General features: G+C 41.1%; 1 protein-coding gene and 1 pseudogene across 2 annotated transcripts; one reads left to right on the forward strand and one right to left on the reverse strand.

Moving 5' to 3' along the window:
* Positions 1-9,070: 9,070 nt before the first annotated feature.
* LOC112260834 lies at positions 9,071-12,839 on the reverse strand (annotated as a pseudogene).
* Positions 12,840-27,454: 14,615 nt separating this feature from the next.
* LOC112254533 (phosphatidylinositol 3,4,5-trisphosphate 3-phosphatase and dual-specificity protein phosphatase PTEN) lies at positions 27,455-56,254 on the forward strand. Of its 2 annotated transcripts, XM_024427209.2 has the most exons (10): positions 27,456-28,464; positions 47,604-47,688; positions 47,917-47,961; positions 48,060-48,103; positions 48,223-48,461; positions 48,696-48,837; positions 50,656-50,724; positions 51,236-51,402; positions 55,297-55,581; positions 55,717-56,251. In XM_024427209.2, exons 1-10 carry the CDS (start codon positions 28,386-28,388, stop codon positions 55,900-55,902), a joined length of 1,341 nt encoding a protein of 446 aa, XP_024282977.1. In that variant the 5' UTR covers positions 27,456-28,385; the 3' UTR covers positions 55,903-56,251. The 2 variants fall into 2 exon arrangements, with proteins under 2 accessions (XP_024282989.1, XP_024282977.1); XM_024427221.2 differs by lacking the exon at positions 50,656-50,724 and having other exon boundaries at positions 27,455-28,464; positions 55,717-56,254.
* The last annotated feature ends 4,694 nt before the right edge of the window (positions 56,255-60,948 follow it).

Raw genomic sequence — 60,948 nt, forward strand, 5'->3', positions numbered from 1 at the left:
TCATAAGATCAGTGACCTTTAACTCTAGGCTCTGTCAGACCCTGGTGCCTGTGATGATTATTCGGAGACAATCATGGTCTTGTGATTTAACCCCTAGTTGGCTCCACAATCTTTAGATTGCAGCTCCCTGAGGGTCACCCACTCTGATGCATTGCCACCGATGGTCGAGTGGAGAAGACTTTGATTGGCTGAATTCCATGTGAGAGCCCCGAAGCACATTGATACATTCTACTGTATCTTAGTCTCAGCCAAAGGGATATTCAAATTGAAAGACTTGCTTTGACATGCCCTCTAACATCTTGAAAGTGTTATTTTTGAATTTGTCTCTTTTCTAAATAATTGAGTGTCAAAAACAATGTAACACATTCTGACTCCTGTGAAGCCTTTATTTAGCGTTTCATGGTTTTAGAGTTTTTCATGTTATTAAGCATTTGTATTCATTGTTGCATCTAGCAAGTTAGGCCACTACTGCATAACAGCACAGCACATCTTCAACAGCATCTACTGAGCTCCGGACAATGGCCATCAAAATAAACATTGTTTAGTGAATGCAATCATATTCATGTTCACCAAAACCACTCATTAAAGGTGCTAACAATCATGGGTGAACTAGAGAGAGAAAGAAAGGGAGTGAGAAATTCTGTTGCAAATGTCCAAATGATTTTGCTTCCTTTCCTCTGTCCCTTTACTTCATGGACACAGATCTTATATTGGAGTAGTCAAATCAAATTCCACCATTGGCTGCTGTGCTGACATTGCTTCCAATCTACTGTGTTTCCAGATCAGTGCAGACAAATTGAAGGAGATGAGGACAGGAGGCCACTCAAGACTCTAGACCAGGGATGGGCAACTGGAGGCCCATGAACCCCTTTTTGTAGGCCTGTGGATCAATTTCCCCATAAATTGTAATATATACAGTCATAGTCAAAAGTATGGATGCACCTGCTCATTCAAGCGGTTTTCTTTGTTTTTACTATTTACTACATTGGAGAACATATGAAATAGATCAAAACTATGAACCAAAAAAAGAGTTAAACAAATCAAAATATATTGTATATGTCACGCCCTGGCCTTAGTTATCTTTGTTTTCTTTATTATTTTGGTTAGGTCAGGGTGTGACATGGGGGATTTATGTGTTTTATCTGGTCTAGGGGATTTTGTATGTTTATGGGGCTGTCGTCTTTCTAGGTAGTTTGTATGTCTATGGTTGCCTAGACTAGTTCTCAATTAGAGGCAGCTGTCTATCGTTGTCTCTGATTGGGAACCATATTTAGGCAGCCATATTCTGTGGGTACTTTGTGGGTGGTTGTCTTCTGTCTTTGTGTCATTGCACCAGATAGGACTGTTTCAGTTTTCACATTTGTTATTTTGTAGTGTTCTCGTTTATCGTCTATATTAAACATGTTGAACACTAACCACGCTGCATTTTGGTCCGATCCATACTACACCTCTTCAGACGAAGAGGAGGAAAACCAATACAGTATATTTGAGATTCTTCAAAGTAGCCACCCTTTGCCTTGATGACAGATTTGCACACTCTTGGCATTCTCTCAACCAGCTTCATGTGGTAGTCACCTGAAATGCATTTCAATTAAGAGGTGTGCCTTGTTAAAAGTTCATTTGTGGAATTTCTTTCCTTAATGCATTTGAGACAATCAGTTGTGTTGTGGCAAGGTAGGGGTGGTAAACAGAAGAGAGCCATATATGGAAAAATTCCCCAAGCCCATATTATGGCAAGAATAGCTCCAATAAGCAAAGAGAAATGACAGTCCATCATTACTTTAAGACATGAAGGTCAGTCAATGTGGAAAATTTCAAGAGTATTTGACTCTAGTCACAAAAGGAAGTGGATATTTCAGCAATAATAGTTTTCAGAGCCCTCTACTCTTCTCTCAATCACCCATCCCATCGTGCTTTTCCCTCTTATGGCTTTTCCTACATTTTTCTTTACACTTTTATGTTTTTGTTTTTAAGAATGCAGGTACAGTAGTAATAACAATAATAAATAAAAAATGTGTACTCTGGGTGATTAAGTATATTCAAATATATAAGTCAACATGAGTGTATATCCATAATCACAGTAAACTGTTATAATAATATAAAAAAATAAGAAAAAAATGTATAATAATAGAGTAAACAAAACTATGACTGAATGTGCCTCCATGAAGAATCCCCTCCCCAATAGGTCCCTTTGCCCTCAGTAGGACACCCCAGCACATCCACCATCCCCATCAACCTCCCCCCACCCCTCAACCACAAAACACAATAATGATAATAATAATAATAGAAATTAAGATAAATAGAAATATATTCCAAGCTATATATACACATACACAGACATGTACAGTACATACACATAAACATATTCACAGGACACTCACTTTATCTCTTATCTCTTTTAATGCATCGGATATGCAGGTGACATTTCCACCTGGATGACAGCCCCTAATCAGCAAGACGGATATGCTCTTCATTTGAGGGAATGCCTGCCCATGCTCAGATGTTATATAATCCGAGAGGATCACATCATTTACAATCCAGCCCTTGTCAGCTCCAGATTTGACTACTTCAACTCACACCCTGCTGGAATCTCTGCATTCTCAGATTCCCCTCTGTTATTAATCTCTATATTGTAATCAATAAAGTGTTTCAAAATGCTGTACTTTAACATATACGTTCAGATCATTCCTGAGAGAGAAGGGGTGTAATATCTCCAGATGGGCGTGTGGTACCCTTCCTCACCCATGCCAACAAGATGTTACTTCTTGTGGGGTCTTTGCCTTGAAAGTAAGCATGAGAGTATAGGTAATGCACAATTAACTAACAGAAAGTATACTGACTAAAAGGCAAAACAGAACTGTCAAATTATATTATAGCTGTGTCATTGTATACTTGCGAATTAGAATCTTAATGGGATAGGAGTCCTGCTAGCTGGACAACTTCCGGTGAAACTGAAGGGTGCGCAATTCAAATAAATATTTACTTACTTTTTGAACATCTTCGTCTGATTTGTCATCCAAACGGTCCCAGCTATAACATGCAGTGTCATTTTGTTAGATAAAATCCTTCTTCATATCCCAAAAAGTCTGTTTAGTTGGCTCCATCGATTTAAGTAATCCACTCGTTCAACAGGGCAGAGAAAGGAATCCGAAAATATACCCCTAAACTTTGTTTCAACAAGTCAAAATATGTTTCTATATACTCCTCAGATACCCTAAAATGTAATCAAACTATGATATTTCTTACGGAAAGAAGTATGTTCAATAGGAAACCGATTTCAGCAGGTGTGTAATGTCTTCATGAGCGCACAGACACGAATTTCCAAGACTGTGTCCTTCTGCTAAAACTGATGTTTCTTATTTTTGAAGTTACAAGCCTGAAACCTTGAACATAGACTGCTGACACCCTGTGGAAGCCACGTGAATTGCATCCAGGGAGCTAATTTTCAATATGACCTTTCTCTTGCCTTTCTAAGAGGATTTCTCTCTCTCTCAAAAAAATTCTTTGTTTTTTCTTTGTATTTTCTTCTACCATATGTATTGTGATATATTCTCCTACATTATTTTCAAATTTATACAAACCTCAAAGTGTTTTCTTTCCAATGGTACCAATTATATGTGTATCCTGGTTTCAGGGCCTGAGCTAGTTTACTAGGCACGTCATTCAGACAGGAAGTGGAGAAAAAAGGGGCCTAGCTCTAATATTTAATGAATTGTAATTCAAGAAAAATGTATTTAATGTTTTAAATACCCCCCTTCTAATTTCTTTAATTTTGTGGCTAGAGTCAAATACTTTCTATAGAACAAACTTCGCTCCAGGACAGGCAACCGAAATTAATAATTAATGTATGTGTGTCATATTAAACATAAAGGAGGGAGTAAGATGTAGGCAAGGAATAAACAATTCAGAACAACTAATAGTCAAATAAGACATGGGAGAGATGATGGATTTTGGCAAGAGATTTTTTTATAGCCTAATACACTTCAAACAAATAGCCAAACCGAAAACTGCAGACATTACTAGTGCCTCCCCCGCGATCAAAATGACATAAAAACTCAAATGAAACGCAGCCTAAGGTGATCAAAATTCTCAACTAGCAAGCAAGTCGCAGCAATGAAGAATTGAGTGTGTGCGCGTTCATGCGTAAAGTGGGGGGGATTCTGGCAGGGGGTTGCTTTTCGGCACAACAGGTGTTGAAAGCATGCAGTTTATTAGGCTACAGATCAAATAAATTATGATGAACTTCACAGGGTGGTGAATTTGCAATGTGATGAGCTTGTTGCTCTTTTCCAATAAATATCAATAGTCTTTTTCTGGTGACATCGGTGATTGGCTGATATTTGTCCATAATAATCTCATAATGTAGGTTTATGTGTGTGCTCTAGTCTTCAGCGCTGTGGCACACTCCTTATATAACGAAACATGTTTTGAAAGAAAACAATCAGTGGAATTGAAAATGTGATGGAAACCCATTTAACTTGTATTTTATTTTTGTCGGTTTCATGGGAATTTAATCACAAAAGGTATTTTTATGCATCGAGCACAGCATTTTACCGGCAACATGTCAATGTGATGGAAACACATCTATGGTGCGAAAATGCTTATTGTTTTTATGCGGATTTTAGAATATTTGCATTAACATCTGTCGCCAATTGGATGGAAACCAAGCTACTGACAGTCACTCAATTAGATTGTTAAATTAGTCTAGAGGCCAGCTATCTAATAATGATTGAATTATTGACCTGCCCCCTATTGAACATCAGATATCATTAAAAACTATCATTTGTCTCCATCCTATGTTTTTTTTATTGCAGGAAATTGGCTGCTGAACTGCTCATTGTTATCTCTTCCCCATGGAAAAAGGAGTAGAATTGCATGAAATTAGTTATAAAATCTCTAAATCTTATTTCCGCCCCATGGCAAAATGTGTAGAATAGCAGCAAACTTGCTGTAAAACTTCCACATTTTCTCTACACGCCCTGGTAAAATGTGTAGAATTGCAGGAAATCAACTCTTAAATGTTTTCTCTTCACTGTCAAGAGGAGCCGCTAAAATGTTTTGCTCGCAAGGTGTGTGTGGCCCACCTTGCGAGGGGGGTTGGAAGCCCCATGGAAGTTTTGACCCACAAATTACGCCTTGTTTCCAGTCATCCATGAATAGTTTTCTCTTTCCGCTAGCACTCCAAACACATGGTCCCAGTCTAAGTTTGGTATTACGGCTTGAGAATGCACCACTACTTGGAATAGAATGTATGTGTGAACTCCTCCATCAGAGTGCTGTTTGCCTTGGCAGCATCTTGATGAAAGGAAGGGCAGATCTGACAGCACAGTGTAATGGCTTAATCTAGCCTCTTTTTAGTATTGGTTTATTATGGCCATGTTAGTATCAGACAGTTTTAGGGTCAGGTTATATAATTGAACTAACTAGTAGTTAGTTTGACACCTGTTGATTATGTTGTAATTGTAGCATTGTGTAACAGAGCACTTTTAAGCCATCTTTGTATCATTCAAGATGATTTGCAGCTATGGGTGTACACAGCATAGCTTTTGAGATGGTAAACATTGTGTATGAATCCAACACATTCTTCAATTACCATATACAGTATATGTGTAGAATTACTGTATATTTTGGTAGATGACTTGACAACAGTAGACAGTAGAGGGACAGATTGGTGGACAGACTGGCCCATTCTGCCAGAAGATACACAATGTCTTTAAGGGCAGTTTCTCTTAATATTTCAGGTCTTGCAGCTTATACATGCAGAGGATTCATAGTAAATAGAGCACACATCAATTCATGGATATACGAGCCTTCATTCTAAAAGAGATTCACACTCTCCAACACTCCCAAAGACCGTGGTCACTCTGGCCTGAGTGAGCCGAGGACCCAGCACTTGAGATAAATATAATCTGCTGCTATTTTCATCCAGCGAATTACACTTTAGAGTTCTCCAGCTTTTCACTGGCCATTAGAACTACACTGGAGGTTATGCAAACCAATTTATTTCACTCTGATGGGCATATACATCATACGGTCAGGGTTATTTTATCATCACCCCAAAGAACAGGGTTGCTAAGCAATAAGGTCTAAATCTTATCCCCAAACAAATCCATACCATCTGTTCTGAAGACCACACCCATTATTAATAGGAATGTACACAATCAATAAAGAGGAAAGCCCATAGGTTGTGGAAGTACTGCATGTTGAAAAGTTATCTGAATATTTGTGTTATAGCACCACCTTCAGTCCGTTTTCACCCAAGGTCTGTTATGCCCCAATCTTTGTCCAGATGGGACAAACAGGCAAAATTAAAATTGAGTTGAAGACATTCCTCATTAGAACAAATAACATATGCAGGTAGATAAGAGACGATAAATAATCCCAAGAAGTTTATTTTGATCAGTAAGACATTCTGACAGTATCGCTTACAAAGATTTGTATGTGTGCTGCACAACTCCAGTCCTTGAGGTCCAGAGGGTTTTCATCATTCTGTAAAAGTTAGCAAGTAATCTAGACCTTTGATACAAGGTGATTAGCAAGCCAATTAGCTTTAAATGTTACACATTACAAAGGTTTGAAAACTTTCTGGGACCACAGTTATACACCACAGTCTTGCAGGGACATGGTTGAAATAGGATTGGAACATGATTAGAACACAATCAAGACTGGCTAAGGATGAGGAAATTATTAGGACATTACCAAACAACTTAACAGTGCTTTGTTAAATGCTGTAACAGCACTGACCAAAATAATTACACATAAAAACATACAGTGCCTTGCGAAAGTATTCGGCCCCCTTGAACTTTGCGACCTTTTGCCACATTTCAGGCTTCAAACATAAAGATATAAAACTGTATTTTTTTGTGAAGAATCAACAACAAGTGGGACACAATCATGAAGTGGAATGACATTTATTGGATATTTCAAACTTTTTTAACAAATCAAAAACTGAAAAATTGGGCGTGCAAAATTATTCAGCCCCCTTAAGTTAATACTTTGTAGCGCCACCTTTTGCTGCAATTACAGCTGTAAGTCTCTTGGGGTATGTCTCTATCAGTTTTGCACATCGAGAGACTGAAATGTTTTCCCATTCCTCCTTGCAAAACAGCTCGAGCTCAGTGAGGTTGGATGGAGAGCATTTGTGAACAGCAGTTTTCAGTTCTTTCCACAGATTCTCGATTGGATTCAGGTCTGGACTTTGACTTGGCCATTCTAACACCTGAATATGTTTATTTTTGAACCATTCCATTGTAGATTTTGCTTTATGTTTTGGATCATTGTCTTGTTGGAAGACAAATCTCCGTCCCAGTCTCAGGTCTTTTGCAGACTCCATCAGGTTTTCTTCCAGAATGGTCCTGTATTTGGCTCCATCCATCTTCCCATCAATTTTAACCATCTTCCCTGTCCCTGCTGAAGAAAAGCAGGCCCAAACCATGATGCTGCCACCACCATGTTTGACAGTGGGGATGGTGTGTTCAGGGTGATGAGCTGTGTTGCTTTTACGCCAAACATAACATTTTTTGCATTGTTGCCAAAAAGTTCAATTTTGGTTTCATCTGACCAGAGCACCTTCTTCCACATGTTTGGTGTGTCTCCCAGGTGGCTTGTGGCAAACTTTAAACGAAACCTTTTATGGATATCTTTAAGAAATGGCTTTCTTCTTGCCACTTCCATAAAGGCCAGATTTGTGCAATATACGACTGATTGTTGTCCTATGGACAGAGTCTCCCACCTCAGCTGTAGATCTCTGCAGTTCATCCAGAGTGATCATGGGCCTCTTGGCTGCATCTCTGATCAGTCTTCTCCTTGTATGAGCTGAAAGTTTAGAGGGACGGCCAGGTCTTGCAAAGATTTGCAGTGGTCTGATACTCCTTCCATTTCAATATTATCGCTTGCACAGTGCTCCTTGGGCTGTTTAAAGCAAAATCTTTTTGTATCCAAATCCGGAATTTAAACTTCTTCAAACAGTATCTCAGGTGACCTGCCTGGTGTGTTCCTTGTTCTTCATGATGCTCTCTGCGCTTTTAACGGACCTCTGAGACTATCACAGTGCAGGTGCATTTATACGGAGACTTGATTACACACAGGTGGATTGTATTTATCATCATTAGTCATTTAGGTCAACATTGGATCATTCAGAGATCCTCACTGAACTTCTGGAGAGAGTTTGCTGCACTGAAAGTAAAGGGGCTGAATAATTTTGCACGCCCAATTTTTCAGTTTTTGATTTGTTAAAAAAGTTTGAAATATCCAATAAATGTTATTCCACCTCATGATTGTGTCCCACTTGTTGTTGATTCTTCACAAAAAATACAGTTTTATATCTTTATGTTTGAAGCCTGAAATGTGGCAAAAGGTCGCAAAGTTCAAGGGGGCCGAATACTTTCGCAAGGCACTGTAAATAAATAGACAGGACATTTCACTCATCTCACAGTTTTTTGTTTTGGGGAGAGCAATTATCACATAAGACTGACATTATTATTCTTACATTCATGCGAACAAGACTTGAACGATCATTAGGAACCGCCTCAAGCCACTAGGTGGACTGCCTTCTAAGGGAGGCACTGGAAAAATTCTGAATTGCACAGATTTTTCGGCTTTTAGTGTTCCATCTTGAAGAAGGTACAAATATTAAAATATTTTTGAGGCCATCATTCGTTTTGAAAAATACAGTTGTTGAAATAGTTAGAAAAGTCCCCAATAAATTGTACCGTTGCCAAGTTTTAGTAGATTTTCATATACAACTCTCCAAGATAGCGTATGGCATTTTGGTTATCAAATAAAACATTTCAGCGACATGATTTGCACTTGGTAGACCTTATTGGACCTGAATTGCAAAAAGTCTAAGCTACTTCTTACAGCCATGGTCAAACCGAACAAAATAATTTAAATATAATATTGAAATATTAGCCAGATCTGTTGCAGACAAAGCAGCAATTGCAAAGTGTCCCAAGAAAAAAATTGATTATCAAAGTAGTGCTCTACATTTTCCAAAAGAAAATGATTTAGAAAGCTAAAGTAAGACTAGGGTCACAGTCCTAGCCAGTTGAACTGGGATTTGACTGATATGAGTCCTACAGGTGAAGGGAACAGCTTGGTGACACGATGCAACGCCATCTTTTCTTTCAGAAGATAACAACTTCAGGAAATCTCGTGCTCTCCCCCACCCGTCACTTGACCTGGGTCACAGGGTGTCCAGTCTGCTGTACTTCACACCCCGGCTCCAAGAAGACGATAGCCACGATGACCACGGCAGTTGATAATTCGAAAGGACAATGCCCTTGACGTTCTCCTCAAAGTACTGAAACAGTTTATACCGCCAGACTCTGGAGAACAGGTTGCACTGAGATGTCTCTTTCAGCGCCTGAATGACAACAAAACAGAAAATAAATAAATGGAACTTCACAGAATAAATTAGATCAACGTCAGATTTTTTTTGAAATGTAATAAAAGATGTATGTGTTAGCCCCCTACCTGCTGGTTGGCCAGGGTGTGGTACCACCAGAAGAGGCGTGTTGTGAGATAGTAGGCCACCAACACATCCACAGTATAGTGGTCATGGGCCAAGAGGATGCAGAAGATGCCCACTGCACTCAGAGTCCAGCAAAACCAGTGGTACCACCAAAACCTCTTAGGGGAGGTTGAGACAGTGAAGGGTTAATGGAACATATTAAGGAAGGAAACAAACCGTTGGAGAGAATTGGAAGTGCATCCCTGGAACAGGCAGAGTGGTGATCTACAGTACGTTGTGCCTCACCTGTACAGGTAGAGGGTGCCCACAATGAAGAACCGATGGATGATTATTGATCTGGAAACAGAAATACAGGGTAGGTGGGTGAACGTTTAAACGAAATTGGGATCCTTAACTTTTTAAAAATTCCCTAGCAGAAAAACTGTTTTTCCCCCCCAAAATGTAAATCACAGTGCAGCTGGCTCGCCTGCTCTTTCTCTTTGCTAATGATGCAAGTGTTCTCAGTCTTAGGTCTGTTGTATGTAGAATATCCTAGCCTATTCATTGATGATAGGCCCTCCTTTACTGAAGTTGCAAGACATTGCAAGCCAAGAAATTGCAAAACACAGCATACAATTGTGAAGTACAGCTTTTGATTGCCGATAGATCGGCCTAGTGCATGGTTCTACGTCTGCCTGGTGGCCGAACTGCCAATACTCTACGCCTCCCTCTCCCTCCGCCCCTCGCTATGAAAGATGCAGGTGATTGTATGCTCAGAAGTAAGGCAACTAATCAGCCTCCTCCGTTCCAAAAATACTGAATCCTAGGAGTCAATTCCTAGCGGAAGATGTGCTTTATTTCTACTCAATGCCTGGTTAAGTCACGGTATTTAAGAAACTTTAAAGTACTTTTTTTTAGGAGAAAGCAGGCAGCTCGAGATTATTTGATTGACAGTTCTGCTCGCCTAGTTATGGACGTTAGTTTCGCTTCAGAAGCACCATTACTTTACAGATACGTAAAATGCAAGTTCAGTGGTGCTTAGAATCTCCGGGGAAGGTTTTGTGTTGGCATTTAAAAAGTCGTAGTGTCCATTAGACTAACAAACATGCCATTGCAGAGTCTCTTTCAAGGGTATCTAAAGTGGTAGATATAACTTCATTGTCAGTCCCATTGTGAATATGTTTTTTTGTCATTGTTTTAATGGAAAACCATCCCCAAAAATGTCTGTTTAAACGTTAAGCAAAACTGTCAATTTGTCACATCCATAATACAGGGTATTTGTAAATTAACCTTGGATAACTTTAGATACCCTTGAAAGAGACTCTGCAATGGCATGTTTGTTTGTCACATTCAAGAACATCTATATTGTTTGCAGATATTGCATTGCATCAACCAATGGTTGCATTAGTTTAGCATTAGATTGCTATATCATATGATGTGGTTAGCTGATCTGTTAAACACATATCCAGGCATTGTGATTAGCTGATATGTTAAACACATATCCAGGCATTGTGAGATCTGGCAGACGTTTGTAATGCAGTCAGCCTGGAATGCTGCCTATGGATATACCAGAAAAAGTAGTTCAAGGTTCAAAGTCTAAGGTAACAATTCAAACAGGTAAACATTGCTCCACGGTCTACTCTAACAGTCCAATATCAATGTGTCTCACCTGTACTTGAGCAGGGTCCACTGTAGCAGGTACAGCCCTACCAGCAGCATGCCATTGATCTCACAGTAAGAGAAGGCCCACTCCACCCGGTCAAAATGGTCAAAGAACTTATCGGGCAGTGGTGGGGTGTGCTCCTTGGCCGGCACCCTCTCAAGAAAGTGCCCTTCTCGGTGATGGTAGGCCTATAATTTCCACATAAAAATGGTGCAATTTTTTTCCTTCACATTTTTGGTCATTTTTGTTCGGAGCCCAGTGCCTGCAAGTTCTTGTTAAATTCTCTTCAGAATATTGACCATGACAGAATGATGACCATGTCCAGTCATCAGCATTGGCGCGGTAAGGCGTTGGCGCATATCCAGATTAGAGACCAGAAAGAACGTGTTCAATTCTTCCTGGCAAAAACAGAGTATGCCTATGTTTATTATCCATAAAAAATACAGTTAAGCAAACTACTACTGACTCGTACTTGCCAGAACAATAGGCTACCTGGCTATTTCATTGATCATTTTCATATTTTAGATAGGCCTAATTTGAGTGGCTACTGGCTATATATATAAAGATAAGCAGCTGTTAAATTGCACTGCCACATTTGCACAGCGATTGTGCATGTGCACGGCGGGTGCAAGCTTTGTACCACTCCTTTATGCGGTCGCGGGTCACAAATGGAGTTGGGTTGGATATATATAGCATTTATTCCAGTTCAAAATATACTGAACAAAAATATAAAACGCAACATGCAATAATTTCAAAGATTTGACTGAGGTACAGTTTATGTAGGGAAATCAGCCAATTGAAATAAATTCAATTAGGCCCTAATCTATGGATTTCATATGACTGGGAATACAGGTATCTGTTGGTCACGGATACCTTAAAAAAGAAAGAAATGGGTGTGGATCAGAAAACCAGTCAATATCTGGTGTGACCACAATTTGCCTCATGCAATGCGACATCTCATTAGCATAGAGTTGATCTGGCTATTGATTATGGCCTGTGGAATGTTGTCCCACTTCTCTTCAATAATTGTGCAAAGCTGCTGGATATTGGAGGGAACTGGAACACACTGTCGTACACTTCGATCCAGAGCATCCCTAACATGCTCAATGGATGACATGTCTGGTGAGTATGCAGGCCATGGAAGAACTGGGACACTTTCAGCTTTGTGTACAGAACTCTGTACAGATCCTTGCGACATGGGGCTGCGCATTATCATGCTGAAACATGAGGTGATGGCAGTCGATGAATGGCATGACAATGGGCTTCAGGACCTCGTCAAGGTATCTCTGTGCATTCAAATTGCCATCGATAAAATGCAATTGTGTTTGTTGTCCGTAGCTTATGCCTGCCCATACCATAACTCCACACCCACCATGGTGCACTCTGTTCACAACATCAGCAAACCGCTGGCCCACACAACGCCATACACGCGGTCTGCGGTTGTGAGGCCGGTTGGACGTACTGCCAAATTCTCTACAACGACATTGGAGATAGCTTAAAGTAGAGGAATGAACTGTCAAATTCTCTGGCAACAGCTCTGTGGCATTGTGTTCTGTGACAAAACTGCACATTTTATTGTCCCCAGCACAAGGTGTACCTGTGTAATGATGATGCTCTTTAATCAGCTTCTTGATATGCTACACCTGGATGAAATACAAATTTGTGCACAAAATTGAAGAGAAACAAGGTTTTTAGTACAGAACCCGTAGCACTCACATCCGTCATCATGAAGTGCTTTGAGAGACTAGTCAAGGACCATATCACCTCCACCCTACCTGACAGCCTAGACCCACTCCAATTTGCTTACCGCCCAAATAGGTCCACAGACGATGCAATCTCAACCACACTGCACACTGCCCTAACCCATCTGGACAAGAGGAATACCTATGTGAGAATGCTGTTCATCGACTATAGCTCGGCATTCAACACCATAGTACCCTCCAAGCTCGTCATCAAGCTCGAGACCCTGGGTCTCGACCCCGCCCTGTGCAACTGGGTTCTGGACTTCCTGACGGGCCGCCCCCAGGTGGTGAGGGTAGGCAACAACATCTCCTCCCCGCTGATCCTCAACACTGGGGCCCCACAAGGGTGCGTTCTGAGCCCTCTCCTGTACTCCCTGTTCACCCACGACTGCGTGGCCATGCACGCCTCCAACTCAATCATCAAGTTTGCGGACGACACAACAGTGGTAGGCTTGATTACCAACAACGACGAGACGGCCTACAGGGAGGAGGTGAGGGCCCTCAGAGTGTGGTGTCAGGAAAACAACCTCACACTCAACGTCAACAAAACTAAGGAGATTATTGTGGACTTCAGGAAACAGCAGAGGGAACACCCCCCCATCCACATCGATGGAACAGTAGTGGAGAGGGTAGCAAGTTTTAAGTTCCTCGGCATACACATCACAGACAAACTGAATTGGTCCACTCACACAGACAGCATCTTGAGGAAGGTGCAGCAGCGCCTCTTCAACCTCAGGAGGCTGAAGAAATTCGGCTTGTCACCAAAAGCACTCACAAACTTCTACAGATGCACAATCGAGAGCATCCTGGCGGGCTGTATCACCGCCTGGTATGGCAACTGCACCGCCCTCAACCGTAAGGCTCTCCAGAGGGTAGTGAGGTCTGCACAACGCATCACCGGGGGCAAACTACCTGCCCTCCAGGACACCTACACCACCCGATGTTACAGGAAGGCCATAAAGATCATCAAGGACATCAACCACCCGAGCCACTGCCTGTTCACCCCGCTGTCATCCAGAAGGCGAGGTCAGTACAGGTGCATCAAAGCTGGGACCGAGAGACTGAAAAACAGCTTCTATCTCAAGGCCATCAGACTGTTAAACAGCCACCACTAACATTGAGTGGCTACTGCCAACACACTGTCAATGACACTGACTCTACTCCAGCCACTTTAATAATGGGAATTGATGGGAAATGATGTAAATATATCACTAGCCACTTTAAACAATGCTACCTTATATAATGTTACTTACCCTACATTATTCATCTCATATGCATACGTAGATACTGTACTCTATATCATCGACTGCATCCTTATGTAATACATGTACCACTAGCCACTTTAACTATGCCACTTGGTTTACATACTCATCTCATATGTATATACTGTACTCGATATCATCTACTGTATCTTGCCTATGCTGCTCTGTACCATCACTCATTCATATATCCTTATGTACATATTCTTTATCCCCTTACACTGTGTATAAGACAGTAGTTTTTTTGGAATTGTTAGTTAGATTACTTGTTCGTTATTACTGCATTGTCGGAACTAGAAGCACAAGCATTTCGCTACACTCGCATTAACATCTGCTAACCATGTGTATGTGACAAATAAAATTTGATTTGATTTGATTTGAGAACATTTCTGGGAACTTTTATTTAAGCTCATGAAACATGGAGCCAGCACTTTATATGCGTTGTATTTATTTGTTTGTTCAGCATATATTCTTATTACTGTAACATCATATAATATAAAATACTGGCACCGAATTAATGCTAGGCTAAGACTTACTTGGGCCCCCCGAGTGGTGCAGCGGTCTAAGGCACTGCATCACTACAGATCCTGGTTCGATACCAGGCTTTGTCGAAGCCGGCTGCACCTGGGAGACCCATAAGGCGACGCACAATTGCACAGCGTCATCCGGGTAGAGGAGGGTTTGGCCGGCCGGGATGTCCTTGTCCCATTGCGCTCTAGTGACTAATGTGGCGAGCCGGGCGCATGTACGCTGACACGGTCGCCAGGTGTACAGTGTTTCCTTTGACACATTGGTGTGCCTGCCTTCCAGGTTAAGTGTGCATTGTGTCAAGATGCAGTGCGGCTTGGCGGGGTTGTGTTTCGGAGGGTGCATACGAGAGTCCGTACGAGAGTTGCAACGATGGGACAAGACTGCAACTACCAATTGGATATGACGAAATTGGGGAGAAAAAGGGGTTGAAAAATATATGTTAAAAAAACGAATAGTTATTTGGCAACTTTAGTTGTGAATGATACAAACCTTAAAATGTCTTAGAAATCATAACAAATATAGGTTGCATGATGAGACTAGGCCAGTGGTCACCAACCGGTCTATCTTCAAGGCATTCTTAGTCAACGATAAAGGCATAAAGGCTTGTTCTACTTTGTTTCCCCCTGTGTTGCGAGGTTGTCGGTACATGTACAGTGAGGGAAAAAAGTATTTGATCCCCTGCTGATTTTGTACGTTTGCCCACTGACAAAGAAATGATCAGTCTTTAATAATGGTAGGTTTATTTGAACAGTGAGAGACAGAATAACAAAAAAAATCCAGAAAAAAGCATGTCAAAAATGTTATAAATTGATTTGCATTTTAATGAGGGAAATAAGTATTTGACCCCCTCTCAATCAAAAAGATTTCTGGCTCCCAGGTGTCTTTTATACAGGTAACGAGCTAAGATTAGGAGCACACTCTTAAAGGGAGTGCTCCTAATCTCAGTTTGTTACCTGTATAAAAGACACCTGTCCACAGAAATAATCAATCAATCAGATTCCAAACTCTCCACCATGGCCAAGACCAAAGAACTCTCCAAGGATGGCAGGGACAAGATTGTAGACCTACACTTGGCTGGAATGGGCTACAAGACCATTGCCAAGCAGCTTGGTGAGAAGGTGACAACAGTTGGTGCGATTATTCGCAAATGGAAGAAACACAAAATAACTGTCAATCTCACTCAGCGTGGGGCTCGATGCAAGATCTCGCCTCGTGGAGTTGAAATGATCATGAGAATGGTGATGAATCAGCCCAGAACTACTCGCTTCTCTACACTTCCACTCGTGCTGCAGCTATAATGAATGAGTAGCCAAGTGTATTGAAAGCCTTGTGTTTTTATTATTATTATCAAGTCTATTTCCCTTTCTCTGGTCATAGAATATGTTGGTGTAGCACTTGTGAGGCACAGCTGAGCCTAAATTCAAATAATTTGCTTTTTTATTTTACTGGACTGATGGTACCTGCATCTGATGGTCATGGTGCTTTCAAGACAACTGGGAACTCTGAAAAAACGAGGTCAAATCACGATGTCAGTGAACATCAGGTCTGATGTCTGAGTTTCAGAGTTGGGTGACAGTTCCCCCCCCAAAAAAAATAATTAAATCGGATTTCGTTTTTATCCCTGAGTTCCCAGTTGTCTTGAACTCACTGAAGTCGTAGATTTCCCGAGTTCCCAGTTGTTTTAAAGATGGTATTAGTCTCAACGGAGGGAGCGAGACAGCAGTAGAGGGTCAGCCACTCACGGTCCCTGCTCTCTCCTTTCTTTCCTCCGGTGAGACTGACCAGAGAGAAAGGACAGTCTTCCAAACTACCTGTCCTGACACCTATAGTACCCGATGTCACAGGAATGCAAAAAAGATCCAAGACAACAACCACCCGAGTCACTGCCTGCTCACACCCCCACCATCCAGAAGGTGAGGTCAGTACAGGGTCATCAAAGCTGGGACTGAGAGACAGAAGCTGTTCTTCATTCTCAAGGCCATCAGACTGCTAAACAGCAATCACTAACTCAAAGAGGATGCTGCCTACATGGAGACCAATCACTGGCCACTTAACAAATGGATCACTACTCACTTTAAACAATGCCATTTTACATAATTCCACTTTAATAATGTTCACATATCTTCCATTACTCATATCATATGTATATACTGTATGTTAAACCATCTATTGCAGGTAGATAGTTGTTGGGGAATTGTTAGATTACTTGTTAGACATTACTGCACTGTCAGAAGCACAAGCATTTCGCTACACTCACATTAACATCTGCTAACCATGTGTATGTGACAAATACATTTTTATTTGAAACCAAATTGTTATCAGTAAAAACACAAACTAATTGGTAGGTCTAGGGCTGTGGCGGTCATGACATTCCAAATCACTGCCAGTCTCATAGTAATGGACCGTTAATTAAGAAACATGTTCAGCATCGCCAGGCCTCTACGCATACAAGCCGCTGATGCACACCTTAGGAACATATACATTTAAAATATAGTCTAATAAATCCATTTAATACACACCAAAATAAATCCATTATTTATTTTAGGCAGGTCTAAAGAAACATTATGATCTCAAGAAAATGAACCGAATAGGAGTCGGCCTACTGGATGTTATTTGGCTATGAGCCATGCCATAGGCTATAGGCTAGTGTATTTAGCAGACAAGATATGCTTATAAGTCCCATGCCATAATTTTATATGATTTTATATTAAGAAAAATATAATTGAACTTAGTTGAATAAACATGCGCATTTGAAGTGGCTATGTTGAGCGTAAAAGTGATCATTTGAAACAGGGCCTATACACTAGATTTAAAGTTATTAGGCTGATTTAGTTGTGAATTATACAAACCTTAGAATGTCTTAGAAATCAAAACATATATGGGCTGCATGATGCGGCTATAGGCTACTGATGATTTGAAAAAAGTTGCAAAAAAAGCTTGCGCTCTGTTCCTTGCCTCAGGCTGCACACCTGTTCTCTCATCAAGTGATCATATTTTCACCCATCAGACTATTCTTAATTTAATCTTATCTTTACTATTATGTTACATTCGTTTCAATTTAGAATGGCCTATTATGAAATGGTACTAACAAGGAAAAATGAATGCACTCAAATAGTGAATGGAGGCCGCTTGCACTCAACTCTGTATGCAATAGGCTCCCAAACCATGTTCCTGCAGCTAACCAGTGCTTAATTTGGGAAACCAAGTGAAATATGTAGAGAAACATAGATAGTTTTCACAACTAAACATAGTATTTAATTAAATTGTTGACAGCCCCTTCCTTTGTGCGCTTGAGAAAGGAATGAAGTAGAGAGAGGAGATGGAAACGCACAGTGATGAGATATTCTGTAGCTAAAGGTAATGTGCCTATTATACGGAACAAAATATAAACCTCATGTAAAGTGTTGGTCTCCATGTTTCATGAGCCAAAATAAAAAATCCCACAAATGTTCCATACTCACAAAAAGCTAATTTCTCTCAAATGTTATGCACACAATTTTGTGTTAGTGAGCATTTCTCATTTGCCAAGATAATCCATCCACTTGACAGGTGTGGCATAACAGGAAGCCAGTGTAGGGAGGCTAGCACTGGAGTAATATGATCAAAGATTTTGGTTCTAGTCAGGATTCTAGCAGCCGTATTTTGCACTAACTGAAGTTTATTTAGTGCTTTATCCGGATAGCCGGAAAGTAGAGCATTGCAGTAGTCTAACCTAGAAGAATCAAAACAATGATTAATTTTTCTGCATCCATTTTCGACCGAAAGTTTGTTTTTTGCAATGTGACGTAGATGGAAAAAAGCTGTCCTTGAAACAGTCTTGATATGTTAGTCAAAAGAGAGATCAGGGTCCAGAGTAACGCCGAGGTCCTTCACAGTTTTATTTGAGACGACTGTACAACCATTAAGATTAATTGTCAGATTCAACAGAAGATATCTTTGTTTCTTGGGACCTAGAACAAGCATCTCTGTTTTGTCCGAGTTTAAAAGTAGAAAGTTTGCAGCCATCCACTTCCTTATGTCTTAAAACACAGGCTTCTAGAGAGGGCAATTTTGGGGCTTCACCGTGTTTCATTGAAATGTACAGCTGTGTGTCATCCGCATAGCAGTGAAAGTTAACATTATGTTTTTGAATGACATCCCCAAGAGGTAAAATATATAGTGAAAACAATAGTGGTCCTAAAACGGAACCTTGAGGAACACCGACATTTACAGTTGATTTGTCAGAGGACAAACCATTCACAGAGACAAACTGATATCTTTCTGACAGATAAGATCTAAACCAGGCCAGAACTTGTCCGTGTAGGCCATTTTGGGTTTCCAACCTCTCCAAAAGAATGTGGTGATCGATGGTATCAAAAGTAGCACTAAGGTCTAGGAGCACGAGGACAGATGCAGAGCCTCGGTCTGATGCCATTTAAAGGTAATTTACCACCTTCACAAGTGCAGTCTCAGTGCTACGATGGGGTCTAAAACCAGACTGAAGTGTTTCGTATACATTGTTTGTCTTCAGGAACGCATTGAGTTGCTGCTCGACAGCTTTTTCTAAAATGGAAGATTCGATATAGGCTGATAGTTTTTTTATATTTTCTGGGTCAAGGTTTGGCTTTTTCAAGAGATGCTTTATTACTGCCACTTTTAGTGAGTTTGGTACACATCCGGTGGATAGAGAGCCGTTTATTATGTTCAACATAGGAGGGCCAAGCACAGGAAGCAGCTCTTTCAGTAGTTTAGTTGGAATAGGGTCCAGTATGCAGCTTGAAGGTTTAGAGGCCATGATTATTTTCTTATTTTCCTCAATTAAGTTGGAAAAATAGGATGATCGAGCAGCATTGAGGGCTCTTCGATACTGCACGGTATTGTCTTTCCAAGCTAGTCGGAAGACTTCCAGTTTGGTGTGGCGCCATTTCCTCTGAAGCTTGCTTCAGAGTTCGGGTATTTTCTGTATACCAGGGAGCTAGTTTCTTATGACAAATATTTTTGTTTTTAGGGGTGCAACTGCATCTAGGGTATTGCGCAAGGTTAAATTGAGTTCCTCAGTTAGGTGGTTAACTGATTTTTGTCCGCTGATGTCCTTGGGTAGGGAGAGGGAGTCTGGAAGGACATCAAGGAATCTTTGTGTTGTCTGTGAATTTATAGCACGACTTTTGATGCATGCAATTGGTATGCTGAACGCAGGAATGTCCCCCAGCTGTGGCTGGAATGTAATGTTCATTTTTCTACCATAAGCCGTCTCCAACATCATTTCAGAGAAGTTGTCAGTATGTCCAACCGGCCTCACAACCACAGACCACGTGTAACCATGCCAGCCCAGGATCTCCACATCCGGCTTAATCATCTGCGGGATCGTCTGAGACCAGCTACCCGGAAAACTGGTGAAATTGAGAACTATTTCTGTCTGTAAAAAAGCCCCTTTGAGGGGAAAAACTGATTCTGATTGTCTGGGCCTGGCTTCCAAGTGGGTGGGCCTGGCTCCCAAGTGGATGGGCCTATGCCCTTCCAGGCCCACCCATGGCTGCACCCCTGCCCAGTCATGTGAAATCCATAGATTAGGGCCTAATTTATGTATTACAATTTACTGGTTTCCTTATATGAACTGTAACTCATTAAATAATTGAAATTGCTACATGTTTCGCTTCTTTTTTTGATCAGCATATATGTACAGTTGAAGTAGGAAGTTTACATACACTTAGGTTGGAGTCACCACTACACACATTTCTTCTTAACAAACTATAGTTTTGGCAAGTCAGTAAGGACATCTACTTTGTGCATGACACAAGTAATTTTTCCAACAATTAATTACAGACAGATTATTTCACTTATAATTCACTGTATCACAATTCCAGTGGGTCAGACGTTTACATACGGTGCCTTTAAACAGCTTGGAAAATTCCAGAAAATTATGTCATGGCTTTAGAAGCTTCTGATAGGCTAATTGACATAATTTGAGTCAATTGGAGGTGTACCTGTGGATTTATTTCAAGGCCTACCTTCAAACTCAGTGCCTCTTTGCTTGACATCATGGGAAAATCTAAAAGAAATCAGCCAAGACCTCAGAAAAATAATTGTAGACCTCCACAAGTCTGGTTCATCCTTGGGAGCAATTTCCAAAGGCCTGCGGGTAGCACCTTCATCTGTACAAACAATAGTATGCAAGTATGAACACCATGGGACCACGCATCCGTCATACCACTCAGGAAGGAGACGCGTTCTGTTTCCTAGAGATGAACATGCTTTGGTGCGAAAAGTGCAAATCAACCCCAGAACAACAGCAAAGGACCTTGTGAAGATGCTGGAGGAAGCGGATACAAAAGTATCTGTATCCACAGTGAAACGAGTCCTATATCGACATAACCTGAAAGGCAGCTCAGCAAGGAAGAAGCCACTGCTCCAAAACCGCCATAAAAAAGTCAGACTACGGTTTGTAACTGCACATGGGGACAAAGATCGTACTTTGTGGAAAAATGTCCTCTGGTCTGATGAAACAAAAATAAAACTGCTTGGTCATAATGACCATCATTATGTTTGGAGGAAAACGGGGGTGGCTTGCAAGCCGAAGAATACCATCCCAAAATGAAGCACGGGGGTGGCAGCATCATGTTGTGGGGGTGCTTTGCTGCAGGAGGGACTGATGCACTTCACAGAATAGATGGCATCATGAGCAAGGAAAATTATGTCAATATATTGAAGCAACATCTCAAGACATCAGTCAGGAAGTTAAAGCTTGGTGGCAAATGGGTCTTCCAAATGGACATTGACCCCAAGCATACTTCCAAAGTTGTGGCAAAATGGCTTAAGGACAACAAAGTCAAGGTATTGGAGTGGCCATCACAAAGCCCTGACCTCAATCCTATAGAGAATTTGTGGGCAGAACTGGAAAAGCGTGTGCAAGCAAGGAGGCCTACAAACTTGACTCTGTTACACCAGCCCTGTCAGGAGGAATGGGCCAAAATTCACCCAACTTATTGTGGGAAGCTTGTGGAAGGCTACCTGAAACGTTTGACCCAATTTAAACAATTTAAAGGCACTGCTACCAAATACTAATTGAGTGGATGTAAACTTCTGACCCACTGGGAATGTGATGAAAAAAATAAAAGCTGAAATAAATCATTCTCTCTACTATTATTCTGACATTTCATATTCTTAAAATGAAGTGGTGATCCTAACTGACCTAAGACAGGGAATTTTTACTATGATTAAATGTCAGGAATTGTGAAAAAATGAGTTTAAATGTATTTGACGTATGTAATTACAGCCTTGAGTCTTCTTAGGTATGACGTTACAAACGTGGCACACCTGTGTTTCGGGAGTTTCTCCCATTCTTCTCTGCAGATCATCTCAAGCTCTGTCAGGTTGAATGGGGCCTATCCAGAGATGTTCGATTGGGTTCAAAAAAATACCCAAAGTTGAATTACAAAAGTAGTTTGAAATGTTTTGGTAAAGTTTACAGGTATCTTTTGAGATATTTTGTAGTCACGTTGCGCAAGTTGGAACCGGTGTTTTTCTGGATCAAACACGCTAAATAAATTGACATTTTGGATATATATCGATGGAGTTAATCGAATAAAAGGACCATTTGTGATGTTTATGGGACATATTGGAGTGCCAACAGAAGAAGCTCATCAAAGGTAAGGCATGATTTACATTTTTATTTCTGCCTTTTGTGTCGCGTCTGCAGGGTTGAAATATGGTTTCTCTCTTTGTTCACCGATGTGCTACTCTCAGATAATAGCATTGTTTGCTTTCGCCGAAAAGCCTTTTTGAGATCTGATATGTTGGCTGGATTCACAACACGTGTAGCTTTAATTTGGTATCTTACTTGTGTGATTTCATGAAAGTTTGATTTTTATAGTAATTTACTTGAATTTGGTGCTCTGCATTTTCTCTGGCTTCTGGCCAGGTGGGACGCTAGCGTCCCACATATCCCAGAGAGGTTTTTAAGGGTGTGAACCGCTCGTGGCTGGAGTGTGTGGAGTCCTTGATGATGCTGCAGGACTTCCTCAGCTACCGTTTCAAGAAGATATCCTAGATGGGTGGGAAAACGTCCCCATTGATGTACTGGGCCTTTTTCACCACATGCTGGAGGGCCATGCCGCTGTGGATGGAGCAATTCCCATGCCAGGCTGATGCAACCGGTCAAGACGCCCTCAATGGTGCAGCGGTAGTATTTGGAAAGGACCCGGGGTGGCATGCCAAATTTCTTGAGGTGAATTTTCATTTTTTGTTTAAAGACTGAGAAGCTCAGTTCTGGTGACTTTTCAAAAGGACATTCTACTCCAAAATGAATGAAAATATCATTTCTACCTCCAGAAATGACCCCAAAATTGGTCCAAGTATTTATACATATTGGACCATAAATATAGCCTATCCATAGGCTGGCCATGGTCCACATTGCCAGGTATGCTATTATCAATAAGCATTATCACCTGTAGCCCAACTGTTGCATCATAGTTGCTATAAATAAATAGGGGTGAGGTTGCCTCTGTGAGGACAGACGCTGGGAGACGAGAAGCAAGTACAGGGAGTGAATATTTAATAAATAACTGACGTGAAACAAAACAAGGACAGCGTCTGGACGGGGAACATAAACGCCATTAATGCTGACTCAGGGATGAAACTGAGGAATATACAGATACTGTATAGGGGAGGCAATCAATAAGTGATGGAGTCCAGACGAGTCCAATGAAGCACTGATGCGCGTGGTGACAGGTGTGCGTAATGTTGGGCCGGAGCAGGAGCAAGTGTGACAGCCTATCTGCATTTACACTATTGTGTTAATCATTAGCTAGAGTCCAAATGTAATATTTTAACTAGTTAGCATCCTATTGATGAAATATACAGTACCAGTCAAATGTTTGGACACACCTACTCATTCAAGGGTTGTTCTTTATTTTTGCTATTTTCTACATTGTAGAATAATAGCAAAGACATCAAAACTATGAAATAACACATATACATTAATGTAGTAACCAAAAGATGTTTTAAACAAATCAAAATACATTTTAAATTGTAGATTATTCAAAGTAACCACCCTTTGCCTTGACAGCTTTGCACACTCTTGGCATTCTCTCAACCAGTTTCATGAGGTCAACTGGAATGCATTTCAATTAACAGGCAAATCCAGGGTGGCCCTAAAGATTAATCGCAACAGTAGAGGATAGACAAGCATAATCCACTGAGAAACCTTTGACTGGACATAATGTCAGTTTTTTTGGTACTGCAGGCCCATTCTATAAGATGATTTCCAGTTAGCATTATAGGTGGATCAGATTGTTTCATCTGCTATGTCCCAAAGTAACTCCATTTAGATCTGATAACTGTACCGTCAGTATTTTGTAGGACTTCCAACAGGGGAACTGCACATCAAAATGTATATATCATGTCCAGTCCAAGGGAGAACTATAGTCTACCACAGCACATCCTCCAGCCAAGCTGTCAGCAATGATTGGGTTGCTTGTTGAAATCCTATATATTGTGTCACACCCTGATCTGTGTCACCCGTCCTTGTGATTGTCTCCACCCATCCAGGTGTCGCTTATTTCCCCCAGTGTATTTATCGCTGTGTTTCTTGTCTCTCTGTGCCAGTTCATCTTGTCTGTTTCAAGTCAATCAGTGTGTTTTTCCTGTGCTCCTGCTTTTGCTATTCTCTCTTTTTCTAGCCCTCCCGGTTTTGACCCTTGCCTGTTTTCTGGACTCTGTACCCGCCTGCCTGCCCTGACCTCGAGCCTGCCTGAGTACCTCCTGGACTCTGATCTGGTTTTGACCTTTTGCCTGTCCGTGACTATTCTCCTGCCTACCCCTTTTGGAACTAATAAATATCAAACACTCAAACCATCTGCCTCCCGTGTCTGCATCTGGGTCTGGCCCTGAGCCCTTTTACCATGCAGTACTGCAAGGTTTTGTTCACAAGCCAGAAGGATTTGGAATATGTGACAACCCTCTCACTCTGTCTGCCGAATTCTTTGTCTTTGCTCTTGTTTTCCTTAATAGGATGTCAGTGGGCGGAGCTGGGAAGGTCGTCAGCAAAATGGGACACACCTGGGCTCGGGTGTGTCCCGGGATAAATATACCTTTTCCCCATTCATTGAGGAGACTCTCTCCATGCAGACACACTGTCAGATTTTGGTTGTGGCATTTTTGTGTCCGTTTTGTTTGTCTGCGTTGGCACCTTTCAACACCCCTCAATATCACATCTACTGTATGCACGCAACCACTCACATATACTTCTGATTACTGACTACACACACACACCATTGTTAATTGTATTTAAGTTGCTTCAGTTAATAAATATATTTTTGTTATTCCTTATCTCCACATTGTCTCCTTTTTGTTACGGAATTCGAGGCAGTTCGTGACAAATGTTCCACAATGGTTTTTGATAACCGGTGGTTGATCAGGATGGTTGATTCATTTTCCAAACACCTGAAACAGCTTTTTCCTGCAATCTATAGCTTTAATCAATATGCTTAATTATATGCCAAAATTTATATTTTTCTGCATATCTAAGCATACCTCTTGAGCTGTCTGTATCCTCCTGATTGGTGGTTCTTATTTTAAAGGAACTAAATATGGTAAATTGCATCTCTGCTAAAATCTGGGTAAAGGATTGAATGGAATATGAGTCTTATTCAGTACATCTTGTTATTGTTTGCTTTTCTAGTTTACCAAACCTGCCAGCAGGTATGCCAGCTAAAATAGTTAGACAAGCTAGCTACTCTAACTTGATTCACAGCCTGAAATGGCTTATTGGTAGCTAGTTATGAGGTTGGGAGATTGGGAACCTGTCTGGGTTAACCAAAGCCAACTTCATAACATTGCTAGGTGGCGAGCAGTATTAGAGAGAAACAACAACACAAACATTAAAAAGGACAAATATGAGGGGGCATGACGCCGCTGCAGAAAATAATTAACACAATTATTTTCCACTTGCCTACCACCTGAGATTGACTCATTTCATTTCCAAAGTGATGTGGCCTTTCCAAGTGATGTGGCCTAATTGCTCCAGTCAAATACAGTTGTGATAACATTTATTCCCACATACACATATTACAGATTTATTCTCAAAGTGTGAATCATTGTTCCTTTGCCACATTTCTGGTGGCCAAACATATATCCAAAAATACACACGGCCATAGATAACCTCATTTCACTTCCAGGTTCCAAATCCTCACCTCTGCCATCTGCTTCTCTTTAACATACAGAAGAATAAGAAACCAGATGTGAAGTGCATTGAGTGTCATGAGAAAAAGCATTATTTACATTTAATAGAACTTCATAGGTTTAATTTAAAACATGTGTAGTTTATTCTAACAGAACACATTCACTGTGCCTTACTCAAAAGTATGTTTACTTATTTATTTTATTTAACCTTTATTTAACCAGGTAGGCTAGTTGAGAACAAGTTCTCATTTGCAACTGCGACCTGGCCAAGATAAAGCAAAGCAGTGTGACACAGACAACAGTTACACATGGAGTAAACAATAAACAAGCCAATAACACAAACAAGTCAATGACACAGTAGAAAAAATAAACTCTATATACAGTGTGTGCAAAAGGCATGAGGAGGTAGGCAATAAATAGGCCATAGGAGTGAATAATTACAATTTAGTAGATTAACACTGGAGTGATAAATGAGCAGATGATGTGCGCAAGTAGGGATACTGGTGTGAAAAACAGCAGAAAAGTAAATAAAATAAAAACAGCATGGGGATGAGGTAGGTAGATTGGGTGGGCTATTTACAGATGGACTATGTACAACTGCAGTGATCGGTTAGCTGCTCAGATAGTTGATGTTTATAGTAGGTGAGGGAAATAAAAGTCTCCAACTTCAGTGATTTTTGCAATTAGTTCCAGTCACTGGCAGCAGAGAACTGGAAGGAAAGGCAGCCAAATGAGGTGTTGGCTTTTGGGATGATCAGTGAGATATTCCTGCTGGAACGTGTGCTACGGGTGGGTGTTGTTATCGTGACCAGTGAACTGAGATAAGGCGGAGCGTTACCTAGCATAGACTTATAGATGACCTGGAGCCAGTGGGTCTGGCGACGAATATGTAGCAAGGGCCAGCCGCCTACAACATACAGGTCGCAGTGGTGGGTGTCTATGTCCAAAAAGGAAAACGGGATAAAATGTGTATTGTAATGTCTTGTCAATGGCTATGTGGGTAAAACTTATGCAAAGTATGTCTGGGTCAAAGTTATCACCTCAGAAGAGGAGACATTTCAATTCAAGGGCAGTTTCTTCTGAGACACCACCAAAATCTGAACCAAACCATGTCTAAAAAAGTATAAACATCAAATATAAGTCATCATCATCCCCATTGTAAACATCAGGTGAACAGTTTGTTCCATTTGATCCAGTCAAATTGAGACCCTGGTGAGTGACAATATGTTGTTTTGAAAAAATTCAAATTGCACTGTAGGCCTATCGTTCTTGTCCTGACACTCCCATGAGACTGGGTGGAAGCGGAGGACGTTTCCCCTCAAGTCTTCGCCATCAGAACAGTTTTTCTACCTATCAGTTGGCCTTTCATCCTAAACTTCAGGCAGGGAGAGTTGGCCTAAGCCTTTGAATTGAGCAGATAATATGTTTGCCGTTATTTGTATCTAGGAATACAACTGATAGACACCCCTACTTCCACACCCCACTCTAGTCACACACACACACAAACAGAGATATCCCCTCTGTCAATTCAAGGACTTAATTGGCCCACATGGATAAATGCAATAAGGTACACTAGAAGCGAAAACATGACATGTTGGAAACGTTCATAATTACAAAAACACGTGATCACTTTGACAGAGGAGAGACTTGCATGAGCTCTGATGTGTCCTTCCGCTGCCAACAAAAGAACTAGCTAGCCGACTACAAAAAAAACGGCAATCGGAAAAACGTACACTGTAAATCTTCTGCAATGAAACAGCTTTTCTAAGAATTCACATGTATTTATTTCTAGATCTATATATTTGCGGCGGTATGATATATATATTTTAAACCTCTACATATATATGTTTTTCCTCCGTTGGAAGCCATGATGGAAGCGTGAGAGAAACGCAAAAAGAAGATGCTTCCCGGGACATATGTCAAACGAGTCTGTGCAAATATTTGGTCTTTGTATAGCCATTATACATGCACATTGGAGCCTGACACTTTTTCGCGTGTATTTTGGCAATCCATCGGCGAAGATGTTGATTCGCTAGGAGGTTTTTGGATTTTTTAAAAAGTGGGTAGCTATTGCAGCTCGCTAGATGGCTAGCTAAGTCTGAGTGGATACGGTAACTAATTACTGCTGGGCTTTACAAGGGCCGGTAGTCTTCAAATTCGAGCGAGCGCCGGAGAGTTATCTCCTCGCTGGTCGGTCAATCACGGCGGCTTCGGTAGATCAAGAGATTCGGACCGTCTTATGCCTTACGGTTAGGCGGGAGGATTATTGTATGTATTTTTCAAGGGGGAGTTGCAAGACGAATTCCAGTATTGGGAAAGTTTGGCCTGCGCGGAAGAGCAGAGCAAGGCCTGTCTCTATGATCCAGAGAAAACGCCATTCTAGCTAGCTAACGCGTTAATCCTACTCACGACGACGACCACTGCTGGCTTGTCTCACTGCGAGGAAGGAGCTGCAAAATCAAAAAAGCAAAGGGCGATCGAGAGGCAAAGCCATTGCAAACCGAAGCAACGGCAGCTAGCTAACTTTTCATAATTTGAAACCCACAGACTCCTGTCACTAGCCAGCAAGCTAGTTAGCTACAATGGCTGCGATAATAAAAGAAATGGTCAGCCGGAACAAAAGGAGATACCAGGAGGATGGGTTCGACTTGGACTTAACGTGTATCCTTTTCTTAAATAACTAACGTTGTCATATAGTTAACTAGCCACGTTAGTACACCTACTGTTGTCAATGGAATATCGTTTATTGCTAACTAACGTTAAGGTAGCTAGCTGGCTAATGTTTGCTAATTTATTGATACGACAGAATATAAAGCATGTTTGAAAGGTGGTGTGGAGCTGTCAAATGTCACGAGGTTAAGTTACTACACATCTTTATAGGGTTAATGTTCCCACACAGCCATATCCCCATGTTACAGCACTTGTTTACATTAGACAGACGGACATGGCTAGCTAAATTAAAAAAGGAGGCAGCCTAGGCTAAGTTAGCTATGTAGTGTGCAAGAAACTGGGAAGGAAGTGTATTTCCTCTACTGGAGGCACACGTAGTGTATGGATCTGTGCAACACTTTAGCAGTTTAAAAAAAATCTATATTTCTCGCACATATGAAAGATAAGGGGCATATCAGCGTCTTTCGAAAGCTTTTTAGGAAGCGATGATTATTGATGAATCTAAACGTTGGAAGAGTGTCGGAATTGTAGTTCACATGGAGCCAACCGTGGGCGAATGCAACCGCTGAAAACTCTACATACAGAGAAGGGTTTAAGAGCTTGGTTCCGATTAGCAGCCAGTCAATATTACATAACTTTATTGGTTACAAATAGTCCATCTCTAGACATGACTACTTTTCCATTAGGTAGCTACTGTAGCTTGCTAAAGTAAAACGTGGTTTCTTATTTGACAGTGCAGGGAAGATGGTTGGCTGCCTTATTCATTTGACAGTGCAGGGAAGATGGTTGGCTGCGTTATTACTGTTTTCTTATCTAGCTATGAGGCATCAAACTAACTAGTGAACCTATCTATTGATCAGCTAACCAATAACGCATAGAGGCTGCATTTACACAGGCAGCCCAATTTTGATATTTTGCCCAATTATGAGCAATGGGTCAGAATTTGGCTAGTGTGTAAATGCAGCCTGACAGTTCTGGCACTATGGCCCAGAGGCCAATTTTATCATGGATTTAATTATTTGGCATGTTGGGAAGCAATCAATTGAATGTTTAAGACCATGCAATGCACCTTTCAAATATCCTGCTATCCTGATTGAAAGATACAAAATATGGTCTCATGAATTGGTCAATCTTGCGCCATGTGCTGCTAGCTGTCAAATGTGATCTAAATTAGCGTAGTGGTAATTTATCTGGCATCCTTGGTTAAAAAATATTTGAAGAACACTAGCAAATTCCAAAAGGGCCTCAATGCAGTTCTTTATGCAAATGTTATAATTTTTTTAAATATTTTTTTTTTACCTTTATTTAACCAGGTAGGCAAGTTGAGAACAAGTTCTCCTTTACAATTGCGACCTGGCCAAGATAAAGCAAAGCATTTCGACAGATACAACGACACAGAGTTACACATGGAGTAAAACAAACATACAGTCAATAATACAGTATAAACAAGTCTATATACAATGTGAGCAAATGAGGTGAGAAGGGAGGTAAAGGCAAAAAAGGCCATGGTGGCAAAGTAAATACAATATAGCAAGTAAAACACTGGAATGGTAATTTTGCAATGGAAGAATGTGCAAAGTAGAAATAAAAATAATGGGGTGCAAAGGAGCAAAATAAATAAATTAAATACAGTTGGGAAAGAGGTAGTTGTTTGGGCTAAATTATAGGTGGGCTATGTACAGGTGCAGTAATCTGTGAGCTGCACTGACAGTTGGTGCTTAAAGCTAGTGAGGGAGATAAGTGTTTCCAGTTTCAGATATTTTTGTAGTTCGTTCCAGTCATTGGCAGCAGAGAACTGGAAGGAGAGGCGGCCAAAGAAAGAATTGGTTTTGGGGGTGACTAGAGAGATATACCTGCTGGAGCGTGTGCTACAGGTGGGAGATGCTATGGTGACCAGCGAGCTGAGATAAGGGGGGACTTTACCTAGCAGGGTCTTGTAGATGACAAGGAGCCAAATAATAATTGAGAAGATCTTAACCCAACCCCCTCTAAAAGACACACCTACATATACAGGTTGTGGGGGGGTTAAGTGTCATTGCCTACCGTTGTGCCCTTGAGCATCTAGGATTTGATACTAGCAAACCTCCGGTTGCAAGCTCACTTCACTAAATATTTTTCCAGTCGTACCCGGAATCCAATAGGCAACATCCCGGATGCTGGCTCTCCTCTCCAACCGCTAAGCTACCTGCCACCCCACATTAACACTAATAATTTCTAGAGGTTAACTTCAGAACATGCGCATATATACTGTCAAGTGAAGTTTGTGATCTAGACCTATATCCATTTTGTTAACCCATAGGATGGTAGTCCCTTGCAGCACATCTCAAACCTGGCCAACCTGGCCCTGATATTGAAGACCAGTTCAAGCGAGTGCACTGAACGGGCGTGTGCTTGGAATCAGCTCGGTATGGTAAAATACAGAGGAAAATGCTGGAGCAACGATGGAAGACTGTCTTACAAGCTGACATCAAAAGTCAAGTTGTGACGTCTTCTACCTGGCAGTTTTTTAAAATGTATAATTGAATGTGTTTTGACACTTGAGTTCATGTTGGAAATCAGGGGAGACAGGCAAATGGGGGCGAGACGGTGGGAAGGGTGGACACGGATTGAACCCTGATCAAACGGCTGAAGTATTGCATTCATTTCCTAGTTTTCTCTGTTGACATGGATAATGTGCAGAATGTTTATTTGGAGAATAGTGATGCCTTTCAGAACAACTTACGCTGAACAAAAGTATAAAAACAACATGTGAAGTGTTAGATGTTTCATGAGCTGAAATAAAAGATCCCAGAAATGTTCCATATGCACAAAAGGCTTATTTCTCTAAAATGTGCACAAATTTGTTTACATCTGTTAGTGAGCATTTCTCCTTTGCCAAGATAATCCACCCACCTGACAGGTGTGGCATATCAAGAAGCTAATTAAACAGCATGATCGTTATACAGGTGCACCTTGTCCTGGGGACAATAAAAGGCCACTAAAATGTGCGGTTTTGTCACACAACTCAATGCCACAGATGTCTCAAGTTTTGAGGGAGTGTGCAATTGCCATGCCAGCTGAAGGAATGTCCACCAGAGCTGTTGCCAGAGAATGTTCATTTCTCTACCATAATCGTTTTAGAGAATTTGGCGGTGTGTCCAACCGGTCTCACAACAACAGACCAGGTGTATGGCGTGTATTTGCTGATATCAACGTTGTGATCTGGTATGTGGTTATGGTATGGGCAGGCATAAGCTACAGACAATGAACCGATTGCATTTTATTGATGGCAAAATGAATGCACAGAGATACTGTGACGAAGTCCTGAGGCCAATTTTCACGCCATTCATATGTCGCCGTCACCTTATGTTTCAGCATGGTAATGCATGGCTCTGTCGCAAGGATCTGTATAGAATTCCTGGAAGCTGAAGATGTCCCAGTTCTTCCATAGCATATTTACCAGACATGTCACCAATTGAGCAAGTTTGGGATGCTCTGGATGAACATGTACAACAATGTGTTTCTGTTCCCACCAATATCCAGCAACTTCGCACAGTCATTGAAGAGGAGTGGGACAACATTCCACCGGCCACAATCAACAGCATGATGAACTCTATGCAAAGGAGATGTGTTGTGCTGCATGAGGCAAATGGTTGTCACACCAGACACGGACTTGTTTTCTGATCTATCCCCTACTTTTTTTTTTAAGGTATCTGTGACCAACAGATGCATATCTGTATTCCTAGTCACATGAAATCCATGAATTAGGGCCTAATGAAAAATATTTAATTTGACTGATTTCCTTATGAACTGTAACTCAGTAAAATCATTGAGATTGTTTCATGTTGCGTTTTATATTTTTGTTCAGTATAGTTCAGAGGCTGATGGCAGTCCCTACAGGATTTCAGTGTCTCTTTTTGATATTTGCGGGTAAAAATGCTTGATATTTCTGTAGCAATTCAGACATTTTCAATAGCAATTTGGGACGATTGTGTCCATTTTGTCATGTGCTGATGGGGGAGGGCAGTTTGGCTTGACTGAACCATTAATTTTATGTAGTAAAAGTTAATTGGTTAAAGGCCCTCTTTTTGTAATGCTACGATCAGACAGTTTTATGCGGTAATATTGCAGTGATTACTGTTGTATGCCATAGTAGTAATGATGCACCGATATTACATTTTTGGCCAATAGCCATATCCAATATTTTCCTTGCCAAAAAACACAATACCGTTAACTGATAATTAACATTTTTGTGGCCTTTTAAGCATTCTAGTACAGTTAAATAGTTAACACACACACATGAAAGCATCGGTTTAAGGCACTGCATCACAGTGCAAGAGGCGTTACTACAGTCCCTGGTTCGAATCCATGCTGTATCACATTCGGCCGTGATTGAGAGTCCCATAGGGCAGCGCACAATTGGCCCAGTGTCATCCGGGTTTGGCTAGGGTAGGCCGTCTTTGTAAATAAGAATTTGTTCTGAACTGACTTGCCTAGTTAAATAAAGGTTCCACACACACACCACACTGACCAAAAAGTTATTTTGTTGGCATTTACATATGTCCCCATTACCAGTAAAACACAATCAAAACCTATTTATTTTACTTACTTGCTGTGCTGTTTCATTGTTCAGTTGTTTCATTCTCAACCAGGATTTCTATGGAACACTGTTTGGGTCTTTGCATGTCAATAAAGATAAAGATGTCAAATAACACTATTTGATGTGTTAAATAAGCTTGTTGACCAATCAGAACCTGAATATGACTGCACTTCACATAATAATGTAATGCGATCATATTTTTTTACACATATATTACACATTGATTACACTATCACTCGTATTTCATATGTCACAACGATTCATCAATACGTATGCTAAGATACTGGTAAAGTTGTCTTGCACACCTACAGTGCTGTTCATAAAAAGAAGCTAGCTCAAGGATGCAAATAATGTTCTTCCCCAAAAACATAGCTACTGAAACAGACGTCTTTTTGCTATCATTAGCTAGCTAACTATATAGCTAGGTGTCATCTAAAATAACCCTAATTTATAAGACAGTTGTTATTTGATTAATGGTGGTCAGACCCATCTATGTGAAGCTAGCCACCATAAGGATTAACAACAATAGTGGACTTTGCGGTTAGCCTTCAAAATAAAAGTATGTAATTGACAGTGATGCAAATGAATACAAATAGTAGAATTATGCCATAATTGAGTAGATCAAGCTAATCGAGGTTGGAATGTTATATGCACCTGTACATAGCCCATATGTAAATAGTCCACCCAACTAACTCATCCCCATATTATTATATTATTTTTTCTGCTCCTTTGCACCCCAGTATCTCTACTTGCACATTCATCTTCTGCACATCTATCACTCCAGTGTTTAATTGCTAAATTGTAATTATTTTGCCACTGTGGCCTATTTATTGCCTTACCTCCCTAATCATACTTCATTTGCACACACTGTATATAGACTTTCTATTGTGTTATTGACTGTATGTTTATTTATTCCATGTGTAACTCTGTGTTTGTCTCACACTGCTTTGCTTTATCTTGGCCAGGTTGCAGTTGTAAATGAGAACTAGTTCACAACTGGACTACCTGGTTAAATAAAGGTGAAATAAATGTATAATTTAATATATAAAAATCAACAAAAGATAATAATTTGTTAATTTGACAAATCAATTAATCACACTGGATGTATTATACTTTAGAATTGCATTGGGGGCATACTTATTTCACTGTACAAGTCTAACCTATGGATTGTGGATCAATGACATGGGGTATCAGTCTACTCAGTGACACCCAGAGAACATTAGCATCATAGCTCTTATTGTGCGGCTGTGAATCAACTGTGAATTGAGCCACATTTATTGTCAACCTATGTGTATTGAACACTATTCCAGAGGAAAAACAATACTGCATGGATGTTTTGGAGTCTGATAACTGAGGAGGACGTTGGGAAAAAATATATTGAATATTGAGTATATTGTTACCCAATTTCGTTGATCCCCAATCCTTAGGTAAAGCTGTACAGTGCACTATGAATGTCAATACACACAATAGGCTGACTGAGGAGGTGATTTCACAGTCACAGTCCCGCGATAATAGCTACAATGCTAATATTTGCCGAAACTCCATTTCATTGCTTCACATTCCAACCTTGTTTAACATTGTCTCGTCTAAATATGGCATGGTTCCACCAATTTGTAACCTTCTGCATCACTTTCAGAGGTACTTTTATTTTGAAGGCAAACTGAAAATTTGACTTGTGCCTAACCCTTATAGCTTCACAACACATAACCCGGTCAGGTCGAATCTCACTAGCCAGATGAAGCTAGCTGGCATGCTTATAACGTTAGCTTTGGGTAACAGGGTTAAGAAGCTGGCTAGCTATTTATTTTCATGAACTGAAGTTCAATTTCAGTAGGTGAACAACAAGTGGCTACCTAGCTAATACTTACTCACAAGGATTCCTAAATCATTGCTAAGAATAGTGAAAATGAGTGCAGTTTCTACTGGTCATTGTTTTCAGGCTGGTTGTATTGGTGCTAGCAAGGTACCAAGCTAACGCTAGCTAGCTACCCCAGAAGTTGCTGTCAAACAAATAATGCTTTATTACCAAAGCGGTATTGTAAACACATCGTTTGTAGCTGGTGTTTGCTTGTTTGCAGACTTTTTTTGTACAGCTTTGACAGTGGTACTGATAGTAGTGGTGGCACTTGGCTTGCACGTGCAAATTCAGAACACACAACATTCTATAATAGAACTGTGTTATTTGACGTGTCAAATTTTAAGCTTATTTAATTAACAAAGTGTTATTTGACGTGTATCTTTTTTTGACACGCAAAGACCCAAATGGCGTTACATAGTATGTTGTGAATCTAATAGCAGTGACACTATTACTGTGTAATTCCGGTAGGGCAACATCTGAAAAATAGCGCGCTTGGTAGTGTGTACCTGTGCTCGACTAGTTACGAAAGCCAACATCGCCCACGGCAGAGAACAATTGATTGTCAAGGGCAATGCATTCCATTATCTTGGCGTTAATGGATTTCGCTTTTGAGTTGTCTTGCGGAAATGTTCTTAATCTTTCAAATAACTGCTCGACTTGACTGCTTGATCCACACAGCAGGCGTTGTGGGCTAGGTTAGGAATGCTGTGTTGCACGTGTAGCACAAACGTTTACATGGCGTCATTACATCATGTACCTACGTTATATAGGTATGCACATCAGCTTTGACGTCGGTCTTTCACATCAGGCCGATACCGATGTTGGCATTTTTAGCTAATATCGTCCGATTCCGATATGTTCACCAACTATATCGTTTATCCCTAGATAATAGTGCAGGGATTGTTCAAATTCCAAGCTGTCATAAATATGCAGAGCTTTGTTGATTAAAAATAAATAAAGGGACTGTACACACCTTATCTATTGTGTGGTAGGTGTTTAGCCTAATGAACTGGCTATACATGTGACGGTTTACTGAGGAATTTGTTCAGTTAACCTACTTGTGTGACTGAGCCAATGTTCCCATAGTCTGTGTTGGGGTAGGCTATATAGTATTAAAATGTAAAGAGACCATGTTGCTGTAACGTTTTATCGGTTTTGGCATGTTGTCTTAAAGCAATATAGGCGTTTTGCAGTTATGTAATGCAGTATAAGAGTTCTGGGAACAATCCTTAAAGCACCAGTGATATTGTATCAGCAATGCTGCCTGTGAGGGCTCTTCTCTAACCCACCACCTTTCCATTTTCCATAGCACCCCTTTCTTTCCTGCATTCTCTTCTCTTACCCACCCTAACACTTCCCATATCATTTGCTCTCTTTCCCGCTCCTCTCTTTATCTCTTTTCCACGTTTTCCCCATCTACTCTCACTCTTTTTCTGGTGCTCCCAGCTGTGGAGTTGGCTAGAATAGGGCCCTATAAAATTCAACAATATTCAATATGTATTGTAGGTAATTAACTACATCTATTGAACTTATTAGAAAATGTATGAATTTGCTTTGTCATAAGACATTAACAAAATGCATCAGTGATTTGTATTTTCCTGCAAAGTTTTGAAACTGCACAGAACGTGTGCGCATGTCTACACTTTGTGTATCCGTTAACGATGATGCTAATGATATCGGTCTTCTGGTAAACATGCAAAGGCTTTCCAAAAAACTTTCTCAATTAAATGTCGCCTGGCAGAATGATATCATGATGTTTTGCATCAATCCAGTGTACATTTGTTTTGAAAACTCTGTCACATAAGTACTACAGAAACAACGGTCTGTTGCTGGTTGGTGAAAAACTAAAATGTAATCCGGCAGAAATTAAAAGAGATTTTATAGGGCCCTACTAGAGCAGAGCTGAGGAAGGACCGCTGGAAACTCCAGAGCGTTTCCGTCTGGGGTCCCGCATGTGCGTTTCGTCGCAGCTGCAGAACGCTGCATGCCCCCTTCCTCCCTGGGATATAACTACCCTGGGAGCTTTTTAAACACTTAGTCAGAGTGCAATGATTTTGCCCGTAGGACCCGAGACGTAGGTTGTAACCCCGGACATTATTTCCGGGGTGTGAAAAGGAAGGCCCAAAAAATTGTTAGACTTAGGTGGCTGGAGTCTAACAGAATGGCTACACAGACTGAGATGATCCTTGTATGTTATTTACATTTCTGGCCTGTCTCTAGGCTCACTCATAGGACTCTACACACTTCAACACACGCAATATGCACACATATTGATACTGACTCTCACATACACATATTTAGCAGATGTTAGTGAAATGCTTGTGTTCCTAGCTCCAACAGTGCAGTAGTATCTAACAATTCACAACAATACACTCATCCAGAAGGCGAGGTCAGTGCAGGTGCATCAAAGCTGGGACCGATGGACTGAAAAACAGCATTCTATCTCAAGGCCATCAGACTGTTAAACAGCCATCACTGAGTGGCTGAGTGGCTTCTGACAACATACTGACTCAAATCTCTAGCCACTTTAATAATTAAAGATTGGATGTAATACATGTATCACTGGTCACAGTATATCTCGTATGTATATACTGTACTCTATACCATCTACTGCGTCTTGCCTATGCCCGCACGGCCATCGCTCATCCATATATTTCTATGTACATATTCTTATTCATTCCTTTACACTTGTGTGTATAAGGTAGTTGTTGTAAAATTGTTAGATTACTTGCTGTATATTACTGCACGGTCGGAACTAGAAGCAAAAGCATTTCGCTACACTCGCATTAACATTTGCTAACCATGTGTATGTGACCAATAAAATTGGATTTGATTTGACATCTGAAAGTAAAATAATGGAATTAAGAAATATATACATATTAGATAGAGCAATGTTGGAGTGGTGTTGACTAAAATACAGTAGAATAGAATACAGTGTATAGAGATGAGAACTAAAGCAGTATGTAAACATTATTAAACTGTATGTATATAGGGCAGCAGCCTCTAAGGTGCAGGGTTGCGTAACCGGGTGGAAGCCGGCTAGTGATGGCTATTTAACAGTCTGATGGCCTTGAGATCTTAACAGTTTTCAGTCTCTCGGTTCCAGCTTTGATGCACCTGTACTGACCTCGCCTTCTGGACAATAGCGGGGTGAACAGCACGTGGCTCTGGTGATTAATGTCCTTTGATCTTTCTGGCCTTCCTGTGATATCGGGTGCTGTAGGTGTCCTGGAGGGCAGGTTGTTTGCCCCTGGTGATGTGTTGGGCAGACCGCACCACCATCTGGAGAACCCTTCAGATGCGGGTCGGTGCAGTTGCCATAGCAGGCAGTGATACAGCCCGACAGGATGCTCTCAATTGTTCATCTGAAAAAGGGTCTTAGGGGCCAAGCCACATTTCTGCAGCCTCCCGAGGTTGAAGAGGCACTGTTGCGCCTTCTTCACCACACTGTCTGTACATTGTTTTTATTAGGCCATATTCCCTGTCACTTTACCATTGTTAAATGCAGTAGTTCACGCTCTCAGTGTTGTGCGAATGCTTCTATCTACGGTTTCTAGTTTGGGTTGGTTTTAATAGTCACAGTGGGTAAAACATCTCCTATACACTTTCTGATGAACTCAGTCACCGTATCCATGTATTTGTCTTTGGTATTCTCAGAGGCTACCCGGAAAATATTCCCAGTCCGTGTGATCAAAACAATCTTGAAAAAATGGATTCCAATTGGTCAGACCAGCGTTGAATAGACCTTATCATGGGTACTTCCTGTTTCTGGCTATAGGAAGGGAGGAGCAAAATGGAGTCGTGATCAGATTTTCCGACGGTAGGACAGGGGAGGCCCTGGAAGGCATTTCGAAAAGTTGAGTAGCAGTCTTCCAAAGTTTTTCCAGCGCGAGTACTACAGTCAATATGTTGGTAGAGCTTCGGTAGCGTGTTCCGCAAATTTGCTTTGTTAAAATCCCCAGATACAATAAATGCGGCCTCAGGATATGTGGTTTCCAGTTTGCATCAAAGTCCAGTGTAGTTCTTTGAGGGCCATCGTGGAATCGGTTTGAGGGGGAATATACACGGCTGTGACTAACCAAAGATTATTTTCTTGGGAGGTGAACAAAAGAACTTGAGTTTCTGTATGTTATCACAATCACACCATGAGTAGTTAATCATGAAACATACACCTCCGCCTTTCTTCTTCCCTGAGAGTTCTTTATTCCTGTCAGCGCAATGTACTGAGAACACAGCTGGCTATATGGACGGGGACAGTATATCCCAAGAGAGACATGCTTCCTTAAAACAGAGAATGTTACTATCACTGATGTCTCTAGAAGGAGATCCTCACCTTGAGCTCATCTACTTTATTATCCAGAGACTGAACATTAGCGAGTAATATACTCAGAAGTGGTGGATGGTGTGCACGCCTCCTGAGTCGGACTAGAAGTCCACTCCGAATACATCTTCTCTGCTGGCGGTTTTGGAGCAGCCTTTTGAATAGTTAAAATTCGCTGTGGGGTACCAACAAAGGATCCAATTAGGGAAAGCCGTTTTCCTAGTCGCAATGCTGGTGAGTTACTGCCGCTATGATATCCAAATGCTATTTCCGGCTGTATGCAATAACACCAAAACAATTCTGGACTAATAATGTAAGAAATAACACACAAAAAAAACAAAATACTACAAAGCTGCTGCCGCCATCTTGCAGGGATACTGGAGTAACTCATACAATCACCATTTACGCAGCTGCTTTTCTTTTTATTATATATCCTGATGCCTAGTTACCTTACCCCTATACATATCTACCTCATACTACACCAGTATCACTGCAAATTGTAAATATGGTATTGGAACCGACCCTGTATATAGCGTCTTACTTTCTCGTTTTCTCATTTTTGTTTGTGTTTTTTCTTCTACCTTCCGTTGATTTTAGTGCTAAAATGAAATAGATTACTGAATTGTTGGGTTTGAGGCATGAAAACCCCAATTTGGCCTAGTTAAATTTGATCTTGTATTAATTACATTTACAGATCCTGCCATAGTATTGTTGGTGTGCATGCACTATGCAGAAATGAGATACAGTTTAAGTGAGTGAAATTGTCACCTTTCGCACCAGAGCTGTCAGTGGTGTGCGTCAAATCTTTAAGACAAGTTTTAAAATAATTTGCGCTCAAAGAAGTTCTGCTAGAAATTAAGGCGACGTTTCAGGTAACCTTCCACAAGCTTCCCACAATAAGTTCGGTGAAGTTTGGCCCATTCCTTCTGACAGGGCTGGTGTAACGGAGTCAGGTTTGTAGGCCTCCTTGCTCTCACACGCTTTTTCAGTTCTGCCCACAAATTTTCTATAGGATTGAGGTCAGGGCTTTGTGATTGCCACTCCAATACCTTGACTTTGTTGTCCTTAAGCCATTTTGCCACAACTTTGGAAGTATGCTTGGGGTCATTTTCTATTTAGAAAACCCATTTGCGACCAAGCTTTTACCTTCTGACTGATGTCTTGAGATGTTGCTTCAATATATGGGGGCGGCAGGGTAGCCTAGTGGTTAGAGCGTTGGACTAGTAACCGAAAGGTTCTTTATCTAAAGACTTCTTTGCCTTCCATATGAGTTCTGTTATACACACAGACATCATTCAAACAGTTTTAGAAACTTCTGGGTGTTTTCTATCCAAAACTACTAATAATATGCATATGTTAGCAACTGGGCCCGAGTAGCAGGCAGTTTACTCTGGGCACCTTATTCATCCAAGCTACTCAATATTGCCCCCCAGTCCCAAAGAAGTTAATATAAATCCACATTTGTTATATAATTATACTTAATTAGTGTTTGTTTACATCTGCAAACAGCTAGTTTATTTTCTTAGCAAGTTGTGTCTAAATCGTGTTAGCTGCTAATGCTAATTCCTATTTAGCTAGCTAGCTAGCTAATAATGTACTGTCAGACCAAACATAGCTAGCTATACAACCTGATACCAGGGATGGTGTAAGCCTAAATCAGCATGTTTTGTGCAACAGTATCTTCTAAACCAGAGGATTAGGTGAAGCATGAATGTTACCAACATGAAGTAGCTAAGAGAGAACATTTTAACATAGCCAAATATTACAGGGTCCCCTAGGAAACACTGGCCAACACTTTGGTTCCTACACTGTCACAATAACTCCTCCCTTGCATTTTCACTCTATTCAAAGTGCCCACTATTATATTTTAACTATGGAATTATAATAATCAATCTTTTTCCATGATTCCAACATTTCACCCAAGTGTTTACAAATCAAAGTTTATTTGTCACGTGTGCCGAATACAACAGGTATAAGTAGACCTTACATTGAAATGCTTACTTACAAGCCCTAAATAACAGTGCAATTTTTAAGTAAGAAATAGGTATTAGGTAAACAATAGATTTAAAAAAAAAACTGTAAAATGACAGTATATATATATGATGTTTTTCATCGGCCGGGACTGGGGAACTGGTCAGAATTGAAGGAATGACGGATGGCGCTAAATACACGGAAATTCTTGAGGGAAACCTGTTTCAGTCTTCCAGAGATTTGAGACTGGGACGAAGGTTCACCTTCCAGCAGGACAATGACCCTAAGCATATTGCTGAAGCAACCCTCGAGTGGTTTAAGGGTAAACGTTTAAATGTCTTGGAATGGCCTAGTCAAAGCCCAGACTTCAATTCAATTGAGAATCTGTGGAATCATTTAAAGATTGCTGTACACAAGCGGAACCCATCCAACTTGAAGGAGCTGGAGCAGTTTTGCCTTGAAGAAGGTGCAAAAATCCCAATGGCTAGATGTGCCAAGCTTATGGAGGCATACCCCAAGATACTTTAAAAAGAAAATGTTGTTTTTATTTCACCTTTATTTAACCAGGTAGGCCAATTGAGAACAAGTTCTCATTTACAACTGCGATCTGGCCAAGATAAAGCAAAGCAGTGCGACAAAAACAACAACACAGAGTTACAAACGTATAGTCATTAACACAAAAGAAAAATAGAACATTCTATGTGCGGTGTGTGCAAATGTAGAAGAGTAGGGAGGTAGGCAATAAATAGGCCCAAGAAGCGAAAATAATAACAATTTAGCATTAATACTTGAGTGACAGATATGCAGATGATGTGCACGTAGAGATACTGGGTTGCAAATAAGCACAAGGGTAAGTAATAATGTAGGGATGAGGTAGTTGGGTGTGCTATTTACAGATTGGCTGTGTACAGGTACAGTGATCTGTAAGCTGCTCAGACAGCTGATGCTTAAAGTTAGAGAGGGAGATATAAGACTCCAGATTTAGATTTTTGCAATTCGTTCCAGTCATTGGCAGCAGAGAACTGGAAGGAAAGGCGGCCAAAGTAAGTGCTGGCTTTGGGGATGACCCGTACCTGCTGGAGCGCGTGCTACCGGTGGGTGTTTCTATGGTGACCAGTGAGCTGAGATAAGGCGGGGCTTTACCTAGCAAAGACTTAAAGATGACCTGGAGCCAGTGGGTTTGGGGATGGATTTGTAGTGAAGGCCAGCCAACGAGAGCATACAGATCGCAGTGGGGGTGTTGGGGGCTATTTTGTAAATGACATTGCCGAAGTCAAGGATCTGTAGGATAGTCAGTTTTCCGAGGGTATGTTTGGCGGTATGAGTGAAGAATGCTTTGTTGTGAAATAGGAAGCCGATTCTAGATTTAATTTTGGATTGGAGATGCTTAATGTGAGTCTGGAAGGAGAGTTTACAGTCTAACCAGACACCTAGGTATTTGTAGTTGTCCACGTATTCTGAACCATCCAGAGTAGTGATGCTGGTCGGGCGGGCAGGAATCGTTTGAACAGAATGCACTTAGTTTTACTGAAATGGGCTACATTTTCTTCATATTATGCTTCTTTAGACCTGCTTAAAATAAATGATTTATTGTGATGGTATAAGCTATGTTTAATGGATTTATTAAACTTTTTTAATGTAGATGTTCCAAAGGCACACATCGGTGGCTTGCTGGTATGCGTGGAAGCCAGAGATGCGAAATGTGTTTGTTATTAACGGTCAATTAACGTAAGACAGGCAGTTATTTGAATGACAATCACCGGCTGACAAAATGTCATGACCGCCACAGCTCTAATCAAAAAGCATTTCTTTCCATCTGCTCTTCCACAAGCCTACTCTGAGCGCACAGAGAGAAAGGGCACAGGGGCAGGGCAGACACTTTCGTGCAGGGATAAAGGAAAATCATGCACTTTAGGCTACTGTTTGACCAAATACTGTAATGTATCCCAACAAGACTTTCCTTGGCTGTTGAGACAGTGTCCTCTTTACCCTTGCGTTTGATATGTTGAATATTCCATGTGATTCAACTGGGGCTGTAGGAGAGTTAAGCCCAACATTTGCAATGATCTCAATATAACTTGGGCTCTATAAATACATGCAGGTCAAGCTATGGAGATTCTCAGAGTGCACCCACATGTGGGCCCTGCTTGATAGGAGTTCTCCGGGCCTCTCGCCCTCACACGGTCAACTCCAACTTTTACACTAGTGATCCCAACCCTTCTGCCCTGCACTCTACTTACCCATCACTGTACATTGCTGGACAATGACACCCACATAGTTATATAAATGTCTATTTCCCTAACTGAATGCATCATGATGATCTTTGCTCAGAAGATATGTTATTGTGATATGATTGCCTTGTAAACTTGAGGTTTTAGAATTGTATGAGTTATTTATTTGAGTCTATATATATATATATATATATATATATATATATATATATATATATATATATATACTGCTCAAAAAAATAAAGGGAACACTAAAATAACACATCCTAGATCTGAATGAATGAAATATTCTTATTAAATACTTTTTTCTTTACATAGTTGAATGTGCTGACAACAAAATCACACAAAAAATATCAATGGAGATCTAATTTATCAACCCATGGAGGTCTGGATTTGGAGTCACACTCAAAATTTAAGTGGAAAACCACACTACAGGCTGATCCAACTTTGATGTAATGTCCTTAAAACAAGTCAAAATGAGGCTCAGTAGTGTGTGTGGCCTCCACGTGCCTGTATGACCTCCCTACAACGCCTGGGCATGCTCCTGATGAGGTGGCGGATGGTCTCCTGAGGGATCTCCTCCCAGACCTGGACTAAAGCATCCGCCAACTCCTGGACAGTCCGGTGCAACGTGGCGTTGGTGGATGGAGCGAGACATGATGTCCCAGATGTGCTCAATTGGATTCAGGTCTGGGGAAAGGGCAGGCCAGTCCATAACATCAATGCCTTCCTCTTGCAGGAACTGCTGACACACTCCAGCCACATGAGGTCTAGCATTGTCTTGCATTAGGAGGAACCCAGGGCCAACCGCACCAGCATATGGTCTCACAAGGGGTCTGAGGATCTCATCTCGGTACCTAATGGCAGTCAGGCTACCTCTGGTGAGCACATGGAGGGCTGTGCTGCCCCCCAAAGAAATGCCACCCCACTGTGCTCGGTGTGAACCTGCTTTCATCTGTGAAGAGCACAGGGCGTCAGTGGCGAATTTGCCAATCTTGGTGTTCTCTGGCAAGTGCCAAACGTCCTGCACGGTGTTGGCACAACCCCCACCTGTGGACGTCGGGCCCTCATACCACCCTCATGGAGTCTGTTTCTGACCGTTTGAGCAGACACATGCACATTTGTGGCCTGCTGGAGGTCATTTTGCAGGGCTCTGGCAGTGCTCCTCCTTACACAAAGGCGGAGGTAGCGGTCCTGCTGCTGGGTTGTTGCCCCCCTATGGCCTCCTCCACGTCTCCTGATGTACTGGCCTGTCTCCTGGTAGTGCCTCCATGCTCTGGACACTACGCTGACAGACACAGCAAACCTTCTTGCCACAGCTTGCATTGATGTGCCATCAAGGATGAGCTGCACTACCTGAGCCACTTGTGTGGGTTGTAGACTCCGTCTCATGCTACCACTAGAGTGAAAGCACCGCCAGCATTCAAAAGTGACCAAAACATCAGCCAGGAAGCATAGGGACTGAGAAGTGGTCTGGGTTCACCACCTGCAGAACCACTCCTTTATTGGGGGTGTCTTGCTAATTGCCTATAATTTCCACCTGTTGTCTATTCCATTTGCACAACAGCATGTGAAATTTATTGTCAATCAGTGTTGCTTCCTAAGTGGACAGTTTGATTTCACAGAAGTGTGATTGACTTGGAGTTACATTTTGTTGTTTAAGTGTTCCCTTTATTTTTTTGAGCAGTGTATATACACAGTACCAGTCAAAAGTTTGGAGTTCATTCCAGGATTTCTCTTTATTTTGACTATTTCCTACATTGTAGAATAATAGTGAAGACATACATTATGAAATAACAAATATGGAATCAAGTAGTAACCAAAAAAGCATTAAAGAAATCAAAATGTATCTTATATTTAAGATTCTTCAAAGTAGCCACCCTTTGCCTTGATGACAGCTTTGCACACTTGGCATTCTCTCAACCAGCTTCATGAGGTAGTCACCTGGAATGCATTTCAATTAACAGGCGTGCGTTGTTAAAAGTTCATTTCTGGAATTTGGGCCAACCAGTTGTGTTGTTACCAGTTGTGTTGTTACAGTTGTGTTGCTCTATTTGGTAAAAGACCAAGTCCATGTGATGGCAAGACCCGGTCAAAAAAAAAAGAAGAGAAATTACAGTCCATCATTAGTTTAAGACATGAAGGTCAGTCAATCTGGAAAATATCAAGAAGTTTATTCAAGTGCAGTCGCAAAAACCACCAAGCGCTATGATGAAACTGGCTCTCTTGAGGACCGCAACAGGAAAGGAAGACCCAGAGTTACTTCGGCTGCAGAGGATAAGTTCATTTAGAGTTACCAGCCTCAGAAATTGCAGCCCAAATAAATGCTTCAGAGTTCAAGTAACAGACACATCAGCATCAACTGTTCAGAGGAGACTTCTGCAAAGAAACCAGTACTAAAGGACAACAATAATAATAAGTGACTTGCTTGGGCCAAGAAACACGAGCAATGGACATAAGACTGGTGGAAATTTGTGCTTTGGTCTGATGAGTCCAAATTGATGAAACCAAATTTTTGGTTCTAACCGCTGTGTCCTTGTGAGACGCAGATTAGGTGAACGGATGATCTCCGCATGTGTGGTTCTCACCGTGAAGCGTTTGGGTGCTTTGCTGGTGACACTGTCAGTGTTATATTTATAATTCAAGGCAAATCATGGCTACCACAGCATTCTGCAGTGATACGCCATCCCATCTGGTTTGCGCTTAGTGGGACTATCATTTGTTTTTCAACAGGACAATGACCCAAAACACACCTCCAGGCTATGTAAGGGCTATTTGACCAAGAAGGTGAGTGATGGATTGCAGCATTAGATGACCTGGCCTCCACAATCATCTGACCTCAACCCAGTTGAGATGGTTTGGGATGAGTTGGATCACAGAGTGAAGGAAAAGCAGCCACCAATTGCTCAGCATATGTGGGAACTCCTTCAAGACTGTTAGAAAAGCATTCCATGTGACGCTGGTTGAGAGTGCCAAGAGTGCAAAGCTGTCATCAAGGCAAAGGGTGGCTATTTTGAAGAAGGTAAAATATATTTTGATTTGTTTAACACTTTTTTGGTTACTACATAATTCCGTATATGTTACTTCATAGTTTTGATGTCTTCACTATTATTCTACAATGTAAAATAAAGAATATGTTGAATGAGTAGGTGTCAACATTTGACTGGTACTGGTGTGTGTGTGCATGTGTGTGTACTAGACATGTAAAGTGTTGGTCCCATGTTTCATGAGAGGAAATAAAAGATCCCAGAAATGTTCCATATGCACAAAAAGCTTATTTCTCAATTTTGTGCACAAAATTGTTTACATCCCTGTTAGTGAGCTTTTTTCCTTTGCCTAGATAATCCGTCCACCTGACGGGTGTGGCATATCAAGAAACTGATTAAACAGCATTAACATTACACAGGTGCACCTTGTGCTGGGGACAAAAGTCTGTTTTGTCAAACACCACAATGCCACAGACGTCTCAAGTTGAGGGATCATGCAATTGGTATGCTGATTGAAGGAATGTTCTCCGGAGCTGTTGCCAGAAAATGTAATGTTAATTTTTCTACCATAATCTGACTAAGTCATTTTATGGAATTTGGCAGTATGTCCAACCGGCCTCATAATCGCAGACCACGCCAGCCCAAGACCTCCACATCTGGCTTCTTCACTTGGGGGATCGTCTGAAACCAGCCACCCAGACAGTTGATGAATCTGAGAAGTATTTCTGTCTGTAATAAAGACCTTTTGTGGGGTAAAACTCTTGTTACTGACTGGGCCTGGCTCCCCAGTGGGTGAGCATTGCTCTGAAGTGGGTTTCCTTATGCCCTCCCAGGCCCACCCATGGCTGTGCTCCTGCCCAGTTATGTGAAATCCATAGATTAGGGCCTATTGAATTTATTTTAATTGACTGATTTCCTTCTATGAAGTATAACTTGGTAAAATGGGTGAAATTGTTGCGTTTTATATTTTTGTTCAGTGTGTGTGTGTGTGTATATATATATATATATACACACACACACACACTGAACAAAAATATAAATCCTATATATAGGATTTTCTTCTATGTATGTTTTATGTGTCCTTGACCCACTGGTGACCACCAAAATATAAAAATATAAATCCTATATATAGGATTTTCTTCTATGTATGTTTTATGTGTCCTTGACCCACTGGTGACCACAGATATCTATCCAAACATCATTGCTATGGGCTTTCCTGCAGAACGACTCGAAGGAGTGTACAGAAACAATATAGACGACGTTGTGCGGTGAGTAACGGCCGCTCATGACCTCGTCTGGTGAGGAATCTGTAATGAATGCGTCTAGAATGTATTTTGTGACTAACATTAGACAAAACAATACAAGTTCATAAAGTATCCTGAGGTGTAGTGTCAAATATTTTGCGCCGTTGTCTATTTTGTAACATGTCATTAAATGCATTACGTTGTCAATTTCTGTAGTTGTGTAATGTTCTGAATGTAACTGCGCCTCAACAGGTTTCTTGACTCAAAACATAAAAGCCATTATAAGATTTACAATCTGTAAGTATACCACAAAACGCTTGCATGCTAATATCAATGTTTTGTTTACAAATTAATTGTTCCTTCATGACCACTGACTGAAATCCTTCCCATTTCAGTTGTGTAGAACGACACTATGATGCTGCCAAATTTAACTGCAGAGGTACGCCATCAAAAACATCCCTGACACTTCACTGTCACCTATCTCACATTTAAGTTTTTAGAGCCAGGTGGCTGAAAGGGAACTTTGTGTATTTATATTTTTCTCTCTCCGCCCTCCAGTTGCACAGTACCCCTTTGAAGACCACAATCCGCCTCAGCTAGAGCTCATCAAGCCATTCTGTGAAGATCTGGACCAGTGGCTGAGCGAGGATGACAATCATGTGGCGGCCATCCACTGCAAGGCAGGGAAGGGCCGCACTGGGGTGATGATCTGCGCCTACCTCCTGCACCGCAGCAAGTTCCAAGAGCCCCAGGAGGCCCTCGACTTCTATGGGGAAGTGCGGACAAGGGACAAGAAGGTCAGTGACTTGCCGTGGTCGATGACTACGCTAGTACTCAGTGCGGGAAGTCTCATAAAAGCAGAATAGGTCTAGATCTTCTTTGTTTTGTCCTATACCTGCCTTTATGTCAATACTTAATTTCCAATACATATTTAATATTTTTTACAATCTGTATATCCTACTGTGTGGTAATTATTAAATTATGAGTTAATTCTCTTGCATTGACTGTTTTTGTTTGTTTTTCCTTTTCAGGGAGTGACAATCCCGAGCCAACGGCGCTATGTGTACTACTACAGCCACCTGCTGAAGAACAAGCTGGACTACAAGCCAGTGGCTCTGCTCTTCCATAAAATGGTTTTTGAGACGCTGCCAATGTTCAGCGGAGGCACCTGCAGTGAGTCACTCTCATGTTTAACTTCACCTCTGACCCAGGGCGTAACTCTTTAAACGGATTGGCACGCTCTGAGTGTGCATACATTCACCCACGTTAGTAGAGAGACATTATATACTTTACATTGAAGCCAAGCTCTTGATCAGTTACTTGTGCTCTTTAAGAAAGATGGTTAGTTATTAATAAGAGAGAAAATATATGACAATCTCTACTCCCAACTGCATTCATCAAGGCTGGGTTTTTACCTGCATATCCAAGTTGTATGTTTTTTTTCTGCAGTTCAGAAGATGAATGCAGTATGTCTCAATTTGTTTCAAAATAACAAGTCACCAAGGACCTCTCACAGAGATTATATTTGATAGTTTTTAAAATTCTCAATATTTGCTCTTCTTGAAAAAGAACTGCGTTCATTATTGATGTTCAATGATTTTCAGAAACTGCACAAATTGGTTCGCACAACTCCTAGCTCAAGTAGACAGATTTTCAACACCAATCTTTAATCAAACAACTCCAATGATCTATCCTATGTCTTTCATCTAATTGAATATGTGCATTTCTAATCATGTGCATCTACTGTATGTAATTTGCTTGGATAATCTTCTCTGTGAAACAATTATTTTAATATTTTTCAATTTTTCCTCTTTTTCTGGTTTAATGTGCCTGAGTCACAGATCATCTTTCCTTTTGGGGTTTATCAATGCGTCACTTGTTTCCTCCTTGAGTTCTCTGTGATGCTCTCACCTAACACCTGAATGTGCTCAACTGCTCTGCACACACTCTTCTCTTTCCCTTTAATACTCCCTAAAGAGGGCCCTATTCTGAGTTTGACGTTCCCTTTTTATGTTGAACTATATAGTTACGTAATGTTGCTTGTTAGCACTCAATCTAAAGTGTTAGCTAAATGCTGGGGTGTATTGAGTGAGAAGCTAATTTGGAGAAGACTAGACTTTCAATGGGACTAGCATATAATACTAACATATAAGACATTTCTCATTGGTGAATGCACATTTCAGAAACAAACAGGCTAGATGCAGCCTTCTGCAATGGAGATTTGAGACGTCCTTGGACTATCTAACGTTAGTCTGAAGTTCCCAGATTTTTTTTCTTCCTGTATATTATTAACCATGTGTCCTGTGTCTTGTTGACTAGTTTTAAGTTATCTCCATTTGAATGCCAAGTATGTTGTTTCTAGATGTGTGGCTGCGTATGTACATAATTGATCATCTAGCATATACAGGTAACTGCCAAAATAAAGGAAACTCCAATATAAAGTGTCTTCTCAACACGGCGTTGGGCCACCATGAGACAGAACAGCCTCAAAACATCTTGGCATAGATTCTACAAATGTCTGGAACTTTATTGGAGTGATGCTACATCTTTCTTCTACGAGAAATTCCAGAATTTGGTGTTTTGTTGGTGGAAAACGCAGGTGCGGATCTAGAATCTCCCATAAGTGTTCAATTGGGTTGAGATCTGTTGACTGAGATGGCCAGCACATGGTTTACATAGTTTTCATGCTCTTCAAACTATTCAGTGACCACTCGTGCCCTGTGGATGGTGGAATTGTCATTCTATGGAGGTATAGCCATGGTAGCCAAAATAATGGCCTGCCCAGCATTTTTATATATGATCCAGGAACCACACCTGTGTGGAAGCACCTGCTTTCAATATACTTTGTATCCCTCATTTACTGAAGTGTTTCCGTTATTTTGGCAATTGCCTATATATTTACTGATATAAGTGTTCCGACTGTGTTCTGAAGCCCCAGCCAGTGCCAGCCCAGCCAGGCTGTGTGTTAATCTCCTTCTCTCTCTCTGTAAGGGGACAGTACCATTAAAAACAGGAGCGAGCCGATCCCTCTGGGCTTCAAGAAAGGGAATTGGCATTGGGGTAAATGAGCCTTTCATCCATTTTGATGTACTTCCCTCATACACTGTTCATTTGGACCCAGTCCCAACCAGAACTAGGTAGATGCTCTTCTAGTGAAGGCTAGAAGAAGATGTAGTGTTAAGACATTGCAGTGTGGAGGCATATAAAGACCAACCAACCACCTTATGAGTAGTTTCAAACTCTAATTAATGTAATGCAGTCCGTTTGTTATTGACGGAAGTGCAACAGTCATCAGAATAGGGTCCCATGGCTTTGGTTTTGGTTCTTTTTGGGTGTTATTTGTGGTCTGGTTCTTTCCCTCACTCCTTCTTTATGGGATTACACTGTTTTCAAGAACTCACAACTAGGGTTTTCTTTAACTGTCCAACTGTCCTACAATGTGGACATGGCAGCAACTCCAAGAAACTAACATTTGTATACTGTCTTGTTCTTTCTCTACCTCTGTTACCCTTCGTTGCCACCTCTCTCCCTATCTCTGCCCCCTGTCTCTGAAACACTCACGCCTCTCTAGATCCTCAGTTTGTGGTGTATCAACTTAAAGTCAAGATCCACACATCCAACCCGGCTCACACACGGAGGGAAGAAAAGCACATGCTATTTGAGTTTCCCCAACCGCTGCCCGTGTGTGGAGACATCAAAGTGGAGTTCTTTCACAAGCAAAACAAAATGATGAAGAAGGTTGGTTTGTTCCACCCATCACAAGTGTCCCTAGTTTCCCCCTGGATTCCCTTGGCTTCAGCCATTTTCAATTGCTGTTTTTTCAATGAATTGTGGTTAATAGAGATGAGCATTTTAAATTATTTCACTATTTGAATAATATTTCATATTTTTACGGAAATGTACAAAGTCGAAATACATGTTTTAAAGAAAGTATACATATTTTTTAATCCTGCAACTCGAGAGAGAGCCGGTGCTCTGCTTGTATCAGCAGAAGGGTGGGGGAGGGGCGGGTGTGTGTGACAGACTGTGTGTGGCACAGAGTGAGAGAGAAAGTAGCTAAACTGACTCGCACTACTTGTCTACAACATATGAAACAACAGCCTACCCAGGGGTTAAAGTTCTCCATAACTGCTACCGATTTCCATCATATGGATTCTGGAGAGGTTGTTTTTGAGATCAGTGTACAGCCGCAATAAAAATCTCTGGGGGGTAGGGGGTCTGGTTTGTAGATGTCATAGCCTACTACAGACAGAAGTATGTATGTTCCCAAATAAATGTATTCTCAAATATTTTATTTTCTCTTATGATGTGTCCACTGAACTGACATGAATGATTGTTGATGCGCACCAAAGCAGCGCTCAACTCCAACAGTGGTGTGTAGCCTACTGTAGCTGCTGGCAAAGTCATTTAAAGCCTATACTTTATCACTCAGGATGCAACTTTCCAGTGCTGCTATTTTTGCCAGTGGTGGAAAAAGTACCCAATTGTCATACTTGAGTAAAAGTAAAGATACCTTAATAGAAAATGATTTCAGGAAAAGTGAAAGTCAACCAGTAAACTCCTACTTGAGTAAAAGTCTAAAAGTATTTGGTTTTAAATATACTTAAGTATCAAAAGTAAAAGTGTAAATCATTTCAAATTCCTTATATTAAGCAAACCAGACAGCACCACTTTCTTGTTTTTTAAATTTACGGATAGCCAGGGGCACACATTTACAAACGAAGCATGTGTTTAGTGAGTCAGCCAGAACATAGGCAGTAGGGATGGCCAGGGATGGTCTCTTGATAATTGTGTGAATTTGACCATTTTCATGTTCTACTAAGCATTCACAATGTAATTGGTTCTTTTGGGTGTCAGGGAAAATGTATGGCGTAAAAAGTACATCATTTTCTTTAGGAATGTAGTGAAGTAAAAGTTGTCAAAAATATAAATAGTAAAGTACAGATACCCACAAAAAACGACTTAGTCTTTCAAGTATTTTTACTTATGTGCTTTACACCACTGATTTTTGCCATGTAATATTATTCAAACAAAACCAGACAACCTTATTGTAGAATAGTTTACCTATTTACCTAGTTGGTGTGTTCTATGCGTGATAAATATTCCTTGAGGCGCATTCAAGTTGCGAGAGCCAGGAGGGAGGGAAACATGTATTCTGACAAGCAGTTAATAGGCAACCATTCTTAATTCAGTCATATGAAGAAGAAAAAAATAAAACAGTTTTGGCAAATGTATTTTGAATGCAGATTTGGCATTTGTTAAGAGGGGATCCCAGTTTTACATTGCTACTATGTAAATATGATCTATATTATTATTATTGTTGTGTCCTATGGGGTAAATGCAGATGGACAAACCCCATGCTTCAGCATATTTATTTACAGCCACTATTCTGCATCAGTTGGGCTACAGGTGTTGATCAAATCAAATGCATTTTTATTGGTCACATATACATGGTTAGCAGATGTTAATGTGAGTGTAGCATAATGCTCGTACTTCTGGTTCCGACAGTGCAGTAATATCTAAGTAATATCTATCTAAGTAATCTAACAATTCCACATGTACCTAATACACACAAATCTAAAGGGATGGAATAAGAATATGTACATATAAATATATGGATGAGCGATGACCGAGCGGCATAGGCAAGATGCAATAGATGGTTTAACATACAGTATATACATATGGGATGAGTAATGCAAGATATGTAAACATTATTAAAGTGGCATTGTTTAAAGTGACTAGTGATCCGTTTATTGAAGTGGCTAATGATTTGAGTCTGTATGTAGGCAGCAGCTTCTCTGTGTTAGTGATGGTTGTTTAACAGTCTGATGGCCTTGAGATAGAAGTTGTTTTTCAGTCTCTCGGTCCCAGCTTTGATGCACCTGTGCTGACCTCGCCTTCTGGATGATAGCGGGATGAACAGGCAGTGGCTCAGCTGGTTGTTGTCCTTAATTATCTTTTTTGCCTTCCTGATAGTTTTCCCCCGGTGATGTGTTGTGCAGACCACCCCACCCTTGCTGTTGTGGACGGTGCAGTTGCCGTACTAGGCGGTGATACAGCATGACAGGATGCTCTCAATTGTGCATCTGTAAAAGTTATTCAGCCTCCTGAGGTTGAAGAGGTGCTGTTGCGCCTTCTTCACCACATTGTGTGGGTGGACCATTTCAGTTTGTCCGTGATATGTACGCAGAGGAACTTGACTTTCCACTTTCTCCACTGCTGTCCCATGGATGTGGATAGGGGGGTGCTCCCTCTGCTGTTTCCTGGAGTCCACGATCATCTCCTTTGTTTTGTTGACGTTGAGTGAGCGGTTGTTTTCTTGACACCACACTCCAAGTTCCCTCACCTCCTCCCTGTAGGCTGTCTCGTCGTTGTTGGTAATCAAGCCCACTACTGTTGTGTCGTCTGCAAACTTGATGATTTGAGTTGGAGGCGTGCATGGCCACGCAGTCATGGGTGAACAGGGAGTACAGGAGGAGGCTAAGCATGCACCATTGTGGGGCCCCAGTATTGAGGATCAGCGAAGTGGAGATGTTGTTTCCTACCTTCACCACCTGGGGGCAGCCCGTCAGGAAGTCCAGGACCCAATTACACAGGGCGGGGTTGAGACCCAGGGCCTCAAGCTTAATGATGAGTTTGGAGGGTACTATGGTGTTGAATGCTGAGCTGTAGTCAATGAACAGCATTTTTACATAGGTATTCCTCTTGTCCAGATGGGGTAGGGCAGTGTGATGGTGATTGCATTGTTTGGGGACCTGTTGGGGCGGTATGCAAACTGAATTGGGTCTAAGGTGGCCGGTAAGGTGGAGGTGATATGATCCTTGACTAGTCCCTCAAAGCACTTCATGATGACAGAAGTGAGTATGGTGCAATAGTAATTTTGTCGCTGTTTAATAAATGTACAAAATTATCCTCTATCTTTAAAGGCATGATGGTCATGACTTTCTTACATGAAAAGGGAGGTTAACTTGGCCCCAGACAAACCCCTGAGTTGGTTGATCATTGTAGCCTACTCCTTCTCATTTATCTGACTTAATGAATTGATTCGAAGTTTCCCACTTGCTACACATGGAGCCTCTGACTGTAGCGCTGCTTTGATTGACTGACGAACAAGCTACACGTGTGAAGGCTACCGGTGCGTCTTTTTTTATGTGGCGCACTCAAATAAACTCTCAATTGTTGTTTTACGAAAAAAATGTATGTAAACGTCTATCCTTGTAGGCTATGCAGCAATGTCACATACATTTTTAGACTGTCTTTTTATTGTTAAAATGTAATATTTTTTTTGTATATTAATACTGAAGTAATACTAATGTCCTTTCAGATATTTGAATAACCGTGCCCATCCCTAGTGTTTCATTGTGTGTCTTCTATTGTATCATACATGATCGCCCTAATGATCATCCTAATGAACAAAAGTTATAAACAGCACTCAGAAGTTATAATTGGCTAGCTTACCTGGAAATGTGTTGAATCATCTTACTATGAATAATTTACTATTTTCACACCTATGTACTATAATTGTTTAGTTTTTCTAAACCCGGCATTAGTGTGGTGAATATAACCACGATGATCTTCAGACAGACTCCATTACAGTTAGTCAGTACCTCACCCTCTCCCTCCACTGTACAGGATAAGATGTTCCACTTCTGGGTTAACACCTTCTTCATTCCCGGGCCATCGGAGGAGAGCATAGAGAAGGTGGAGAACGGGTCGGTGGTGGTGGTGGTGAACGACATGGAAGGGGTCCAGAACCAGCCCCCGGGCGGCCCCCATGCCCAGCCCCCCCAGAGCACCAAGCGCAGGGACAGCGGCAAAGACAGTGACGGGGACTACCTCATCCTCGCGCTGACCAAGAATGACCTGGACAAGGCCAACAAAGACAAAGCTAACCGCTACTTCTCACCTAATTTCAAGGTGAGCCATTCAAACTAATGGTTGTAATGGATTATTGTGGTTAAATTAATGAGGAAGGTACTATAAATCTTTACATCTTTTACAAGGTTCCCTTTTCTGATATTATGGCTTACCCTTTCTCTCTCGCTGCTTTAGGTGAAGTTGTATTTCACAAAAACCGTGGAAGATTCTTTGAATTCCGAGGTGAGCACTTCGACATCCGTCACTCCGGACGTTAGCGACAATGAGCCTGACCATTATCGATATTCCGACACCACTGACTCTGATCCGGAAAATGAACCTTTTGACGAGGAACAGCACACGCAAATCACAAAAGTGTGAACTTTTTTTAACAGGAAAAAGATGTACACCAGAGGAAAAAAAGGAGAGAACTTGAATATGAACTCAAAAGAAGAACCTTTGTCCCCCTACCTCCCCCAAAATGGCAATAGAGCATCATCATGTCAAATGCCAATTTTAGTTTAAAAAATTATTATCCTGACCAATATGTTTTTATTATTTTCTTTGGCGCGGCCGTGTACCATGCGCAAAGTATTGACACTGTTGGCCCATGGGGAAAGGTGCTTGTGTATGTATGTGTGTGTGTGTGTATGTGTATATATATGTGTGTGTGTGTTTTTGTGTGTGTGTATGTATGTATATATATATATACATATATAAAAAGTTTGGACACACCTACTCATTCCAGGGTTTTTCTTCATTTTTACTGTTTTCTACATTGTAGAATGATAGTGAAGACATCAAACTATGAAATAACACATATGAAATCATGTAGTAACCAATAGTGTTAAACAAATCCAAATATATTTTATATTTGGGATTCTTCGAAGTAGCCAACCTTTGCCTTGATGACAGCTTTGCACACTCTTGGCATTCTCTCAACCAGCTTCATGAGGTAATCACCTGGAATGCATTTAAATTAACAGGTGTGCCTTGTTAAAAGTTAATTAAAGTTAATGCATTTCAGCCAATCAGTTGTGTTGTTACAAGGTAGGGTTGGTATATGGAAGATAGCCCTGTTTTGTAAAAGACTAAGTCCATATGAAGGCAAGAACAGCTCAAATAAGCAAAGAGTCCATTACATGCTACAGTCCATTACATGAAGGTCAGTCAATCTGGAAAATCTCAAGAACTTTTAAAGTTTCTTCAAGTGCAGTCGCAAAAACCATCAAGCACTATGATGAAACTGGCTCTCATGAGGACCACCACAAGAAAGAAAGAAAGAGTTACCTCTGCTGTAGAGGAAAGTTCATTAGAGTCACCAGCCTCAGAAATCGGCAATTAACTGCACCTCAGATTGCAGCCAAAATAAATGTTTCACAGAAATCAAGTAACAGAATGTGTTCTTAACTGACTTGCCTAGTTAAATAAAATAAATAAACAGACATCTCAACATCAACTGTTCAGAGGAGACTGAATCAGGTCTTCATGGTCGAATTGCTGCAAAGAAACCACTACTAAAGGACACCAATAAGAAGAAGAGACTTGAAACACGGGCAATGGACATTAGACAGGTGGAAATCTGTCCTTTGGTCTGGAGTCCAAATTGGAGATTTTTTATTCCAGACACCATGTCCTTGTGAGATGCAGAGTAGGTGAACGGATGGTCTCTGCATGTGTGGTTCCCACCGTGAAGCATGGAGGAGGTGTGGGGATACTTTGCTGGTGACACTGATTTATTTAAAATTCAAGGCACACTTAACCAGCATGGCTAACAAAGCATTCTGCAGTGATATGCCATCCCATCTGGTTTGGGCTCAGAGGGACTATCATTTGCTTTTCAACAGGACAATGACCCAAAACATACCTCCAGGTCAAAAAGGGCTATTTGACCAAGAAGAAGAGTGATGGTGCTGCATCAGGGGCGGCAGGTAGCCTAGTTGGGCCAGAGTGTTGGGCCAGTAACTGGAAGGTTGCTAGATCTAATCCGTAAGCTGACAAGGTAAAAATCTGTCGTTCTTCCCCTGAACAAGGCAGTTAACCTACTGTTCTTAGGCCGTCATTGTAAATAAGAATTTGTTCTTATCAGACTTGCCTAGTTAAATAAAGGTTAAATCAAATAAAAAATCAGAAGACCTGGCCTCCACAATCACCTGACCTCAACCCAATTGCGATGGTTTGGGATGAGTTGGACCGCAGAGTAAAGAAAAATCAGCCAACAAGTGCTCAGCGTAGGTGGGAACTCCAAGACTGTTGGAAAAGCATTTCAGGTGAAGCTGGTTGAGAGAATGCCAAGAGTGTCAAAGCTGTCATCAAGGCAAAGGGTGGCTACTTTAAATAATCAAAAATACATTTTGATTTGTTTAACACTTTTTTTGGTTACTACATGATTCCATATGTGTTATTTCATAGTTTTGATGTCTTCACTATTATTCTACAATGTAGAAAATAGTAAAAGTAAAGAAAAACCTTGAATAAGTAGGTGTGTCCTAACTTGACTGGTACTGTATGTCTCTCACTACATGACCAAAAGTATGTGGACACGTGCTCATCGAACATCTCATTCCAAAATCATGGGCATTGATATACATTTGGTCCCCCCTTTGCTGCTAATACAGCCTCCACTCTTCTGGGAAGGCTTTCTACTAGATGCTGGAACATTGCTGCAGGGACTTGCCTTCATTCAGCCACGAGCATTAGTAAGGTTAGGCACTGATGTTGAGTGATTAGGCCTGGCTCGCAGTCGGCGTTCCAATTCATCCAAAGGTGTTCGATGGGGTTGGAAGCACAGAATCGTCTAGAATGTCATTGTATGCTGTAGCATTAATATTCTCTTCACTGGAACTAAGGAACATTATTCCTCCTCCACAGAACTTACAAGTTGGCACTATATGCATTGGGGCAGCTACTGTTCTCCTGGCATTCTCCAAACACAGATTTGTCCGTCAGACTGCCAGGTGAACGCGTTTCCACTGTTCCAGAGTCCAATGGTGCTGCGCTTTACCCCACTCCAGCCAACGTTTGGCATTGCACAGGTTATTCTTAGGCTTGTGTCCGTGCGGCTGCTCAGCCATGGAAACCCATTTCATGATTCTCCCGACGAACAGTTCTTCTGCTGATGTTGCTTCCAGAGGAAGTTTGGAACTCTGTAGTGAGTGTTGCAACCCAGTACAGATGACTTGTACATGCTTCAGCACTCAGTGGTCATGTTCTGTGAGCTAGTGTGGCTTACCATTTCATGGCTGAGCCTTTGTTGCTCCTAGACATTTCCACTTCACAATAACAGCACTTACAGTTGACAGGGGCAGCTCTAGCAGGGCAAAAAAATTACTAAGTGACTTGGTGGAAAGGTGGCAGCCTATGACAAAAAGTCAGAAAGTTACTGAGCTCTAAAGTAGGGCCATTCTTATGCCAATGTTTGTCTCTGGAGATTGCATGGCCATGTGCTCTATTTCATACGCCTGTCAGCAACAAGCGTTGCTGAAATAGCCGAATCCACTCATTTGAAAGTGTGTCCACATACTTTTGTATATATTGTGTGTGCAGTGCTTAATTTGCACTGGATCAACTCTGTTTTGGACTATTTTGTTTCCGGAAAATATTTGGCCAGATCCAGTAACTCTCAGTTGCATGACAAATAATTGTACATTTTTGCAATGTTAAAATTCGGACAAAAGCGCTAAGTTCATCCGAGTTGCCAATTCGTTAATTATCCTGCCCCAACAATGTAATGTGAAAAATAACATTTTCAGCTCCGGCCTAATATTCTAAGAGTAGATTCGGTTTGGGCCGACCAGGGTTTATGGTTTGTGCAACATTGTAACCTATGTTTGAGACCAACGCGTGGCAGTGGCTCCGTGAGAAGCAGGCCAATGTCTCTTACATAACTACAATGAGATTAACTTTATATGATCTCTCTCCCTCTCTGCTGTGATAGATGTGAGCCTGCAACTCATCTCTCCAGTGTTGCACTTCATCATTTATTTCCTTATGGAATCCTACGAAGGGTTCTGAAGCAACTGCAGCACCCTTGATGAATTTAAATATATTTGCCAAAGTTATATAATCACTGCTGTCTGTTCAGAAATAAATGAAATTATTCAGAACAGCCTACTACACCACGAGAAGGCCTATTATTTAGCTACAGAGGATCAATAGCTTCTTTAAAAAAATAACCTAGCTGTGGATTGTAGCCCAATAACAAGAAATAGCCTACAGTCGGGAACGAGCAGCAAATCTGTCAGTGAAAAAAACTAATGCAGACAAAACAGGCCTTTCACAATATTTAAAGTACAATCGAGGGAAAACACAAGTTGGAAAGCAAATGGCTCATGGTGAAAATAGGAGACTATGCTGTAGGCTACCAAAATATTTGATCAACTTCCAAATATTGTTTTACAAGGTAAAAGGGAGAGAGGCTTTTGGCATGAGCGCTTCAGCCATCACCAGGGAGTGAGCTGTGCATCACTGGGTGAGTCAGTAACACTGGAAATCATTTTTAGGACTATTATTTCCTCATATTGTAGCCTACATTATGTTTCTCCACACACCTAGGCCTAGGCTATTGATGGATTTAAGGCAGGGTCGTTTTTATTGATCTCAGATTCTCAGTTTGTTGGTGTCCAAGTAGCCTGCCATTTTTATCATTTGTGTGGTATTAAAAAATATTATGCCAAAGTCTGCAGTCATGTAAAATTTACTTAGAATTGCATGAAATGTGTTTATGAAAGGCCACATTTTTCCAGGACCCTAGGCTACTAAAAATGCTCTCCATGTGTGCAACTTCTGTAAGTGCCTCTGCTCTATGGCACTTTTTCTCATGCGTTCCAGAACCTCTGAACTCCCTAGGTCACCCACCTCTCTCTGTTTTTGTTCCGGCACCTCCCGATTTACAAATTAAGCTGTGTGTGTGTGTGTGTGTGTGTGTGTGTGTGTGTGTGTGTGTGTGTGTGTGTGTGTGTGTGTGTGTGTGTGTGTGTGTGTGTAAACAGACTTTGTGTCAAAGACGATGGAAACGAGTAACAATCAGGACTACGCTCCTGTCAAAACCAAGGCCAGTGCTGCAGTCACTTTGTTTCTATTCCTGTCTTCTCTCTCCCCTTTTCCTCCTCCTACCCACACCTTTTCCTCCCCCTACCCACGCCCCCACACCTTTTCCTCCTCCTACCCACGCCCCCACACCATTTCCCTCATCCTCCTTTACTGTGAATGCTTCTCGTGCCCTTTGCAGGCTGTCACGCGACGAGGACTTTTGGCCTTTGAAGCTGCATGAAGGCGGTGCGTTGGGGGCGTGGTAGAGTAATGAAGAGGCTAATGTCTAAAGCATTGCCATTCCTTTTCCCACTGTGTATATGTTTAAATTATGCAGAACAAGGCATCCCATTTAATTGTCAATGTTTTTTTGTTTTTTTCTAAAATAAAAAATAT

The sequence above is a fragment of the Oncorhynchus tshawytscha genome, linkage group LG01 (assembly GCF_018296145.1).
Source record: "Oncorhynchus tshawytscha isolate Ot180627B linkage group LG01, Otsh_v2.0, whole genome shotgun sequence".
In the NCBI taxonomy this organism is placed as follows: Eukaryota; Metazoa; Chordata; class Actinopteri; order Salmoniformes; family Salmonidae; genus Oncorhynchus; species Oncorhynchus tshawytscha.

Bases quoted from the DNA above. Each gene is read 5' to 3' on its own strand.
- LOC112254533 (XM_024427209.2), top strand. From the start codon at position 28,386: ATGGCTGCGATAATAAAAGAAATGGTCAGCCGGAACAAAAGGAGATAC. The intron at 47,689-47,916 runs GTGAGTAACGGC...GCGCCTCAACAG, and splicing joins AATATAGACGACGTTGTGCG to GTTTCTTGACTCAAAACATA. The intron at 51,403-55,296 runs GTTGGTTTGTTC...TCCACTGTACAG, and splicing joins AAAACAAAATGATGAAGAAG to GATAAGATGTTCCACTTCTG.